This window comes from Triplophysa dalaica, chromosome 8 (assembly GCF_015846415.1).
Source record: "Triplophysa dalaica isolate WHDGS20190420 chromosome 8, ASM1584641v1, whole genome shotgun sequence".
In the NCBI taxonomy this organism is placed as follows: Eukaryota; Metazoa; Chordata; class Actinopteri; order Cypriniformes; family Nemacheilidae; genus Triplophysa; species Triplophysa dalaica.
The window spans coordinates 3349364-3406354 of record NC_079549.1 but is presented as its reverse complement, the minus strand read 5'-3'; the positions used below and the strand labels follow the sequence as shown (position 1 = coordinate 3406354).

Sequence of the window (56991 nt, the reverse complement as noted above, 5' to 3'; positions counted from 1 at the left end):
AATATTCGGATAAAATAAAAATGCCCTCATTTGAATCTCTTTACCGATGCTATGCGACAAAGCGAAACATACCCATAATTATAATTCATAATTTGATACACACTGATGAAGTGTTCTAAAATGTCCTGGTAGATGGTCCACTGTGTCAAGCAGGACCAGCCCACACTACTAAAGGTACCAAAAGCTGGTTCAATGACCATTTGTGTTACTGTGCTCAAAGGAAAACTTCTCAGCTGTTCTGGTCACTTAGTTGTATTGTTCAACAATCTTAACAATCATTGAATACAGATATGGTTGTCTTTTTTTTCAGAATTCTTACAAACAAATTGATGTCAACAATGAATATGGATGGCTCAGGGCTGAAGAAGGCCTTTGGAAAACACGGCTATGTCGTGTTATAATAGGTACTACATTACTTTTCTTGTATGATTAGAGGATGTAGTGTCTATCAACATATGCTACATTTTAAGTAAATTAAACATGTAATGCTTCAATTACAATCTTGTCTTAGTAAACTGACACATTTAAAACATTTAACAACTCTTAAATATTTGCAAGTAGTGCACATTTCTAAATTTAACAGATACTTATTTAAACCTGGGAACATCTTAGTGTTAATAAACATTTAAGAGCAGCAACTTGCATTAACTTCTATGTACAAGTGATGGTTGCTGAAAAATGTTAGGTATATTTTAATGTCTTAAAAGGTGTGCTAATTGTGGTTTCATCTTCATTTAGGTGCACTACAGCAGTCCAAACCTTCATTATCAGAGGCTGAAATAAAAAAATACAGCTAAAAAATCTCCGGTCTGCTCCCGATAGATGTGGGGGTATGGGACGACAAAAGGGGAAATCGGCGATTGATGTGTGTTCAGATTCTGAATAAGTAGGCCTTAAGCCAATTGTTTATCAAAATTATTTTTGTTCATTTGGGATATGATCTGGGAAAACCCATCACATGGTGAAATAAAAAATACTGGTTTTAGTATCATATGAAAGCTATTAAGCCCTTTCCAAAACTGTTTTTATTTAATTTACAAATTGTTTTTATGGAGTGGGTGGTCTAGTGGGTTAAACCACTGAACTGGTAAATCAAAAGGTTGCTGGTTCTATCCTAGTAGCCACCACCAGTGTGTTGCTCAAGGGGGATTGTCCCTGTAATAAGTGCACTGTAAGTCGCTTTGGATAAAAGCATCTGCTAAATAACTACACGTAAATGTAAATGTTTTTAACAAATGGAAAGGGCTTGAGAGCTTTCATATAATATCAAAACCTGTAATATGTACAATTTTGTCATGTGATGGCTTTTTCCAGATCACATAATATTTATATATTAATTTAAATGTTAATATTTAATTTAAATGTAATTCAAGGAGGATTTTATATTTATTAGTGGTTTAAGAACATTTTAAATTTCTGGAATTGTAGCTGATTGTATTTAATAAAACATGTCTTACATTAAGTACTGTTGTTTCATTATTTATTGGTCTAGAATAGGACATCAATTTGTTAAAAAATGTAAAAGAAATTGCTAATCAAATTAACGTCAAAATTTGATGTCAATTTGATGTCAAATTTTGACATCGATTTGATTTGCATTTTTGACCAATTCTTTGATGCCGATGTTTGACGTCAATTTGATGTCTATTTAACATCAAATGCCCACTGGGAAGCAAAGAGCTCATACATTTACACAGAAATACGTCACAGGGAGCGTCAAAGACACTTCCGTGTTTCTAACCCTCAACCCCAGCACTCGCTCTTTTTGGTGCGTCCCAAACGGAACATATTTAACCTCCGTAGTGCCTCTCGGGAAGAGGACCCCATGCAAAACGAAACTCCAAATAAAGAGAAGATGACGTTGTTTTTATTGCTCCGTTTTCCAAGTAAACTTTAAACGGACATATAAGAGATAAAAGTGCCTTTTTCAATCTAGAGTTTACACATCAAGAGCTTTACTCTTCGAAGGAAGTAGGGCATAGGGATGATCACTTCGATATGGAACGCAGCCTCCGACTCTGAGCTCTCTCTGTGGGGCACCGATACTTCAGACAACAACTACATTCCGCACAACCAGACGAACACAATGTGAATATTCAGAGGATTTCGGATAATATTAGAATGTTGACATGCATTCATCTTGCTGGTACAATTGTGCTTTCCTCCTCCTGCTTGAAGTATCAGTGGTAAGTTGCTAACAAAATAATAAAAAACGTGCTATTGAGAGAACGGTTGTTAACAGTACTCAGTGGTTTTGTGGTTTTAAATGCGATTTGACTCAGTCTTGATAAAGAGTTTGTCAATCTGTGATCATTTTGGTATTTTTGAGTTCTTTTTGAAAGTGATAACGTGAAGCTGATCACTGATAGAAACATGCAAGACGTTAACACGCGATCTTTTTAATACTCGTGTCGTGCGTACTTTCAGTTTTATTTCAACGGCTCTGTTTGTTGAAGATCAAAAACACTGAGCAGGTGTGAGACGTGACCACAAAAAGCAACAGAATCATGTTTTAATAGCATGTTGAATGACGTCACTGCTAGACATATATATTTTGAAACGCTTTGAAAGGAAGCGAAAGCGGGGTTACAGTTAGACGTGAATCATTCCCTTTCAAAAAGCTCCCAAAAAGGTTAACCGCAAGTTATGTTTGATTTGTTTTGTTGTGTTCTGTGAACAATAGACATTTTATAAATCTCATGAAGAAATGAACAAAGTCAAACGTTCAAAACATTCAGCATAATAATAAACAACGTATGAATGCTATAGGTAATAATTTGACCTTTGTTTTGTCTTAAGCATTCATTTCAATAAAATAGTATTTTATGTTTTCAGAGGTTTATAGTACAATATAGGATTAGAACAAGAACAAACAAACAAAGTTTATGAGCACTCTCATAATGATATAGTTGCCTAATCACAATTTGCTTTTCTGTAGCTCAGTGGTAAGAGCAAGGTTGTGGGTTCGATCCCAGGGGATTGCAAATACCTATGTAAAATGTATAGGATAAAGCAATGTAAGTCGCTTTGGATAAAAGCGTCTGCCAAATGTCTAAATGTAAAAGTAAATTTCTCTGTAGCACCAGTGCTATTTGCAAAAAAGTTAATATACAATCCTGCCTTTAGGTATACCATCCCAGTTTGCACAGGTACCTCTGTAAGATGTTCTTCTGGAGATCTGGAAAACATCTGCTGTGTAAAACCATCGGCTAAATATATCAGAAAGTGTAGTTTTACATCCATTCTAAATCATAAACATCTTACAGACATCTTCTAGATGTCTATATGACATCTGATGTCTCAGAGACCTATTGCAGATGACCAAATAGTGTCTTGCAGATGTAAATGCAGAGATTTAATAGATGTCTTCCAGATGTATGTGTGCTATCAGGGATAAGTCCTTAGGGGGTACAATTATTTACCCAAAAAGACATATTCTTAGCATTAACACATTCTTGCTTCTTGTGTTTTCCTCATTTGTTGGTCACTTTAAACAAAAGTGTCTGCTTAATAATAATATTACATTTATTTAATATAGCGGCATTAAAAGTTTCTTTTTCAAAGCACTGCACGAAATCAAAACAATGCATCACATCACACATTAATATAATGGCACAATAAAATAATGTGTAAAACGAATAAACAAATCCAGTCAAGTAAAAGCAGTCCTGAAATATAATGTTTTAAGAAGAGATTTGAAAGTGCCTAGAGCGTTTGCCTCCCTGATGTTTATCGGGAGAGAGTTCCAGATCTTAGGAGCATAAGCAGTAAGTGCTCTATCACCAATGGAGCAGAGCCGTGTCTTGGGAACATCTAAAAGACCAGACTGAGAAGAGTTTAGATTTTGATATGGTTTGTAAGGAATAAATAGCTCAGACAGGTTTTGAGGAGCCAGGTCATGCAATTCCTTGAAAGTTAACATAAGGATTTTAAAATCAATACGGTATTTGATGTGGAGCCAGTGTTAAGACTCTAAAACAGGTGAAATATGATCACCGGACTTGGCCCCAGACAGAATCTACCAGAAGAGTATATTTTAGTTTGCTAATTGAGGTTTTCGATACACCAGCAAGAAGTGCATTACTATAATCAAAAAATGAGAAAACAAAACAATTGATCAAACTTTCAGCAACTGAGAAGGAGAGCAAAGGGCGTAAACAAGCAATATTTCTCCGGTTGAAAAAGGATGTATTTAGCGAGTTCTGAATTAGAGGCTTAAATGTAAGCTAGGCATTAAAGTTGACTCACAAGATTTTGTTTGTTTGTTTTGAAACTCTATATAAAGTAATGTGATAGGGCCGGCATTGCGCAGCTGATGGGAGGAGCCGATTTGGATAATTTCGGTTTTGGAGCTGTTTAGAGACAGAAAATTGTTTTGAGAGTTTGAGAGATGCAAAGTGTCCACATTTTGTCCTGATCTTGAATGAATAGAAATCTGTGTGTCATCAGCATAAAAGTTATATTTAAGATTTAGAGATTTTAGTAACTCACCAAATGGATAATTATACATGCTAAAAGTAAGGGTCCCAAAACTAACCCTTGTGGGACACCAGTTTATAAGGGACCGACCCTGGATCTATAGCCACCCATACACACTAATTGCCTGCGGTCATTAAGATAAGTAATTCTCACAAGTAATTCCAAGTGCACAGTCTTCAAAGTCAGTTCATACACAATGAAACACCTTTTATACAGACACGCAGTTTACAGAGTTTCTGCTATGCAGAGAAATCTCGCAGCTCAAGCTATATGCAGCTTTTATTATTCTTTCACTGTATATGATGAAATTATTTTAAAATTAAATATACATCTACTCGCAATTTTATATAATAATAATTATCCTAATATGAAACATGCATTTTGTAATTTTTGTAATTAAACCTTAGCTTTCACTAAGTGGGAAATAGTCTCCAGTGCTGCCCCTCGAACGTGAGGTCTCTCTTTCCCGCCGCAGGGATCAGGGCGTCACTCTGTACAGTGAGCTGCAGGAAGCAGCAGCACCGTACAACAGATGACTCATGAATAAAATAAGTAAATATGCACATGGTTACCCTGAGGCTGTGTGAAAGAACATGTAGCCAAAACTCTTTTTATTATGTGTTGTTAGATGATGTCGTGTCATGAACTGACAACAGAAACTGAGAACATGTCAATGAGAACGGCTTTATTCTTGTAAATATAATGAGTTGATATACCCTCGCAGCTCTCTTAAATCATAAATGGTAAAAGTTTTTTCTTACATTTATTTTGTGGTGATTCCTTGCCAATTATCAATTATTTTATAGTGATATAATGTTGATCAGTAACTGCCTTACTTTACCAATATTTAGCCTTCATTATTAGATAATCCACAGTGCTTTTACATACATTGCAGAATTTTTACATACACACAAATTGACAATTGACAAAGACTGCATGTTTATTCTTATAAAAAATAAAGATGAATATACTTGAGAATTGCACTTAAAAATATTCTTAAGAACGGTCATTTTGTGTATTTTTTTGTGTAAGAAAGTGCTTATATTTTCTCTTAAGAGTAGTTTTGTGAATCCGGCGTTTTTGTGTGTGAATTACGGAAGAATCTGATGGTACTGAAATCGTAGAGGTGTGGTAATGTGTGCTGCTTTGCATGTGCCAGTGAGTTACAGTATGCAGGGAAATGTCTTATTATTGTTGTCGCAGGTCCAGGAAAGCATTGGTGCAAATCCTGTATGATGGAGGATGTTTACATGTGTTGATATCGTCATTCAAGTGGTGATCATAGTTTGTAATTTATCAATGTAATCTTATATAAGATAGAGGTGTTTCATACACACATTACCCTTTAGGCCAATAAATAAAGGAACAGATACCGGATACATGCAGTATTGCAATTTGTAGACCACTATAATTCCACCACCTCTGCCAATAGTCTGTGAAACATCAAAAAGTCCAAAGCCAGCTGGTGACAGTTGATTAAAAAGCAGACCATCATCATGTTTGTTCTAAGTTTCCGTGAGAAACAGCGAATCCAGTTTTTGGCCCATGACAAGATCAGACAGAATCAAGGCTTTATTGTTTACTGAACCCGCATTGAGTAGCGTGGCAGTTAAAGGGCTTGTAGACATGTCAGCACTGCAATTCGCCGCACGCTGTAGGAACGAAAAGTTTGTAAAGTCAACACCAGTATGAGACCGAACTAGGGATGCTCCGATCGATCGGCCACAGATTGGTATCGGCCGATAATCAAATTTTATGACTACATCGATACTTACTAACTTCAATGATCTCATGAACCGATCGCAATTTGATGACGTCACCATGAACGTCCGGAATGCGTGAAGATCTCTGAATGATTTGGCGCCGCAGTCATGTCATCGCCTCTGTGGGACTATTACGACACTTCGAGAAGCAATGAAAAATTACGAATTTGCCGTATATGTTCCAAAGAAATCTCACGTGGAAGAGCTTTGTCCAAAGCAAAGAGGGCGCATGTTTACTCATAAACGCCTCGCCCATTCAGGGAGGGATCATTGGAGACTCGCGGTGCAGAGCCAGGTGCGTGTTATAGCAATATGCTACTTTATCAGATTTTCCTACCTCCATACAAAACAGGACTAGCGTTTACAAGCACCTGTCATTATTACTGACTGGGCGTATGATTAAAAACATTTTTCTGTAATTATTATTTTATGTCAGACAACAGAAACATTGAATATTTAGACGACTTTAACTTAATTGGGTATTCAGTTCAGTAAGTTCATAGCCATTGATAGAGAGAGTTCTGCCAACGGAAGTCCATAACGCTGGAGCGTCGCGTGATTCATGGAGCCCTCAAATAGATCCAGGAAGTTATGTTTTCTCATTTTTGTATTCATTAAGTAGCTTATGCTTTTAAAAGGGTTTAAAAATGACCTCAGTTTGTCTGTTTAGTAGCAGCTCCATGCGTAACTTAAAACTTCCAGGAACTTGAGAACCTGTACTTGCCTGTACAATGAAAAAGTCTAGCGCAACCTCTGTGCCGAATACAAAAACCTGTTAACTGCAAAGGCAACGGTAATGTGACTTTCACTCGGCCATCCATTACATTTTTTTATAAATACATTTTGTCCTCCTCAAACTTGTATTGGCCAATGTTTAAGTTGCATCAGACTTTTCTATTTTAGGAGATTAAAATGTATTTGTCTTTCACGGTTTACTTTTGGACAATGTTTAAATAAACCTTGTAGTGCGCATCAGACTTGCCGATTTTGTTTGTTTATTTTTGTCTTTACTGAGTAACCTGACTTGCATATTGTTGTGCATAAGTCTAACTTTAAAATCAAATTTAAATGTTCAATGTATACATTTTTCTGTGATTATTTAATACTCTGTTAAAACAATAGTTTTATAACGTTAATATGTATTACATAATATAACAAAACTCAAAAAATATTATAAAAGCCAACATCTATAGTATAAATTGAACTGAAAAAAGGTTAAAGGTGATCAGCGAGCATACATATCAGGTATATAAAGCTTGAAGCATCGGAATCCAGATCGGTATCGGCCTATCACAATGACAAGAAATCTGTACCCCGTATCGGCGGCAGAAATCCTGATCGGAGCATCCCTAGACCAAACACTTTGATGAGACCGGAGATGATGCCCGGGAGTCGTAGGCAAAGGAAAGCCTGAATGAATAATCCGTAAACTGGGAGCCGAAAAATACAGCGGCCAATTGGACATAGTCCATACAACACGTTGATGAATCCAGCGTTAGCCACATAGCAAATCTGCCACAGCCTCATTTACACTCCTGGGCAGCAAAGAAGGGAAGATTTCCATAAAGCCAGGCTTCCTTAAGCCTAACGCCAATTCCTCCACGTTTCCCTCGTCTCCTCCGGCGTTTTCTCCGGGACACATCAAGAGGCCACCGGCACAGGGTTCGTTGAAAACGTCCGTGATTTTTGGACATAATGTATGAAGTCCGACAAGTGTCCGAGAGACCATTTCTGATATCCAAAAGCGTCTGGCGATCATTCATCAGAGATGAGCATTTTGAAGCAAGTAGCGACATAAAAATAGCAAAATGCGCTGACAGCGTCAGACGACACGCCAAACTCATGTTTTATCATCTTGTGGCGCCGGTGATGTTATCACCAATGATGTTATTGTAATACCGCACCAATATGACTTTTTGCCAATAAAAGAATGTAGGGAACCAAACAACATTGGTCCCCTTGACTTGAATGAACACACGATTACTAGGAAACTTCTCCAAAATGTTTTTGTGTTTGGTTGGCAAAAAAAATTCTATTAACATACAATTGATAAACTCTACTTTACTATATGGCTCTGTTGTATAAATTTACTATTTCACAAGTCAATGTTTTATTTATTCAATCTCACTGAAAACGTGTATTTCTATTTACTTGTATAAATTGTTTATGTTTTACAGTGTTTGGTTATTTGAGCAGTCCTCAGAATTTGACTCTTCATACGCTGAACACTCATTACATTCTGCAATGGGACTGGGGTCATGAGACGGCTTTGAATGAGACTGTTACTTTCACCGCACAGTATATAGCGTAAGCATGACTGCACCCTTTTTTACAGTGTTTACATGTTTTTTATTATGTTAAGACCTAATTGGAAAATAAATTATCAAACATTTATATCTTGTATCAGGATATATAAGATATATATATACTGTAAAAACATGTAGTCTTTTAAAGCGGATCAATTTCACAATGCCGTTTTTAAGCATAGTTGTTGTATAATATTCCTGTTTCAGTATAAAAAATGTCTACAATGTTACTACGCTCAAAGTTTCCTCCACGGGAGAGATTGTCTTTATTAGAAATAACTTTTCAAGGAAATAAACGGCTGAAAGGAGCTCCAGATGACACTACTTTTATTAATCGTTTATGTAAACAGTCCAGGGTGCGTTTCCCGTCGTGCAGTATGTTATGCATTGTACACTGCCCGTCCAAAAAAAACAATGCATAACATACTGCACGACGCATGCTAATGGCTTAAATAAAAACAGACCAACTGCAGTTTGAATAAATTATATAGAACGTACTATAAAAAAACGTGATTTTGGAACCAATACTCTTCAACTTTTCTTTGATACAACTGAATAATTAATAAAGTAGCTCCAGCCTGCAAACAAGAAAGATTCCATAAGTCATTTTTCTTTCGTTATGTTTTTTATACAACAGGCAGTATAAGATCCGGAGGTCCACTCAAAGCAAGAACTGGAAATCTGTGTGTGTAAATGTGGTGGAGCGACGATGTGACTTCACAGACACTAATCTGTTTTACTTTGGCATGTTCCTGCTGCGTGTGCAGGCTAAATCAGCTCGGCAGTCTTCGCTTTGGGTCCAAATCGAGTTCTGTCCTGATAAACATGGTGATGTGCTGTTAGCTCTTTTCTCTTTAGCTTGTTTTTTCTTGTTGTTTTTGCATCTCATGCTCTTTCGTTACTGTTTGTAGCTGCTATAGGTCCCCCATCCAGTGTGCAGCTGAACTCAATCATAGATGGTTTAGAGATTATTGTTGCCGACCCTCTAGACAACACTAACCAGTCTATGAAGAACCTTGTACAAAATATGAAGTACCTCATCCATTACTGGAAGAAACATGAAGATGTGCAGGTATATAATGTATAATATTTGTCACTGTATTCCAGCTTTACTGTATTCAGCATATTTTATCAATTAAAAGTAAGGCACATGAGGTCCTGCTATTATATTAAATATATTTCGTAAATTAATTTTATCTCATTTTATGTGGTCTTGTTTTTGTATATTTGCCTTTTAATCTGATAATTATTATCCCATAATTATCATAATAGTCTAAATCACATAACAGCTATTTGTTTATTAATGGTTAAAACAATGCCAGCGACATCAAACTAACACTCTTTTTATGCTGCGAATCCAATGAACGTGTTTTTAAAAGTAGCATTTTGCACATTAATTTTCCAGGTGTACTGCTGAGTGTTAAAATGTTTAAAATAGTGTTAACACTTGACATTTCCTGTTTTTCCTTTTACCATGTAGAAAGCTGATTTCTTGTCGACCAAAAATAATGTTGTGACATTGTCTAAGCTGGACAAATGGACATGGTATTGTGTAATAGTTCAGACCCACTGTGAATTCTACAACAAAAGCAGTGTCTATAGTGACACACACTGCATGCAGACAGGAGGTGAGAAACCACATACTTGATTCATAACTTGCCGATCTTTAGTCTCATTTTCTGCTTTCAATGATGTCAGATATATGAATAAGGGTATCTTTGATAATGGGGTTCACTTTATATATCACTTCACTGTATTTACATATTTGATATACACATTTTAGAAAAAGTATAATCATAAAAATCATAAAAATGATTATGAAATAAAACACAGGGAACTGTGGGATTGATGTTGTAATAAATTAAAGATTTTATATTTTAGCATCTTCAGTGCATTCATCATTTTCAACATATAGGTCAGAGGATGCTTTATTAAAGGCATGTTTTTTTTTAATTTCAGGAGAAATTACAAACCTGACGATATTTTTGTACTTCCTGATGTCTCTGGTGCTGTTTTTTTTTGTATTCCTGGTATTGTTTTTCGGCTCCTACAAGACTTACAAGATACTAAAGAGCATCTTTTACCCATCTATTACATTTCCATCGTACATCCTGGAGGTACTAAAGTTTTATACTTTGTGAAACGTTTCATGATTGTCTGTCATCACAATTTGTCCCTTTCTGAAATGACGCATGAATTTCACATGTGATCCCATGATTACAACATGTCTTTCACGTGTTCTAAAACACAGATGAAATGTATGTTTTTGTAAAAAAAAATTGAATCCTTTTTTAAATTCCAGTGTGAAACGCATGGGATCACATGTAGTTTACATGCACATGCAATGCCATTGGTTGCACAAAGGAATTCAAGTGAGATTCAGACAAAAATGTTACTAAAACACACACTTGACCTACTGCCTACTATCAATGATGCTTTGACCTTTCATGTGATTTCATTTTAGATTGTTTTATAAACGATGGTTTGATGAACAACCGTATAAACCAAATTAAACCGTTTTACAAGCTGTATTCTCTCACTTCCTGAGACTTCTGTGTACCTTAAACTCTCTTTTTTTGGATCTACAGCACAGGGCAGCAGACTCCGACATGCCAAGGCTGTTGATTCCTGAGGCAGAGATATTCTGTGAGCACTTGGACATTACCAGTGCTGAGGTGAACGATGCGATCACAGTGATGGAACAAGATCAGGCCATAGAAACACACGGCCAACATGACAGTGGAGATTCAGGCTTCATCTCTACGGAGGAGGATTCGTGTCATAAAGAGCACAGCCTGACACGACCCATCAAACACAATGAATTCCACGTGGAAGACATGTGTAAGATGAACCACAGAGAAGAGATACAGATGGGATGATGGGAGTTCTTTTTTTGTAACGATGAACACCGCTGCAAAATGAAGAATCAACTGTTTAAGGCACTCGCAAGCAAATTCACTTCTTTCACGAAATGTTCAAATCAGCTGTAGCATAATTCTCTTTGCATTTGTCCATTGGTCTTTAATCCAGAGCAGCATACAAAAAGAACATTATAAGCAATTGCAGAGCTTTTGTTATGTTTAAATTTAAATATGACAGTTCTTTGTATATGATTCCTATCCATCATTTTCTTCACATCTCCATGAAGGACGCCATTATAGCGACTGACTTTCTGTTGGATCCTTTGCGGTTCCGTTTAGTATTTTTTATTAGTCCGAGAACGTTACTGATTATGGTTAATTGTAAAGGATCGGCAATTCACAGGCTTTCACAACAGGACACATTCCTGGACTCCTCAACATTTCAGACTCAAACAGCAGCACACCTAGAGTATTTCTATTAAAATGTTGCTTTCTGGACTCGGTCACGACATGTGAACTTTCTTTTCTATAAAGCATTATATTCCTAGCGATGGGTCCGTTAGCTTAAACCTGCCATGATCCGAGCTTATTTCATGTTAGGAAGATTAGATTGTGACCTTGGTGCATTATTATCTACTTTATTATAAAAGTAGAAATCATTTCAAATATGTCAGATATATTGATTTTAGTATAAGTTTGTAATGCAAAAAAGGAATTGGATTAATGAGGAAATAAAGTTGACTGACTACTGTAATCTTTTAGATGGTGTCTGAGTTCATTTGCACCTATTACAAGCATTGAAGCAAAATGGTCTGGATCTGTGCTTGACGTGAAGAACCTTCAGAGAGTCATATTTATGTTCATTATTTCAATCTGGAAGGAGAAAATAGAAATGTAAGGCTCACTGTATTACGTACGCTGATGCAGGGCCTTATGCTGGGCGACTGTCTCTAGGTGCTGTTAGTCTCTTATCGAATATCGAAAGCCAACAGTATCACAATTCGCACGCCGTCTGGTGCTAAATTAACCTCATATGCCGCCACGCGTTTAAGTAACGCAGGGCACCGATCGACGTTAAGTTAACGTCACACGTCACTCAAAATGCAAACGTATTAGGTAATATACTTAGCCCCTCCTCTTCTGGGTTTACGTGCTCTACGGCAAGTCGGAGGCCCGTGTCATCTCAAATCCATATCCAGCTTAACCTAGTGGAAAAACAAAAAATGGAAAGAAATAAAAGAAAAACCCGCTGAAAAGAAAATCACATTACTAATGCAGTATGTTCCAGTGAGCTATGTGTAAAATGTGTAATATGTCAAATTAAGTCAAGTCATGATTAAAGGTCCCGTAGTTCCCCCCCAAAACGAAATTTCTGTCATCATTTACCAATGGTCCCGATTGACTTCTATTGTATGAACGCCAGAGATTGTATTATTTTGTTAGAATTGTTCTAATTTTTTTCTTTGGTACTGACTGATCTCATTTAAATCTAATAAAGCAGATTTGTACGATCATTTAATTGTATAGGATTCCATAGAAAGTATTACAGTTTTTCTATATTGTTAACACACAATTCATGAAACAATTCACCATTTTCTCGCAACTATAAACACATTCTAAGAACAAAACACCAACAAAAATAAATACGACATCACGTTGTGTCAATCACATTTACATTTACAATATTTTTGTCCGTCATAAAAAAATTCGGACCTGGTTTCGATCTTCTAAGTTTTTTCGGATCCGTCAAGCATTTTAAGTGGCCTTTTATACCAATTCAGAGACACCATACAAACGAGAGCCAGATACGAAAAAAACGCATACGAAAATGTGCAAACATCTTTAGACATAATATAATCAACTCAAGTGTCGACATGGAAACTCAAACAGCAAACATTTATCCATCAATAAACATTCAGAAGCAAAACTGATGATACACAAATCTGAATCTCATGATAGTATCAATAGGAACACAGGTCATTTTGCATCCTAGAGTCATTTAGGTTATGCTTAAATGTCTACGTAATAAGCCATATTATCTAAAAGAGAGAAAAATTTATCTGGCTCTGTATTTGCTTAAAAAAATCTGAAATGCATCTGCTGTGTCCCGCTGCTGTCACCAGGCGACAGGAACAGCAGGTGATACAACTTGGAAATCCTCTTCACGCATTCAAGATTCTCTATTTCAACGGTCTTCATTTTTATTAAAGTGAAAGCAAAAAGGGCAAACAAACTTAAATCTGAAATCATGAAGGGAAGTACAGCGACCGACATACAGTAATGCAACCCATCAGTCAGGGATGGATTACCGACCATCCAATGGGGTCAATGCTTGGGGGGGCCCTGGAGTTTAAGGTCGGTTGTGGTACAGAAAACCCAACATAAATCAAATCAAATGTTTATTAATGTTTAATAAATGGGTCCCATAGTATATTTGCCAACAAATAATTTGTTAATATTAAAGGAGATTTAATTCAATCTGCGCTTGGGCGTGTAATGGAGGAATTTCTGGTGCTGTTTGGACTGCTTTAAACACTTCATGAAGTCTCCGCAAGTTACTGGCTCGGTAAAAATACCATCAAGTAAACCAGGACGGAATTCATTTTTTATTTCTTGGTCCGGTCCCAGAAAACCGAACTACACGCACCCTCAATCGAACCGTGCCAAAATTCATTTGTAAGGGGATCGAAGCCGCTTTCAAGAAAACCCTGTTTGGTGTGCACCAGTGTTTGGATGGCAGTATTTACACTATTTAAACAGAGCCGGTGCACTAGTGTTCGTTTTAATCGAACCAAACATGCAATATGTAAACACACCCTTAGTTTACTGCTTCAAATGTGGACTCAGAATGTCACGTGTTTAACAATAATTGGAAAGCAAAATATTAATAATATAATAACAAAATACTTAAAATAAAATCTGGTTTCACATTTATATGTATAATTAGTAATATAAATAAGGGTAGTAATACAGAAAAAATGCAGTTGGTGTACAAGGTCTATGGTTTTACTAATATTAATACAAAACAGATTACTGTAGGTAGACCATTATGAATGTTCATAAGGTTAACATATATTCATATATATGTATCGTATAATCTTGCTTAAAAAACGTATAAAACAATCAAGTTTGAGCAGAATTAAGTTAAGCCTATTTGGTTTGGCCCTCCACAATCATCCCAGTTTGGTTCTTCGGGGGATTGCTAACCCCCACCGTTACCAAATGCGAGGACAACACTGAAGTCCATTTTTTGCAGCTGTCCAGTAGAATACTTGAATGAACTTTAGCAACACGAAACCTCATGTAAATGGATCCCTGTGACTTTTTGTTTACTCTTTTAGGAGGTAATAGGCAAGGGCAAGGCAAGGCGTTTTATTTATATAGCACAGTTTGTACACAAATGAATTCAAAGTGCATTACGTAAGCATGATGCATAAGACCTTTTTAAGTAAGTAAATGATTAATATCACAAATACACAAAAGAACAGAATTTAGAACAACAAATAAATGGAAACAAAAATATAAAAGAATAAAATTGAAAGAAAAATAAAAGTGCAGTTAGTGTGAAGCAGCACAGGGCTCAAGTTTATAAACGCACGGCTAAACAAATGTGTTTTTAGTCTGGATGTAAAGTGGCTACTGTTGGACCACGTCTGATGTTTTCTGGAAGCAGATTCCAGCAAAGGGTGGCATAATGGCTGAACTCTGACTCAGCTTGTTTTGAGTGAACCCTTGTTATCTATAACTGACTTGACCCTAATGATCTAATATTCAATAATCCTATCTGAAATGCATTTAGGTCAAACAATTCCTTAAAACCTTTAATGTAAATGTGATCTGCATGGTTTGACTGTCAATAAGTAATGATAAACCAATTTATTCCTACTATGGAAGTTAAAAAAAAAGTTATTTTACTACTCCTTTAAGGGTATGTGCTTGATAAAAAAATATACATATATTTTGAAATGTAAACCCGTCACCGTGCCAAACGACATGTGCTGTTCCTTTAGAAAAATATTTGACAGTAAGAGTAAGGTTACATTACCTTAACGTCTGAGTATATTTTTACATTTATGGATTTGGCAGATGCTTTTATCCAAAGCGACTTGCATTGCATTATTCTATACATTTGTTTCTAAGTATGTGCAATCCTCTGGGATCGAACGCACGACCTTGGCGTTGTTAACGCTATGCTCTTACCACTGAGCTACAGGAAAGCTTTTCTTAAAATAAACATTTTAAGTGTTTATCGCATTATATAGCCTGTATCACTATCATCAGTCTCATCATATGAGCAACTATCTTGTTCATGCATATCTCCTGTGACGGTCGCTGTAGAGCTCGACTTTGTGTCCTGAATAGTCTGTATGTCCGGATCAAATGAGAACACAAACAGATGCTTTTGACTTCCCTTTGTTATCGGATCATCTGTTTTCATTTCTGAATGTACAGGTGGTGGGATTCCGTAAAGTTCTTTTTGAACTGAAGTTCTTTTATCCTCATGCAAAACATTTTCGTGTTCTTCTGATCCAAAAGGTCTTAAAGTGACAGAGAATAAGTTGACATTCCCTGTAGCATTTGAAACATCTGCATTTCCCTCTGGCTCAAATCTCAATTTAGGATGTTTGTCTTTTTCACCGGACACCTCTGACATCACTTCCACCTTATTCTCATCTTCATCGCTATGAATGTCAGGGGATAGTGTAGTTACAGGGCTGAGATGCAGAACTGGTTTATCCCCTGTGCTACAGATACTGGAGCTATAAAGGAGGGGCAAAGCTGAAACTATGCCGTCTTCTTTATTACTAGTACCTTGCGAATCACAGTCTTTAATCATGCAACCCATGTAGGTGAAGTTTCCTTCCTCATCTTCTTCATCATATTCTTCATCATCCTCTGTGTCTGCCTAAGAAAAATAGAAAGAAATTAAGAATATTTACATTTTAATTCAATATTCAGGAACCTAGCAATCCCATTTTACTATTCAACAAGAAAAAATTGAGGATAAATCTTGATATCATGTACTATACAGTATATAGTGCAGTACTGTAGACCGTTTCATCGGACGCGTGCGCACCTTACCCCCAGTTAACTTCCGGTCTGTGTTTGGCTGGTGTCTAATAATATAACTATTTCTATTTTATTTAGTCTATGTTAATATTGATTTGTATTATTATTTTATTGTATAATAATTGTATTAAATAAACGATTTGTTGAATTTTGTTGTGTGTTCATTTTATGAAAATTTTTGAATGGGTCCCGCAGTTTGGTTGCATTTAAAGGAACAAAACAGGGTTTTTAGGAGGATCTATTGAAAGAAATGCAATATAATATACAAACTATTTCTTCAGAGGTGTATAGAGACCTTACATAATGACCGTTATGTATCTAATGCCTTATAATATCTACACAGAGCAGGCCTACATACATTGAATTCATCGCCATGTTTTGTACAGCAAGCCCTAAACGGTCAAACAACTCTGCAACGCACGTTTCCTCTCCCCAGCGGTATAGTTATGAAACGTACGGATCGTACTCTACTCATGTGACCTGCTGATTATTCATCATTGAGTAACGCTCTCTCAACCAGAATCTTAATAGTATGGTTCAAACACACCAAAAAGTGTGTACTTCCGGCAATAGTTGCAGGATTGTGAAAGTGCTATGGTGAACACTCCAGTGTACAGAATAATGCAATGGTGGTCCCTTTAGTAGTTAATATGCAGCTATGCCATCACAACCCACGCAAGCACAAGAAATGTCTTTTTGAAGAACGGTTCACTAACTATTGACCTATAGGCATGAAAACATTAAATCAAAAACTCTCAATATAATCTAGATTTAAGGATAATCCTCACGGGTGGAACCCACCCTCAGTGTTACAAAATGTACATAATGAAAAACTGTGAGGTGATGAATTAGACAAACCTGGTCAAGGCCATCTTCTTTATGTTGCTTTTTATGTGACGCTTCATCAATATATAATAAAGGACTGATTCTGGTGGGATCATTTTTAGATCTGGTCATTTGAACATCACTCAGTAATACATTCTCATTCACTGTCCATTCAGGGTTCAAGTAGTACACTTTTACTATATTTCGCTGAATAAGAAAAAAACAGAGAGAGTCCTCAACTGAACAAACATTATATGTAAAAAAATCTGTTTATTTAAAGCACTGTATTTAAGAACACTAAATCAATTAGACTCAATAAACATGGGCAATCTTACAGAGTTAACACATGTTTCTGAAAAAGCAAATTTTCTTTATAAGGTTAAAAGTAATGATGCATGTGAAACATTCTGGGAAAAAAGCCTGATGAAAAAAACAAATTGCATATAGACGGGGGTCTTACCAGTCCTTTAGGCAGAAGAGTCTTCACCCTACATATGAACCCAGTGTAGAATAGGCTGCTTGCCAGCATCAGCAAAACCAATCCAATGAAAACAGCTCCCACTGAACCACCCACTATATATAACACTGCAGAGAGAGAGAGAATATACACATTCAATTTCATTTAGTTTTAAAGACGGTTTTACCTGCAACAACATAAACAAATGTTACTGCGCAGTGCGCATTCATGCTTTAGTGGGCCAAAGCTAACTTCTGGTAAACAACCACAAATAATAGAGTACCTGCAGATTACAGTATTTTTGACAACAAGCATAAGAAATATGTCCTAGCAAGCAAATTAAAATTAAATCTAGCCAGGATTATTTTGGGTTACCATTGGAAGCTTACCAGTTACAAGAAGAAGGTTACCAGTTCCTACTATGGTTACCAGTAGAAGTAACCATAGCAGGAACAATTTTAATGGTGCTCCAGAACCATTTCCTAAATTCTTCAAAATAACAAAAATATATATACTGTTTATAAATACAATATTTATGTCTACTATAATAGTAAATGGAGCCCCAGAACTGAAAATTGCTATCATCATTCTTTCATATTTTTTCCTTTGTGTTAAGCCAAACTCCCGGTGCTCCAGACGTCCAGTTTGCCCCTGGTTCTTCTACTGGTAACCCAAGTTCCAAAACAGAAAAATTAATGTATACAGGTTTAGAACAACTTGAGGGTGAGTAAATGGTGACATAATTTTCATTTTTGGGTGAACTATCGGTTTAGCACCAAGCGTTAGGTGATCTCCAACTCCCAGTTGTGATGACGTCCAACTCATTTGAAAGTCAAACATATCTAGAATTGGCCAGGGCTCATGTTGACAAAGCAAACACTATTTTGCAAACAAGATTTTTTATTTATTTTTTAAACAAGACATAGAGAGTTAATGGTTAGTCAAATAAATGCGAGACAGGTATGTTTTGAGCTGTTTTTTTTAAGTTGTGAAGGATGCTGGAGTTCAGGCGCAGGCTGGCTGTTCATTCCACCGCAGGGGAACCGAATGAGTAAAGGTTTTTGCCAGCGATTTGGTGATGGAACAACCAGGCCTCGTTCATTTTCAGACCGAAGATGACGGGAGGGGATGTAGACCTGGAGCAGTGAGTTGAGGTAAAGGGGCAAATTTGCCGTTATCGTTGTGAAGGCCAGTGTCAGCAATTTGAACTTGATGTGGGCGGTAACTGGCAGCCGGTGAAGGGAAATCAGGAGCGGTGTTACATGGATAAATTTAGCCTGATTGACAACGAGACGCGCAGCTGCGTTCTGTATCATTTGCAAGAACTAGACTGCATTGGTTGGAAGGCAGGCCAGTAGAGAATTGGAGAAGTCAAGTCTTAATTAATAAGTCTTAAACATAGGTAAATAATTGCAATAAAGAAGATAAAAAAAAACTTCACAGCTAAAACTTGAATTTCCTTCAAGTTTATTGTGACAGTCAAAATCTAAACTCAGCACAAGCAATGACTGTAACTATGCATACTACACTGTAGATATTAGAAAAACAAGTCTGTTAAAGTTTCCAATATTGCCCTTATGGATCCCTATACATGACACAGATGCAGGAAAATTCAAACGGCAATGCAATTATTAAAACAATTATTATTATACCAACATATTAAAAAAATTAAACACCATTAATAATGATGCCATTCTATCCATATCAAGTCAATAGGATATTTCTTACCTTGTTCAAACTCTTCTTTACTAGTGTATTCACACTGCCAGTCAGAGCTGCGAGTGTTGCGATTTGAATTGATCTTGGGAAGTACTCTAATACAGTACTTATCATGAGGCTTTAGATTCTGTAGAACATGCTCTCTACCTGTTATGATATTCTGGTAGACCTGTATGCATACATGACAACAAAGGAAACAACAGCTGATGTGAGTATGAATGAATGAGGCACTTATATAGCGCTTTATTGAGTATAGCTGTACACCCAAAGCGCTTAGCAAACATATGAGGGTGGTTTCTTCTCAACCACCACCTGTGCAGCATCCACCTGGATGATGAGACGGCAGCCACAGTACAACGACAATGCATGGTACGGTTGGGTTTGGTACGACTCTGCTCCGTACAGCTCAATTCACTTTGGCTCAGTTTGCTTTTCCACTGCAGTTTAGTACTGCTTGTGGGTGGGGATTATGAATTTATCGTCATAGTTGCGCCTTTACTGCTTTATATCATTGTAAACGCGACAAAAACAAATGCACAACACAGGAGTATTGTATCATATCAATGACGGATGGCAACTAAACAAAATACTGCTAAAAATAGAAGAGAGTTTGGGAAATCTTAAAACAAAGAGCAGACATCGACATCTCTATATTACTTTCCCAAAGCAGAAAACAAAGAAGTAAACAAAAAACTAACTGCCAGTATTACGTATTAAAATGCATATCATCTAACTAGATGAAACATTTCAACTCGAGCGAGAAATTCATGAGAAGATCTAATTAACACGTACTGTTAAACACGTCTGGACGCGTAAAAATGCTCCTTTTTTTGCGCAATGTTCTTCACACTCGCCTGAAAAGTGAAACTATTCTCGCGAGAATATAAATATAAAAAAACATCCAGCAGTACAAGAAATAATACTCCTTCTGTACTGATTCTTACCTTCTCCTCTCCTGCTTTCTTCCAGTTTAAATTGAAATACACAGAATTATAAAACTGGTCAAGGTCGTTCTTTTTTCCAGAACCTCTGGGCAGTGACACATTGATTTTCAAACAGTCTCCACAACCAGAAAGAAATACAGTGGGTGGACCTATAACAGCTGAAAGAAGCAAAAGAAAGTAAAGAATTAGTCTAGTAGAAGTTTACTAAAACGTTAACTATTAAAACGTTCTATTAACTGTAATTAAATAAAGTATTGGCCTAAATGTTTTTTTACTTTTAATAACTAAACAACATTTGAAATGCTGCTTCAGGAATGAACTGAAGCACTGAGCACTAAAATGATCAACTATTCATCATACTAGTAAACAGTACTCGTGTCATTGTACTCGTCATAAACTAACAAATCTAATCTAGATGTGAGTCCCATGCATTACGACACATCTTTTACATTATATAAGTATGGTCAATTTTATTGACCACAAGGAGGCTTCAGAATACATTTTTGCATATACTGTCAGAGCATGAAGCTGATTAGTCAAAACAAAAAATGAGTGTCGCCCACAATGGCAAACCGAGTAACACTGGGAAACCTTTGACAAAACAGGGACAGTATGGTGTGTGCTAAAGATGCTACATAACAACTTTCGTGGAAATCTGTAGGTGTTCAAAGACGTAGATTTAGAAAAAAGAGAAAAAATATGGAAGGGAGTTTTTTATGATAGGAAAACTTGCATTCTTGCATTGCATAAAACTTGCATTGCATAAAAGGGTGCATTCGAATCGTCATGAGCCAAGAGTTCAGGATTCGTTTCTATAACTTACAGTTCAAAGGGTATGGCCATAAACATGACTCAACCTTTTTTATGGTAACACTTTAGACTGTCCTCTTCCTGTGCACCATATTTCAAAGCTTTTCTACGGGCTGCCATTGATTTCCATTTCAGCAGAATAATAAGATGACCACCAGTTACATGAGAGAATGTAAACATAAATCTAACAATTTGCAGATTTTCAAGTATGACTTACTATCTTCATATGGTGTTATACTTTTCTCAACTTTGGATGATGTTTCGTTGTCAAGTGATGCCCAAATAGAGAATGTACATTGTGTGTAGATGTCCACTAATGATTGAGAGACATCTAGTGTCGTATTTCTGATGTTAAGGTGAAATATAGGCTTTCCAGTACCGCACCTGTAGAAATAATAAGATGGAGGCTGGTTAAAGATGATCCAAATAAAAGACAAATTGTGATGTTTACATTTTGCAGTACATTATAAACAGCTTCAAAACAGTTTGACTATAATGCTAAATCGTAGTAATATTTTACAATGGACAACAAATATTCCCTCCTTTGAGTAAAGACTATTGAGAATATGTGTATGAGCTTTGTTCTGGACTTTTTGCTATAACCCGGCCAAAATGGATCACAATTGGGCTACTTCAGCATAATAAAATGGCTTATGTAATAAAATAGTCAGACCAAACATTAACATTGTCTCAGCATTTATTCAATTTTATATCATTTCAGCCATATAGCAAAGTTAACATATTTAAAGTTGATCTCCTTAGCTTTTATAATGTAGTGGATATGGAGCAGGTGTAGGAATCTTGTTGCAAAAAGTTGACAGATGGACAGGTTTTACGGTATTGAAATACCTTACCTTTGCTTTAGATTGAAAACAGTGCTTGTTGAAGAATTTATTCCAGGGCTCCATTGTAAAATGTGTTTAAAGTTGTGAGACAATATTTTAAATGTAACTGGAGCAGGGATTGCATCGAGCACTAAATGAAGACAACAGAAAATGATAAAATCATGCAAACAAAACACAAATATGTTAACACAGGGAAAAACAACAATGAAAGAAAGAGCAACTATTTTTGTCAAGTCCCATGAACTAGCAGACACAACAAACTTCAATATTGTGACATAAATCCACGGAAAAAAAAATCAAAGCACCATTTCAGTTTTTTCTCAATTTACTATTTATGTGTTTAGGTAAAATTAACATTTTTGTTTCCATCTGTGAACTTTCTTTCAATTTTCAAATGAAAACATTGTTTCTATTTGCATTTATTTGCAGAAAATGTAAACTAGGGAAAGAGGCCAAAATAATATAAAATATGCTCTGTGTTTTTCAAACCACAAACACTGCAAAGAAAACAAGTTCATATTCAGTTCTAAGCAATACTTAATATTATATAAGTAATATTTGTATGTAGGGAAAGTTCAAAAATTCTTATTTTTTTTTATCACAGTTTTCATGTGTCTTTCACATTGCTGTTGGATGACTTTATCACTCCTGAGGTGTGATTTATTGAAATACAACAGACACTGAACTGGAATGATCACAATATATCTAGAAATGCGGATTAATTTAAGATTTTGGAATGGTTTCTCTTTCCGGCTGTATGTCTGAGTACAATATTATGTAAAATATATATCCAATATTGAATAGAAAAAATTATGGAATTACTTTTTTTTTGCAGATTATTTGGATCTAGAAAACTTAGAAATGGAGGTCTGACTGTTAAAGGGCAGAGCTCAAAGAATGTTCAAAGAGACTTCATCAGAGAAGGGTTGCCACTCCAGAGTTAAAGTACATTTTCGGGTTTTAATTTAGAATTATAAGAGCATATAAAATAAAAACATTGATCCACATGGACACCGCAATATTCTATTAAAATAATTAGGAACTATTTACAACAAGGTTGTATTTGTTAACAAAATTAGTTAATGCATTAGCTAACATGAACTAACAATGAACGACGTCCACAGCATTTATCTACATTCATGTTTATTTCAGCATTTATTAATGCATAAAAAACATGGCAACTGTTAACATTAGTTAATGCACCATGAACCAACATGAACAATTGTATGGACAACTTACATTAACTAACATTAACAGGGATTCATAAGTGCTGAAAACCATATTTAACATTTTTATTTATCTAAGTTAATGCATTTCCTAATGTTAACAAACACCTTAATAAAAAACCTTACTGTAAAGTGTAACCAAATTAATACATGTAGAAAACAAATATAAAAAAATGAACTGAAACACGGATTCTGTTTTTGACAAATGTACTGTTTGTAAACATACCTGGAAAGTAAAGAAACATGAGCAAACGAAGCTCCAACATTGTCTTCATATGGACAGAGAGTCAAAATTCATGATGAGCAACAAACGTCCACTGAAATCAAAATGAAAAAACATAAAAAGTGAAGAATGGGAACCACACAATGGAAATAAAAGAACAGCAACAGTTACTGTCTTGAGAATATTGTAGTAAAAAAAGGAGCATGGACAAAAACCCTTTTCTCATTTTATGTATGTATTATGTTGTTTACTAGCCCTATTCCTTACCTTTTATTTTGTGATTAGGGATATAATTTGTATATAGCCTAAGCAGGCATCAAAGCAAACGCACACGATACGAGGTGTATGTCTAAGATAATAATAATAATAAAGGCAGATTGACTGCACATAAAGTTACTTAAAACTTCTATAGACTTAAATAGGATCAACATTGGCTAAATTGTAGACATTTCTTTTTTTCATGAAATGCTACTTTTCCACTAGACCCGAACATTGTAGTTAATGCAGTTAAGCAACCTGAATATGTCTAACGTTAAGTTAAATGTTAAACTAGTCTTTTCAGTACCTGTAAATCCTAAACAGTCCTCATCCCTCCATTTGTGAGACAACTCGCTGTATTTAAGCAAAATACATGTAGGCCTATAGTTTAAAACACGATAAAGTAACGTCCTGACTGTACTTTCCCAACGTCATTACTGGAAATCACGTGTTTCGATTTCCCTTTGAGACGTCATTGGGCTTGTCTCACTTCTCTGCACTATGGAAGACCAAAAGAGCCAAAACGTCAGAAAGACTAAAGGGTCTAAATGTGTGAATCAAACGCGTCAGCCTATCTACTTGTAAACATGCATTTTACGTGTTAATATCAATTTTCATATGTCAACCCAATGCATGTGGCCCCTTTGATAACACCCCTTGAGGAGCAATTCACTCCAGGAACGAATTAGCCTATATTTTACACACGCATTCATACCTCACGCGTTCAAACGCAAGTTATAGTCGCGCGATTGACCACCTCTACAAAAATGCTGCGTCAACTCAAAGGGGACCCTACGCGGACCGCAAGCGCTGTGATTGGTCTGTTTGAACACCTCCCTCATGTCAAAAAACTCCGCGAAAGCATCATGTTTACTCAAAGAAAATGATTTGTTCATCTGTATTTAACATCTCAAGCTGCAACAAACGTGAGCGTTTACGTGCCGCTATCACTGCTATAATGCTTCTCAAACGTGCTCATTCTTCTTCGACTCAATTCGACAATAACATGCGCGTGGGCACGGACGCCTAGCGGTCATTGCCTTTCGACGCGGACAACGACGCAGATGTGTAAATGAAAACAGACACGTAACCTACGGCGTAGGTCCTAAGCAGAACTAAAAATCGGCCTTAAGCATCGCGTGCAGCGATCATTTTGGCGGTGAGTTGATTTTTGCTGCGCTGCTCACGACCCACCCAGCACTAGACGTCATTTGGACGTCTTTTTTTGGGCTAAATCAAGTCGGCCCGTCCTGGCCGTCTTTTAGCCCAAAAATCGACGTCGAAATTTGGTCTTTTTTTGGCCCGTCGAAATTTGGTCGAAATTAGCCCAAAAATCGACGTCGAAATGTGGTCTTTTTTTGGTCCGTCGAAATTCGTTCGAAATTAGCCCAAAAATCGACGTATATTACTAATATTGACATGAAAAGAAAATCACATTGCAGTAGTTTCTTGATAAAAACGTGTGTTGCGACTATTTCTTAAAGTATAATTTAACTAGTTCAACAATGTGGCTAAATCACTCAAATGTTTATATAATGAGCCGATATGCTTATAACGGAAGCCGTATATTCAATATAAATTATCCATAAGAAAATTGTGACTGCTAATTCAATTTTATAAAGTGTTTTCCCCGCTTCTTCATGATGCACATACCTTTCAGACGATTCTTAAGGTTGGTCGATTTGTTGTTAATAGTTGCTCATAATGTTGCATTCGTGAGAGTTTCCCTTATTTATCACGCAACCGTTCTCCGCAATTTACAGAGTGCATTAGTTTTTTCCGGCTTTTGTTATACAAAATTACAGCTTTTACAGCGCCAAAAACAAGCATTAATGTTATGCCTGATCATCTTTGTCAATCAATATTGACAAATTCGTTGACCAAAGCACAAAAATGATCTTTTCTCATCCAAAAGCCATCTCCTGAATCTTAAGTTGCTGCACATTAATGGAACTTTACAATAAACTGGGTTCTATGTTTAGATGAAACTACAAAATTTGCTTCTTTGAGGCAAATTCAGAATAGTTAATCCAAAAATTATGATTCTGTCATAATTTACTAATTGTCCAAAACCTGTGTTAATGACTTTGTTCTGCTGAACACAAGGGGAGAAATTTTGAATAAGGTTCGTGACATGGCCACGATTGCAGTGGATTTGAGAAAATGAAAACTTGATTTTAAAAAAAGTTAATTTCAAATTTCATAACCAATGCCTTCATTCTGCAACAAGTAAATTTTGATGCCATTGAAGAAAAAGATCATTGGATGAGAAGGTTCTTCACTGCACATCTCATTGAAAAAAAGGTACGATTTTTAATCTCATATTTAATAATTATAAATGTTTTCGTTTTCTTAAGGAAATAAATTTTTATTTAAGGTCATATCTATAAAATGAACATAAGACAATTATACAGCCGGGCGAAGGACTCATTGAGTATTTACGATACCACAATATCAAGAAATGTATGTGATAAAAACTAAACATTATTTACTGAATGCTAAAAAAATACATAATTTAAAATGTATTAATTAAATTTATATCTAGCCTAGTCAGATGATAAAAAGTACACTTACATTATGTACTTATAGTGCTCTCCTTTTGTACAGTAATTTTATACTTTGTTGTAATTATACAATTTGTATTAAATGTATTACTACTGAAGATAATCTTAAAAACATAAGTGTACTCAGCCAATCTAAAATGTCTAGGGCACAAACACAGGATGTGTCGGCCCTGTTTTAAGACACCACGAATATGAAATGTGATCAGATTGTATTTAGTAAGCACTTAGTTACAGGTGGTAATTAAATACATTTTAAATATGCCTACATGAATAGTATGTTAAAGGCACATAAATCAATAAACAGGAAGTGTGAACTATAACTTCTCCCGGAGCAGGAAAGCTCCGCTACATCAACTATGACTTCTAGATAGAGCGGAACTGTTACTATAGCAACGATTTCAACTTAAGAGTTTGTCTCTGAGGAGGCTTAAATACTAAAGGCTAATTTTTAGAATACAACTATACATTTAGTGTGCGGAAAAGAGCAATTTAAGTATATTTTGAAAGTGTACTTTTTAGCAAAGAGCCACACACACCACTACCCAATAAACATTTGGACGTTTAGTGACCGTTGAAAAGACGTAATTCCGACACGTCCCGTCACGGTTGAAAAATAGTTCCAAAATGAAAGTTGAACCGACGTCTTTGACGTCATCTGAACGTGATTTCCACGTCTTTTCTGCCCGTCCCTGGACGTCCAAATGTGTCCGCTTCCGGACGTTTATTACTAGATGTGTAGCTGCTTAATGTAAGCGTATATATAAGAATGCGTTTAATATAATCATACTCGCGTTGTGTAACATCGTGCAAGGCAAGCAATTATGTCTAAAGGTTTACGTGTCCTAAATTGACATACGTTTTAAAAAGGTCCAAAATCGGTCCGGTCTGACCTGAACGTCTATAAAACGTTTCAATCACGTGTACATCACAAACAATAACACTTTATATGTGGACTTAAGCAAAAATAAGTGTCTTAATTTAGCACATCATATTTTATAGTGAACATCACATTTTTTAATTGTCTTCCATTTGTATTACAGCTACTATTCAAACAAGAAAATAAAAATAGTAGAATCTCGATAGCAATGGAGTTTAACATTGATGTTCAGCAGCCATTAATCAAACATGAAAATGACAAAAGTACAGTATTACAGAAACACATTTGAAACTACTTAAGTCCATTTTTTTCAAAATGTTAACTCATTTTCTTGGTCCCCAACCACCGGCTCTGCCAGGAGTGTGATTCATGTGTTCCACCATTGATGCATGGAAGTCAGAGCTATGGCACTACCAAATTATTTCCTAACAGTCTTGTATTACTGTTAAACCAGCCATAAAACAAGTATCCATCAACCCCAGTGTGCTTCATGTGTTCCGCCATTGCTGCATCAAAGTCTGAATCTGTTGCATTTGGGCTACACCTGTTCACAGCATCTGAGTGAGAGAAAAGAAGATGAATATTAAAAAAGTAGAAAAAAAATCAAAGGCAGAATTTGAGGTAAATTACATGAATGTATTTAGAAAAAGTCAGATTATCACACAACTAAATTTAAAATACATACAAGATTGTAATTAACATGTATTAGACTTTATTCTTCTCTAGAATAACCGAATGTCAAAAAGTTACAAATAACACTAGAATAAACGTATTTACGGGTAGCAAAAGCACCTGATGAGTACTGTACTCCATGCTGTTCGTTTTGAAAGATGAACTTCAGCAAATAGCTGGTATTCTTGATCATGGCAAGTCTTCATCTTCTATGAAGAGTCTAGATTGTGACAAAGAATATATGTTAGATTAGTGGTGCCCTTGAGAAAGACCCTCTAAACTTTGTAAAAGTGGTATTTCTGGTAAAACCTGATGTTCTTACAGAGAAGTCCACTAAATAGAGAAAATAAAAATGACATAAATGAAAAAATAGACAAGGAACAAGAGATTTTTGCAATGTCATAAGGCCAAAATTACCTTGAACTATATAGTATAGCTTTGAATGGCTTCTTTTTAAGTTGACCACCCCTCATGATAAATTTCACCATAAAGGCATTTAACGTGATTCTGTGAAATAAATGACTCAGGATTACTTCACCTCAGAAAAATTACAGTTTGTTTTCAGATTTGTTGCCATCACTATGGTTCTTTTGTTTACTACCCAAATATTTGTATCTACACAGAGAAAGAGATAGAGAAAAACAAACAAACACAAACTACATCCGCACAAACACACACATTCTTTGTCACAATGCAATCTCTTAATAGAAGATGTAGACTTGCCATGTTCCAGAATGCCAGATATTCACTGAAGTTCATCTTTAAAACCGAAAAGCATGGAAAATATTTCTTTGGAATCCTGAAAGAAAAATCTGTTCATTAATATGTACACACACCTGGACACATGACTACTTCTAAACTGAATGTGACACTTGTCACATTTTGTGTTTAATACAAACAATTAGGGCGGATGTCCCAAAGGAAGAAGGTTTGGAACCCCTGATTTATTTACACATTGTTCCTGTAGTTGCATGAAATTACTCAACTTAATGTTAATTGTAACTGACACAAAACACAGCCAACGTTAGCTCTTTACCCGCCAGCCTTTACAAAAAAAGTTCTGAGCCAGCTTCAGCGTTTTTTTACATGTTCTCTAAACTTTGATGGCTCACAATACATTTTCTGTAATGAATAATAACTTAACGGTTGATTTTTAAATGACAAGATAACTGTGGCAGGGAACGAGTTAGCAGTTTGGGGGATTAATGATTTTGCTATCAATATCCTAGCAAGAAGCATTAACGTTGCACAGCACAGTTCAAGTGTAGAAACTAGCGTAACTTTAAACTACCTTTTAGCCTGCTAGCTAATTTCAGCCAAACACAAACTACATGGCAGTTGACAATGTGCGCAACATTTCTTTCAGTTCCTTCGTGTCCAACAAGTAAGACTCAACCACATTAATAAAACTAAACAAAATGCACTTACCCAACAGTAGTATTTGTATAACTCCGTCACTTTTCGAAATAAACCACACCGCCATTCCCGAGTCTTCTTCTTCTTTAGAGTTTATTGCTGATGGTAAATCAACTGAAGGCGCATTACCGCCACCAACTGGAGTGGAGTATGAATCACCGATTTTGACAGCACAGTTTTGGCAATCATCCACTTTAAATTGTGAAAGCAGATATTATAACATTATATATGTAAATGTGTCATTTAACTAAGATGAATACAAATGATCGTGTATTTAAAAAAAAGATTTCCTGCTTTTTGCAATGGGTGTTGTTTGACGTGTAACGTCAACGGACGTCTATCACAACATTTTTATAACTAATTGGGCACTCAAATGAATCATTGCAGTATTATTCAAGGTAAGCACAATGTATTTTGCTTATTTCATAAGAACTTTACAAAGGGTCACGATGGACTAAAAATGCACGTGTAGAGGACGTCACAAGAGGACGCCCTTTCAACCGCTTCAATATTTATATAATTACACGTAGCTAAAGTCAAAGTAACAATCATACATGCAACCCATAGAGATCTGTTGACATGTACAAATGTATCTCAATGCATTTTTAGGAAATGTTATATGTCACATATTTTTACCGGTTTATGCCGTCCTACCGCGACTATTTTAGGCCAGGGACACGACGTTGCCGTCGGACCAATGTTTGTTGGGTATAGTTAGCCTAAGCTTACGGAGCCGCACTGCAATTTTTTTCTAACCTATCTACTTTTTTGTCATAATAGTATAACGCAAGGTATGTTTCCATAGATACACATTAAAAATGACATGTATAAAAAATATATTAAAATAGTACTTCTTGGCTGCTTGCTCGTGCCAACCCCGCGAAACCTGGAATATAAACTTGTGGTCTGTGACCGTCACGCGCAGTACACCGGACTCACTTCTGACTGGACCAGATTACAGCCGTTTTTCTGAGGTAAAATCTTTTTACTTAACCGTTTTATTTAAACTCAACCTAAAGCATAACAACAAAAATTGACGAAACGAAATTACATATTATGAAGAAAGTAATAATAATCATAGTAATAATCATCGAATAAGGACACAGACAGTCTGAGGGAACAGTTTCTTTCACGCTTTCACACAACAGTTGACGGATCGTCTTTTCCATTAAATGTATGCTACTGCATTAACTGCTCACACATGGTTTCCTGTCTTTTATGTGCTGTTTACATCTGAACCGTATAATGTTAAAGGCCGCTGTCGTATAATGTAAAATACCTTTTCCGGGTCCAATGTTATTGTACGGAAGGCGCCGTAAATCTATATTCCTAAACTGTGAATCGAGGCATTTCATTTAGGCTATATGCGAACTGAACCATCTTTACAACAAATCAATTATTCCTTTTGAGTAACAAACTGAGAACGAATGTGTTTTTCTTTGTTATTGCAGATGCAGTCAAAATGTGAAACAGCATGGCCACCGACCACATCATAGTCAAAGCCATGGGAGACGACACGGCTCCTGGGCGATCTGGCGGTAGCGGGCATCGTGCAAACTAAAGTGTTCTTATTACTTTTTGTTATTCAAATGTTTCGATCATTTGTATGTTATGTAACTGACAATAAATGTTTCGTAGTACTTTTAGCCAGTTGTCTTATTTTGAGATATATAATATAATATTGAATGCATATAAATGATTTTATGCTTAAAATTTAGTGAAATTCAAGTCTGGAAAAAGACAAAACTTTTTATAGACGTCTTTCAACAACCCGAAAAAGACGTCTTCTCAAAGACCGGAAAAAGACGTCGTTTCACCTTTCACTTTTCAACCACATTTCGACGTTGTTTGGACGTCTGGCACTGACGTCTTTTCGACGACTTTTTGCTGGTTGGGGATCACTTAAAGCAACAGTATGCTTTATGGACAAAATCCACATGGATTGACAGGAAAAAGTAACACTATAAACTTTAAACCATGTAAGTGGTGCCTTTGTGTTTTTAACTCTGTTGTGTGTTTTTTTAATCTCCATGACTTTTAAAAACTCTTTTGCCAGGTGTTTTTTGGCCAAAACCACAACAGCACATTTAAAGGATTTATAATATACGTGTATCTTAAATGTTATGCTTATATTGCGTATGAAGGATTGGGAAACGATTGCATTACGCTGTCAGTGTACTGTCTGCAACCCAATGTCATCATTACCTTCTGAAAAACTGATAAAACTAAATAGACAGTATGTGTGAGAGAAAAGGGATTGCATAAGAAGTCAGTCACTCTATGGTGAGTTAACCCTTCACAAAGGGAAAGACTGAGGTCATGTCTGATACCGGGTTTTTGAAAATCAGATTTAAAAACATATGTAAAATAATTTAGAACACAATATAGTTCTAATTAGATTAGAAGATGCTGATTGGCACAATTTTATATAATAAAATATGTACAACTCTTAAATCAGGAATGGCTCATTTGGTACATAGACCTGTGGAAAGTTCTCGATTGCTCCAGAGCCGAGTTCACGACATGAAGACAAGCAGGCAGGACATTTAGTAGAAGCATATATTTCCCACACATGATTTTCCATGAATTATCATATCATATACAAATTTAAAAAGTATTTTATTGTTTTTTGTGTGTGTAGTGCAGTGAGGTCGGCACCCTAGCGCCCTCTATAGGCCAGCCGCCACTGCTCCTACGCTCTGTCATCTCAGACCTCACATGGACTGAGGACCAACAAACTCAACAGCTTCACTTTTCACAATAGAAAGAATACATAATACACAATGTATATATTTGTATACACATCCATAGACACAATAAGGCCATCTAAGGCAAAACAAAATGCAATTACATTGCAAATCAATAGTAATAGGTAATATCAAAAATGCACATCAGATGGAAGAGAACCAGTTCACATAATATATTTACACATTTGACAAAATACGGATCGATCAATTAATATTTTTTTCTTGGTTTTGTAACACTTTAAACAGAACGACCTAAACACATACATCTCTCATCTCAGACCTCATGCAGACTGTGGAGAGATCTCACAGCCCAAAAAATCATAAGAAAAGAAATGACAAATACAAACACAGACACCTGTCACTTTTGTTCCACAATATATCATATTCTGACAGAATTGCCTAAAGACACTTAACTTTGCAATAAAAAAAAAAAGAAATATGTCCCACAGGTCTGCAACTAAAACAGATGAGGTACCTCACACTGCCAGTGCAACGGTAAATGGATTCAGCAAAAAAATAGGCTAACCTTCTCTATACTGTACATTTTGCCCTGCAATGTCCACATACCTATCCATCTGTCAAAGAGAGCCCGAATGTTTGGTACAGTAATCCCTCTTGCAGTAACAGGCAGCATCAATCGACTTTACATAGTGGCTCGTCTCTTTGTCAACTACTAAAACAGGCCCTTCGTAAAAGTTTGGCCAATCAATTGTGAACGCTGCGAAGCAGAACTAGAAATGAATGGAATGTCTATAAATGCTTTAAATTACTGTATAATCACCTGAATCTATTCCTGTGATAAGAAAACCCTGAACTTTCCAATAATAAGGATGGCTTTCCTTTAATTTGTATGTGCCATGGTCAGCTCTTAGGTACCTGCACCCCATCTGGCTTACTGGATTTGGGCATTTCATTTCATGAAAAAAAAAAAATGTTTTCCAACTATGGTATGATGTCAGTTGCTAACATTTTTCTTAGTTCATTTTATTGCATTCAACAAAACACATACATTTATACAGGTTTTGAACATGTTGAGGGTGAGTAAATGATAACAGAATTTTCATTTTTGTGTGGAGAATCCCTTTAATCAATATTTTTATTCATGCATGAACTAGTGCTTCACTGAAATAAGCTTTGATGATTTTTTTTTCTTTCAAACATGCTTTATATTATTTGTTTGCAGTTTTTTTTATTTGTTATTGTATTCGTACAGAGATAAAAGGCTTGATTTTGAAGTTCAAAAGTCCCTCATGGCTGCTTTGATTTTCACCTTGAGGAAATAATAGATGTATTTAAAGGGTTAAATTGAAGAGTAAAAGTGGAACCTCTACTGACCGATATGTTTTTTTAATCTGACACTGCTACAAAGTAATTTATCAAAATGAATGCTGTGGTTATTCTTTGATATATCCGAGACCGTAATAATAAAATAAATATCTGCTAAGCATTCAGTATATAAAAATAGCTGTTCTTTTTTTCCATAAAAACGATTTCCTTTAATATCAACAGCTGTCGATCGGAGAAAAGACATCATAGTGCGTTAAATAGCAGTACTGTCAGCACAAAACCGTGTGAATGTGGATTAGTTTGCACTGATGGGAATCAGAAATCGAATGCAAAACCTATATGTGCGTTTCTTTGTTTGGGGTGAGGAGTTAATGTCAACAGCAAATAATAGTTATCAGGCCTTAAAAATATCTCTAATCAGCCGCTAATAGCGGAAGCCACATTGACAGCCTTTTGCAACTGTTCTCTGAGAGTACTGTGCAGTCATTTCGGGATCCCAGAAGAAAGTGGTGGTCTTGAAGAATGCACCCACCAGCCAACCATACATTGTTCGCTTTCCTTTAGACCGACTAACACTTGCCTCAATGCGGCTGGGAGGCAATGTCAGCCTTTTGAAATGCTCCACTGTTAGAGAGTCATAACTCCGTCAGACTGGAGGTGGACATAAACCAATCTGGGATGACAGCATTTTAAAAGTCAGCATAAAACATTTCAATTGAGATTCTTGGCTCTTTCATTAGAGTCCATGATGTCATCGCATAGCCGTCAGAATTTTTTACATGGTGGGAGGAAAAACCATGGACGGGGTTGTCAGTGCTCGATTCCTAGGAGAGATTTTTTTTAAGCAGTCTGAGTTACAGTGACCAAATCCTCAAAGTAATTATAATCAAACAGGTTCTCATCTCTTGTAAAATGTGCATATCCACATCAATGCATTCTCTCCTGTAGCCTAATACAAGTTGGTTAAAGTGGTTTTGGGCAGGTTTGGTTACAGCAGTAGGAAACGGAATGGGATTAATCCATCTCTAGGTCTATAAGCTTGTTGCGGGGTCGGGGTCTGTGCATGGGGTTTTTGGAGAAACAGCAGTGGGAAACACCAAGACCCAGCAGCACTGAGAGGACACACGCGATCACAGCAGCAAGTACACCATAACTCACAGGCATCTTCAAAGACTCTAACACTGTAGAAAGAACAAACAACCAATTATAATGACATTATACACATGTACAAATTGATTGTATTTAGTGCTCGGGGCCATATTCACAAACCACTTTATCTTCCTGTTACGTTTTTAGTTATGAGGTTCTTCTTAAAACATATTCACAATTCTGCTGAGAGCAACTTTAACTAAGGAACAGAGAAATCTTAAGATAAGAGATACATTTGAGAAATATCCTTTGTGGAAATAGCACAGTATTGATAATGATGGTTTTAATATCACGATTATTGTGCCATTGATAGCCTGCACGTAATAGATGAAATGGTAAATAACCATGTTTACATGACGAATATGAAGTGATATGTTCGGACAATTAGCATTCAAAGTCTATCTTCAATTCCACTACTGCATTAAAATTTCATTCTCAGCTTTGGAAATTCTTCAGTAGATTTGAAATATAGCACAAATAATATCATATAAACAGTCATATAAACTTAAAGGAATAGTTCACCCAAACTATTCAACCAAATTACTCACTCTAGTTGTTCCAAATCTGTTTAAAATCTTTTGTTTGGTTTTATATTTGGACGAATGCTTGTAACCAAAAAGTTCTTGGACCCCATAGTAGGACATATTACAACGGTAGTCAAAAGTGGCACATAAATGTTTGCTGTCCTACATTCTTTGAAATATCTTCTTTTTTGTTCAAGCTATTTTGGTGGTCAATGTTGGCCAAGAACCCTTTGGTTACAAGCATTCTTCCAAATATATTTCTCTACGTTCATCAATACAAACAAATGATACAGATTCAAACATTTTTTTGAGTAAACCGTCCCTTTAAGTTATGGCTCAGAATGGTAAATAATGATTTTAGTTTCACAGACAAGGCTTAAGGTTAGTCCCAGACTAAAATGATTGTTTCAGCTGTCTTGACTGAAAATAACTTGTCCTTACATGTCCTAATATATGTCAATGCCAGTGTTAGAAGCAACTAAAATATCCGAATTTAACCAGGTCATAGTCCTGGCTTGAGCTCCTGCTGTCCGCATGATGTCATTTCCGTCATCAGGAGGGTCCGTGGTCGTCCACACACCCCTTCCTCGTGCAGCCCAATTTTTAAAAGGCAGAGTCCACTAGGTGACGTACTACACATGTGTCGAACTCATCTATCCTCGCTGTGCGGACACGTTTGTGCGGAAGACGGATATATATAGTCAAGTATACCCGCCCCCTAAACTAAGCCTTGTCGGTGATAGCAGGCCTAGAATTTAACACAACTTCTATTTACAACATGCTTACGTTCAAGTTTAATAGAGAGAACAACAGGGGTAGACTTGAGGTCCTGGCCCTTGGTCCAGACTCCAGTAGACAGTAACCAGGGTGTGGCAGTGCAATAGTATTCTCCCACATCGTTGTCCTCAGTTTTATGAACACCAAGGACAAATGTCTGCCAGTCAGTACGTTCCAAACTGACAGTTCTGTCACCACCAGTCTTCCTTACCACCCCCCAGCGATCCATGCTTATAAGAGGTGGCACTCCTCCATTATCTACAGCTCTTCCTGAACTCTGGAACCAGCGAATGTCGAACGCCACATCACCTACAGGACAGACAGAGTAAAAAAGCTATTTATATTTTTTCTATTTGTATGTGAGGCCCAAGCAATAGCAATGTCTCCCACAGTTTCAGCATGCAAAAGAGACACACAAATACAGAGAAAACGCAAGACTCATGTGGGTAAGTGCAACAGCTATGGCTCTAATCTGGAGTGTTTTTAGTGGTGACGGACAGGCTGCCGGCTGACCTACATCCCCGTTAACATCCTCTAGACCAGTCATCCTCTATTGGCGAACCGCGGCCCGGCTATATCCTCTAATATCTTTATTTAGCGCAAAACGCGCTTCATTTTAACCCTTTCCACTCTGCTTCTCTCCCGCCAAAGACGCGTCGCATAAAGAGCAACAAACACGTGCTTAATTCAACAACACTATTGCAGACACGCAGTGCAGGTAAATGAACACACAACAGTAAACAAAATGCAGCAAATATTAGAGCATTTGTATCGGTAAAAGATCGGAAAGAGAAAGCTCTGGCTTCTTGTGGATGTGGCCTATATTTTTTAAGTGAAATGCAATCTTGGCATATTTTTGGGGTATTCGATTATAAAGTTGTGTAGTGTAGAAAGGATTTATAGCAGACATTACACAAACATACCCGTGTTTGGAGCAGAACTCAATGTGGACATAATGCATTTCATTTTGACTGGTTCTCCTGGTAACACCTTGCTGGTAAGTGACTGAATGGATATGTTAAATACTGGACCTGGAAGAGGAAGAACGTACTTGTCTGTTTAAAAGTCAAAGTTTCTAAACACCATACATAAAAGAAAACATTTCAACAGTTTACATGTTTAGGAATATACTAGTATACAGATACAAGCAATACTCCTTTAGAATCTGGTCAATCGTGCTGCTTACAAAGAAAAATGCTTGGTTGCTTCAACCCTTGGTTGGGTAACACCAGTTCATCAAAGTGTTTTCATTCTTAACCCAACAGTATGTTATGTCCCTATTTTATCCAGCCATGGGTTAAAAACAACCCAGCATGTTTAAGAGCGTAGCCAGTAGGTTTAATACAGAAAGAGCGCCAAACTCATTGCAACACAAAGGTCTAGGCTAGTATGCTAGCATGATTACCTGTGTCTGCAAAAGCAATGTCAATTTTGTTGGACTCATTGACAGTTTCTCTTCCCTGATCACTCATGGTGACTCTGCAATAGTAGAACCCACAATCTGAGACTTGGGCTCCATACAAACGGAATCGGTACTCAAGCTGCCCGGTCTTCTCCAGAACCACGCTGTCCATCCTGTTTGGTTCACTCCACTCCTCCAACTGTAAGACTGAGTCTGAACTAAGTGATAAGACTTTGCGTGATTTTCCACTGACAGTCTCCTCAAAAAGGATAAGAACAGAGTAAGCTGGATTCTGCATGTTCTGACCGGTCACACGGCAGGTCATCTCAAAAGTGGATCCACCAGTGGAGGCTTCTCTTACACGATGTGCTAGCACTTGCAAAATCGGCACTGCAAACACAGTATCAATATATTGCATTACACTCTGGAAATCAGAGAAAATCACAATTTTCACCAAAGACTGTGTTCATTGGTGTGGATGTGGATGGCCTGATCAATAATAAAGAATAAAAATATTTATTATAAGCATGGATATGTTCGTGAACTGGTGTCTATTAAGGTAGAATTAATACGTTGTAACTGCATGCTTTAATCATTAGCAAAGCGTTACCGACTTCTGTATCATTTTGGATCAATAACAGGATAGTTTAATCTCTATAACTACTGTACTTGCAAATGTAGCTTTTATAGTGCTTATTGTTAGCAGTAAAGGCCAAATTTTTTATTTTCCCTTGAATTTTTTTTTAATAAGAAATGCATGCTTAATGAAGACATTTTAAGGAACAGTTCACCCAAAACGAATACTTTGTCAACTGGACGAAAGACTACTGAGGGAGTAAATGGTGACTGCCACAGTGAGGATCTCTTATTTTGGAGAAGACTCTTATGTCACTGATTGTGAATTGTTTTGCGTTGTACTTGTCTTCACCATGCCCATTTTGCATTTACTTGGTTATTAATTTCTTTTTGTTGATTTATGTTTTGTTAAGAACTCAAACAAGACAGGTAACCATGTTATATGTTTATTGATTTCAATTAACCACTTACATAATAATAAATTGTCATACTTACGTACAGGAACATTTTATCTCACCAAACAGACAAAACCCGGTCACAGTAATTGCCACCATTTTGAATGCCTTTTTCCCGCCAATAGTAGACACAATTAATTGTTGTCATGTGTGAGGGGGAGATTGGAGTTCTGTTTGATTCTTTGTTAAAAGTTGTTCAACATTAATAATTAATAGTTGTTTTGTAGGCAATTTTTATATTATTCTAATTGGTTATCTCTTTGTTACTGTAAATCTATAGTGGTTTGGTCTTCCTTAGATTTCTTTATTATCTTTAACAAATGGTTTAATCCAAGTAGGAGGGGCTTAGCCTTTTTAAGAAGGCGCCTCAGTGTGGTCAAGGAGATCCTAGGCTCGTAGAGTGGGTGGTTGGAAGTTATTGCTCTGTTTTTGGGCCAATTTATTGGTATAGCCAAATGATGTTTGCAGATAACTTTGAACAGTTTATTTTATTTGTTTGTTTAGTTTTTCTTTCTTTTTTGGATATTCACTGTAAATACCAGTTGCAGGTATTAGATTATAGACTGAATTTTTGACCTCATCAGCACGTTACTTCATTTTTTTTCGCCTCCATCTGCCGGTACATTCAGAGCAGTGGTGCTGCTACTGTTGTGGCCTCATTGGGGCACCCCTGTCTCTGTTACAGTGACCAAAATTGTTTTTACATAGTTACAAACTTAATATATCCTCATTTGTGTTTAGCACAACAAATAAATGTTCACAGGTTTGTAGACGGTGAGCAGATGAAGACACATTTTTCATTTTGGGGTAAACTATTCTTTTAAGTTTAGTTTCACACACATTTGAAGTTAACTCTGTCACTTCTAGGAGCACAGCGGTGTCACTGGTGGAATAACGCTCCTTTAGCTGAATTTTATAAAAACAAGACGAGCATGAAAAACAAGTAAGGCAAAGACACAAATATCTGCTTACCCTTTGGTGACCACTGCACGACGACTGAAGTCGACTGAACATCTTTTGCTTTCTCCCATCCACCTTGCCGGCTGGAAGTCCATGCAGTTACGGAGCACAAATAAGAGCCCCCGTCAATATCTCTAGTCTGCAGCATTCGCAGTATGAAGATGTTGGGATCTCTCCTGGTCACTGCTATGTCCCCTCTCTCCAGCCTCTCCTTGTGCTGCTTGCCTGCAGTTAAAGCTCCGTGCTGATTTACGGAGGCTATCACGACTTCGTTCTGAGATGAATCTTTAGTTGTGCTAGAGTAAGACCAGGTCACACCTAGGTTACCATCTTGGAGATGGAGGAGGTCGGTCACCTGACAGCGCAATTCAGTGGGATCACTGGTGAACTGAGGGGTCAGAGGGGCTTCTAGGGTCACTTTAAACTGTGGCTCTGTGTCAAAAAGAAATAGAAAACCAACGTAGTCATTACACTTATTGTTCCTCCTATTTAAATTCTCAAATTGAGCCATTTAGAGCATTTATAAAATTATAAATCCAATGTTACCAAAAACAGGAAAAAAAATTATGATGTCAGCAATATAGTGTCATTTCACATTAAATCAACCAAATACCTTTCGTTACAGGCATGCATTGTTAGTAAAGTGAAATGTTGACAACAGGCCAGCTCACCATGACCGCTTCAAATTACACTTCCCTAGTCCTCTATATAACTTCTGTACTTGTAGTGTACTCATAAAATATGTAAATACTGTTGTTGCATGCTTTGAAAGTTTACTTTCTCATCCTACCCCTAATCTAAAATAGTATGACACAACATAAGATCAACACACTTACCCTCATTAGTCTTCATAAGTAAATGCTGACGCTTTTAAATGACACCTCTTTCAAAGACAACTATTATTATATAATTCAAAGCTTATTCAAATCTTTCTGGGTCCAGTTATACGATACACTGTATTTACCGTGGAAACATTAACAGACAGAGCTTTGAATATATTCAGATATTGCTACTCAGAAATTCTCAGCTGAATCCACAATGCAGTTAAAATATGTAAAACTTTATGCTATTATAACACCACATTACCCTTTAAGTCACGGGGAAGGCCTTGAAAAATAAATCAAGTTGTGTGTTCATGAAATCTATCACATAATAGTTGAAAAAATGTAAACAATAACAACATTTTTGGTTACTAAGCCCAGTTATCTGTAACAAATGCAACCCCGGTATCTCATGACCTTTGGAGAAAGAACCAATTGGCTAGTTTCATAAGATGGCGGCGGTGAGCCTTCGGGACACCAGAGTCCGCATAGTAATTTCTGGTCGTATAACACTTTATGGGAAAAGGAGGAATTTTGGCCAGGAAATATACTAAAACAAAAACAACTCGATAGTGTTATACGAACGGAAATTAGTATAGGGACTCTGCAGTCGCACAAGCTTACTGGTGCCATCTTGTGCAACTAGCCATGTCTGCCAGTTACGGCAGACGAATCACTACAGTCATAAAGGGTCTTGTCTGCCTGTATATAAACCTCAGCCACCGGCCGTAACGTCATTCTCTGCATATCTCTACGTTAAAGCTGTTTTGTTAAAAAAATTAATGTTTTTAATGGATGCGACAATGGCTTCAGATTGTATTCAGGACCACGGACAGATCATGGTCTTCTCATGCTTGACATGGTCAACAAGTTGGACGTATGACGTAGTATTTCTGTGCTCGAAATACACACCCAGCATTCGTATAGGTTTCGGAAAGATTTTTTAGAACATGAAAATCCGTTTCGTAACAACTCTTCTTAGACCCTTATTAGACAATTCTCCCGGAAAAGCATGCTCACGCATCGACCCGCCAGAGCAAGAAGAGCACGTCCACATGTCAATCAGGGAGAGCGGGAGAAGGAGCAGGTACAAACGTCAACCAGCTGGAGCAAGAGAGAGAGAGAGCACTGCATTGGCAAAGTTCAGCAGCGTTCGTTTGTTATATAAACGGTGCATATAGGGCTGGATTTGGAGATTGTTTGAAACCGATAGATGGAGTAGTGCGCAGCGCTAGAAGATGCCAGACATGAACCGCAAGTGGTAAATGATACAGTCATATGTCTGCTTTTTGTTGGCAATGCAACAACCTGGCACCTGGTTTAGTTCCGCCTCACTACTCAAGCCCTAGCTGGCTCGGTTTGGCCCAAGGTATAGCCCTGGAAGTGAATGTGGAAATGCGACTGTCCCTGGCATGCACTAGCACGCCCGCAGCTGGCCCGATAATAGATGCATCCCAGGCACGGTTGCGCCAAACATGGCCTTTGGTTCCGTTTTTTCAGATAAACTCAGCAACAGCAATCTCTTTCCCACAACCACTAAGCCTATGTCCTCTGTCTGTAATCGTGCGTCACTGCAGTATACACCATTGTTAAAACCTTCCAGAATTTTCTATGGCAGTTGGATGTATTTTAAGCACAGACTGCATAGAAAAGCAATCAGATGAGAGAGCTTCACCCACTACTGTTGCCAGATAAACGTTAGGATAAACTGAAAAGCTAGACCAGGATAGTAAATGGAAACAAGCGTACAATAATAACAATAATAATGACAGTTAAGGGTAAAGAAATAAAAGTTTAAACAAGATTCAATCTTACCTAAATGAGTCACCAGAACTTGCACTGTGTCAGATGTTTTCTCTGCTGCCTGGTACCATTGATCCCTGCCCTGTTGAAGCCAGGCCTTGACACGGCAGGAATATAATCCAGAATCAGAGCGGTCAACCTTATGGACAAGCAGTCGAAAGGTTTTTTCATTTACTCTGCTGAAACCCACGGCCTCAGACCCATCCTGCAAGAGCCCATCACGCCCTATATGGATGAGAACTCGAGTGCTTCCTGAGCCATCAATTGATCCGACTAGCCACATTAACTCCAGGCTTAGAGAGGGGAGGTCATTAGCAGCCACTGTGCAAGTCAGATTCAATGTGTCTCCCACGTTAAGGGTGGTGTCCTTCTCCACAGCAACCATCAAAGACTGGGCTGAAATGGAGCAAAGGTGTCGCCATTACAATAAGCTAAACCCCAAATTTGTTTTTTCCATAAAAAGAGTTTCCTAAGTAAAAAGATTTAAAGGAACAATTTTTCTAAAATGGAAACCATCTCCCTGGTTGTTTCAACCATACATTAAAGGGGAACTAAGCTAGAAAATTCTGCAATTCTTTAATTTGTTCGACAAGTCTAGGGCATTCGTTGATCTTTGCAAATGCAAATTAAGATACAGTTATTTTGATGAGGTTCTGGTGCTTTCTGACTCCTGCCCCTGGACAGCAGAGCAACTGACTTTCAAAGCGCAGAATATCAGCTATGTGAGGTCTATGGGCAGGAGTCAGAAAGCTTAATTTGCGTTAATAAGGCTTGTCGAATGGCTTAAGAGTAATTTATGGTAGAATATACATTTTTTGGAGGAGTTCCCCTTAAAACTTGAACTCTTTTTATCTTTAAAGTATAGCCACTTTCACAAGTTACCACATGTGACACTAGGGCTGGGCAATATATATCGCGATTCACGTTAATTATACGTCTAAATCGATTCAATGTTTTATGTTCAGTAGGAAGTACTGCTCAGTCTAAAATCACTACGAGATTGAGTCGTTTATAACGTGTATTTGAAAAAGCAACGCTCGTCTATCATCATTACTGTAAATCAACTTTATTATAATCAAAATACCAGAAAAGATTTGAAGAACAGCAATAGAACATGACCACAGGCATTTCCTGTAACTAATTGTTCTTCTTCTGTTTCCCATATTCAGAGTTTCTGCGCAAGAGCGCCCTATGGCTTTCGGATGTAGTGGCATTTAACCGTAAGTCGTTATTTTTTGCAAACAAAATGGATTCAAAACAACATTTTTTGGCACATGTGAACTTCACATGTGATCACTCGGTCTAAGGGGTACTATACTAGGTGTCTACTGCTAAAATGTATCTACAGTAAAGCTGCTCTGCAACAATGCAAAATTAAGAAAAGCGTTAATCAAATAAATATGCACACTGGGTAATCTTTGCATTCAAAATAAAATGAACACATTCTTATAAGCATTTAACTCTTTCTCCGCCAGCCTTTAAAAAAAAAAGTTACCAGCCTACGCCAGCGTTTTTTAACATTTTCACAAAACTTTAATGGCTCACAGTACACTATCTGTAAAGAATATATGGAAAACCAAGAGTCTGGTTTTTAAACAAAATAAACCGTATTCTTCTATCTTCATTTGTTTTTTTATCACTCCTTAGATGTGGGTAGGTTCCTTCAAAAATGCATCACTTTGATTAAACTTTGATTAAAGTTTTTTGTCAAAGATTCCGCCCAGATTACACTCAGAACAATCATTAAAAACCGATAAGAAATATACATTCTAGGTTCTGTGATTCTGTACTTTTTCCCAGGTGTGTAGCAGCGCCACCTGCTGTACAACAGTACAAACACTGATTGCCGTAATAACTCGTCTTTGGCAGGGAACCGTTTTTTATTTTAAATGACGAGATAACTCTTCACCGGCGTTGACAGAGTTACAAGGAAATACATTCGGGTAGCCCTTTAGACTGGTATCATTGCTTACATGGTATTTTCTGAAAGCAAAAATTCTGATCAATTTGTTTTCATAATTTTTCTGATCTGTTTGTGGCTGCTGTTTATCAAGACCGCCACACCATATTATTTTGAAGGATTAACTGAGTCAGCCGATTATTGCAATGGGGTCTGTTTTGTCATACGTCATTTGCAATGCTTCACTGTCAAAATCATACCAGTGCACACAAACCTTTGTTGGCAAAAAATGACCTAAATGCAAATAAAAACAATTGTGTGTCAGCTGTCTTCACAGCAAATGCTGTCATAATGTTGTCAAGTCGGTCATATCATTATATTCATAAGAGCTCCTGACTTTTAAAGAATAACTATTACAATGCCCTTAAAATTACATTTCATATGGTGTGTATTGTTGCTGTGTGTGAATGTAAACAGTGTACCAAGTTGTAAAGGCGAAAGTAAACAAATAACAAAGAGTCGGAAATCCATGACAAAGATCCATGATAAACAAAAACTCTAATAGAAGAATTATTTTGGTCATTGCATGATACAAATCAATGTTAATGCGCCATCCGTGCCCCTATGTAGCAGGCAACAAAGCAGTAGAATAAAATGTAACTCACCTATAGGTGTAACTACGACCGTTCCTACTTCTTCAGTCTTCTCCAGTATCTTTCGCCACTTTATTCCTTCTTCACCCTGTCTCACCCACTCTCGAGCTGTACACACATATACCCCCACTTCCATGGGCTTTGGATCTGTCAAGACCAGTCCGTAAAAGCCACCACCACGAAGATCCAACTGAAATCCACCATCTGCATAAAGCTGAGTGTAGTTGCTCTCTACTTTGATTTCATCATCTGGTCCAAATGTTAAGATGTCCTCAAATAGATTATTCCCTCTGCTGATAGACCAAGTAACTGAGAGGAAAGTATGCTCTGTGAACCCTCGGGTGATGCTGCATTGAAGCTGCACCGATTCTCCTTCATTCACCACTGATTTGGAAAGGGCTGTAGCCACATTCAGACTGTCCCCAATCACTGAACAAAATAAATGTACAACACGTTAGATCAGGCAGGAAAGCAGGCTGAAGGTTTAAGGTGACGTGTGCAAGTCCCAAAAAGCCATATGACTGACAGGTAAAGCAACAAACCACGTTTCTGTATGTCGTTTTGTGCCGCAACATATTTATGGGCGTGGGAATTTTCCACAATAGGAGACCAGTGTGTTAACAACAACAATGTTAATAAGTTCATGTCGTGAACCTTGCATACTTTTAAGAATTTAGCGTTTAGTCGACCATAATGAATTCACATTGTAAAAAACACAGCTTCTAGGGTTGATGGCTACAGGGAAACATCGCGAAGGACGATGACATCGCCCTACTGAGTTTTAAAGTGAGACACATCTTCATAATCCGCGAGCTGCGCAGTTATCAATTCAGACGTGTGACATCTGTACAGCGCAAGCTTCACAGTTTTAAAGTGAGGTTTGATTGTATTGTTATTCTAATTCAATAAAAGAGTTATAAAGTGAGGTGCGTCTTCTTTATACAACGCGAGCTGCGGCATTGTGTTGTTTCCAGGCGACACGTACATCTCCCAGAAATCCTGCTGCCGCACTAAGCAGCTCTAATGCGATTCCTTTATTCACTACTCTTTGCATTTATTTAAGACTTCATTTAACTCATTGAAGACTATGTTTGCATCTTGTGCATTACATACACCTCAGACAAGAAAAAAGTAAAATACACATTAAAGTCACGATTGCAGTAAACTAGAAAATAGTTACGATTGCACTCTTAAGGCTATTATACTATGTAAGATATTACCAAGTTGCATTCAGATATTGCTGATCTAACATTCATATTTACTTCAGAAAGATGCGAAAGAAGATTGGGGTAATGTTTAAAATAAAATAAGATTACAGATAAGACTAAAATAAAATAAAATTAGATTAAGTCTCACATGAAAAAAGAGAAAAAAGTCGCAGCAATACAATATTAAAGTAGGCATATGTTGAGAATAAATCTGTAGCAATAAGTAGATTTTATTAAAAATATATGATAGAATGTTTGTGTTGTAATCCTGCAGTAAATCACCATTGGGTGAACTGGAACTAGTGCTATTTCACTACACCCCATTAATGCAATGTCATACACAACAAACTACAAATTTGAGGCACTTTTACCAGGTTGAGTAAAAATAATACTTTTATATAATTATATTTTTATCTAATGTAATATTTTAAGTTAAAAATGTAACATTGCTATTAAAGCCTTTCTTATAATAGCTAATGACATTATAATTTACCTGGCTAAATGTCACAAATTATGTGGGATCTTTCTTCCAACAGTAAAAACATGGATTGCGAGAGAACATAAAAGATGATGAACGGTTAACTTTATAGTTTAGGACTTTACATTAACATTATTTGTTTTACATGCCTTATCACATCGGAGCACTGAACAATAAAAATGTCATTTAAACAGGCACAAAGAGATTTCTTTTTCTAAATGTTGATATAAATTTGTGCCTATTTGTTCTTGTAGTTAATCCAATGGTTTGTTAACTTAAACTACATATTAGACCATAGAGCATTAGGCATTACTAGCCATCGGGAATACCAAGAGATTCTCTGTGGTCTACGGGCTCTGTGGACCGGCTCTCTTAACACGACCTAACACAACCGCGAACGGACTGGGTGCTATTGGAAAAAGAAGTCCAGGGCCAATTTTCCACCAAAATAATTTCCATAAAGGAAATAAACCTAAACATTCAGTAAATCACTGACATTTTTAGTGAACATCGACACATTTTGTACACACAGCTATACATTCAGACACAGGAAACATTTTTTGAAGCTTGACATATGTAGAAACTGCTGCTGAATATAAAAAGAAAAAATCAAAAAATGATTTGTCGGTTATAAAAGTTGTTCTTAATAGTCAATATGACTTATCTAGAAAAGGGACAGCCAATGTAAAACATACATATATACAAATGAATTCAGTTGAACAAAAATCTAGACTTCACTTTCAATTTAGAGGAATGTTATCATCAATGAAACTGTCATTGTACTACGGTTTCTGAATTGACTCAATATAATGGGATGAAAGGGTCTGTATGGGATAAAACCCAATTTTGGCACATGGTCGGGATTCTAGTTAATAAAATAAAATCTTAGCAGGCATCACCCACCTTTGAGCTCAACATCAGCAAAGTAGTTCCCACTGGTCACTGAATCAGTGCTTGGGGTGGTGCAGCGATACAAGCCACTATCGGTTGCTCTAACCTTCTTGAATTTCAGCTCCACAGAAGAATCCCCAAGCTTATTAAAACTGATGTCACCACTGTTGACTCGATCCTTCATCAAAGAGTGTGTAAATCGACTGTCAAAGGTGGTGGAGATGATGTTGATCACCTTGCCATCAGAATGCACCATAGCCCAGTCAAAATCCTGATCACTTGGCCCCTCGTAGTCAGACACATCACAGTGAATGGAGACAGCTTGTCCCTCTACACGTATCAGTGGTCCAGCTGGAACCTTAACCACACGACTCTCACAGAGTGCCACTGTAAGGAGAAAAAGCTTTGTTAGATATAAAGTATGTTCCAAGTAATAACAAGACTGTTCAATGATGTTTGTAGCAAATTGAACCATTGACAGCAACGGTGGATCTGTTGAAGGAACAATATGTGATCATTTTGCACCTAAATTTCCAAAAACCACGAGTACAGTGTGATATATTTTCTTTTGTGTATACTTACAATTATGCACAAATGATCGTATTATTTCCTATGAAATACCGTCGTTGAATATGCCATTTTAAGCTAAACAAGTCATTAAGCGATCAGGCTGGACTGAAGAAATCATCCGGATCTGTGTTTATTTTATTTCAGATAAGGTTTTCTATAATCTTTCCAAGTCTAACTATTTTGTACACTGTATCCGTGTAATTCTCTAGTCGTTATTAAGGCTATCTCTCCAGGGTTTTTCTGCAACCAAGATGTGTGCGCATCCAGAATGTTGACAAACTTATAATTAGCCTATAACGTGGCCTAACGGTGTCTACATTATGCTCTAAACATGATTGTAAACGGACTGCGCCCTCAAAAGTTATAAGCAATTTTATTGTCTTTCCCTGTTTTGAAACTTGGTTTTCAAAATCTGAGATGTAAATCAGGCTCAAATACATTTATTTTATAGTTGTGTTCAAAATTATTCAACCCCCACTGAAATTGATGGTTTTGGTCGGTTTGACATTGATTATGATCATTCAGTCATCCTGCTTACAATTAAATCAAAGAGGCACGTGTAGGTCAGACAAATATAACATAACATTTATAATGAAATAACCACAAATGTCTTTTCTGAGCTCACATCATTATCAGTTTTATTCAACCCCCAAGTGACATTCAATCTTAGTACTTAGTACAACATCCTTTTACAGTTATAACAGCTTTTAAACGTGAAGCATAGCTTGGCACAAGTGTCTTGCAGCGATCTACGGGTATCTTCGCCCATTCATCATGGGCAAAAGCCTCCAGTTCAGTCACATTCTTAGGTTTGCGCAGTGCAACTGCTTTCTTTAAGTCCCACCAGAGGTTCTCAATCGGATTTAATACTGGTGACTGCGATGGCCACTTCAAAATGTTCCAGCCTTTAATCTGCAACCATGCTCTAGTGGACTTGGAGGTATGCTTGGGATCATTGTCCTGTTGAAAGGTCCAACGTCTTCCAAGCCTCAGGTTTGTGACGGACTGCATCACATTTTCATCCAATATCTCCTGGTACTGAAGAGAATTCATGGTACCTTGCACACGCTGAAGCTTCCCAGTACCTGCAGAAGCAAAACAGCCCCAAAGCATGCTTGACCCCCCGCCATGCTTCACAGTAGGCAAGGTGTTCTTTTCTTCATAGGCCTTCTCCAAACATAGAGTTGATCCATGGGCCCAAACAGTTCTAATTTTGTTTCATCAGTCCACAGAACACTATCCCAAAACTTCTGTGGTTTGTCCAGATGACTTTTGGCATACTGCAGTCGAATCTTCTTATTCTTTGGGGAAAGCAAGGGGGTGCGCCTGGGAGTTCTGGCATGGAGGCCTTCATTACGCAGGGTGCGCCGTATTGTCTGAGCAGAAACTTCAGTGCCCACATCTGACAAATCTTTTCTCAGTTTCTCAGCAGTCACACAGGGACTTTTCTCCACTCTACGCTTCAGGTAGCGCACAGCAGTCGAAGTCAGCATCTTCTTTCTGCCACGACCAGGTAGCGTTTCAACAGTGCCCTCTGCCTTGAATTTGCGAATGATGCTTCCTATGGTGTCTCTTGGTATGTTTAACATCTTTGCAATCTTCTTATTGCCATTGCCCTTCCTGTGAAGAGTAATCACCTGTTCTCTTGTCTTCCTGGACCATTCTCTTGACCTCACCATGTTTGTAACCACACCAGTAAATGTCTAGAAGGAGCTGAGTATCACAGTCATTTTAAAGCTGCCTAATTGGTGCTTATTAGGCTTTATTGCTGCTCCCTGATATCCACAGGTGTTTTCAATACCTGATTGAAAACACTTCATTGAACCTCTGTTCTTCAGAGTGGTAGTCTTTAAGGGGTTGAATAATTATGTCAATGAAGAATTCACAAAAGAAACATTTACTACTGTATTACAAAACTAATTGATGTCATTTTAGTTGCATATGGTTCTTTAAGAAGTCCTTGTAGGATTTCATTCTGAATACAATTACAAATGTACACTAAATTCCCTAAAACCATTTACAGCATTGGGGGTTGAATAATTTTGAACACAACTGTATATAGCGGCATTAAAAGTTCCCTTCTGCAAGCGCTGAACAAAGAATCAAAATAATACATCACACATTAATAAAGCAGCACAACAAAATCCTTAAAAAAGGATCCAAAAAGATCCAGTAAAATAAAAGCAGTTCTGAAATAAAATGTTTTAAGACAAGTTTTGAAAGTGGCTAGAGAGTTTGCCTCCCTGATGTTTATCAGGGAGAGTTCCAGATCTTAGGAGCATAAGCAGAAAATGCTCTATCACCCATTGAGCAGAGCCGTGTATGGGCACATTTAAAAGACCATACTGAGAAGACCGTAGATTTCAACAAGGTTTGTAAGGAATTAAAAGATCAGACAGGTATTGAGGGGCCAGGTCATGCGATGCCTTAAAAGTTAACAAAAGGATTTTAAAATCAACATGGCGTTTGACAGGGAGCCAGTGTAAAGACTCTAAAACTGGTGAAATATGATCAATGGATTTAGCCCCAGACAGAATTCTAGCCGCAGAGTTTTGTACATATTGGAATTTGCTAATTGAGGTTTGAGATACTCCAGCAAGAAGTGCATTACAATAATCAATACGTGAGAAAACAAAACAATTTATCAACCTTTCAGCAACTGAGAAGGACAGCAAAGGACGTAAACGAGCAATATTTCTCAAGTGGAAAAAGGATGTCTTAACAGAGTTCTGAATAAAAAGCTCAAATTTTAGCGAGGCATCAAAGATGACTCCAAGATTTTTTAGTTTGCTTTGAAAGTCCAGAGCAACACCATCAGAAGACATGGTAATAGGGCCGGCATCGCGCAGTAGATGGGGAGAGCCGATTAGCATAATTTCGGTTTTGGAGCCGTTTAAAGACAAAAAATGCCAGACATCCAGTTCTTGATCATAGTAACACAGTTTGAGAGATGCACAGTGTCCACATATTGGCCTGATCTTGAATGAATATAAATCTGCGTGTCATCAGCGTAAAAATTAAAATTAAGATTGAGCGATCCTAGTAATTCACCAAGTGGATAAATATACATGCTGAAAAGTAGGGGACCCAAAACTAACCCCTGTGGAACACCAGTATATAAGGGACCGACCTTGGATCTATAGTCACCCATACACACAAACTGTTTTCTGTCATTAAGGTAAGACCTGAACCAGTCTAAAACTGTCTCTGATAGACCCAATTCATATTCAAGGTGATTAAGTAGCACTGCATGGTCAATGGTATCAAAAGCTGAGCTAAGATCCAAGAGAATGAGAAGGGATAGAGAGCCAGAATCAGAGGCTATTTGTAAATCGTTGGAAACTTTGACCGACGCAGTCTCGGTTCTGTGCAATTTCCGGAACCCAGATTGATGGTGCTCAAATAGATTATTTTCTATTAGGTGGGTGTTCAATTGGGCCGCAACTATACCCTCTAAGAGTTTAGCCAGAAAAGGAAGACTCGAGATCGGGCGATAGTTGGAAAGAAATTCACATCAGTGCTTTGCATTTTTTAAAATGGGAGTGACAGCAGCAGTTTTAAGTGCTACAGGCACCACACCAGTTGACAAAGAATTGTTTATTAAAGCAAGCACTGAAGGATAAAAATAATCAAAGCATGATTTGAAGAGACTACGGGGCAGAAGGTCGAGTGTGCAGGTGGACGTTTTCATTCGAGAGATTTGCCTGCAGAGTGTCTCAGATTGTACTGGATTAAGTTTAGAAAATGGACTTCCGGAGAAGGTTAATGAATTAACAGTTGAAACAGCAGACTCCGAAGAACTGCATACGAGTTTGTGTACATTAACAATTTTTTTCCTGAAAATCATAACACAACTGATCAGATGCAATCAAGGAGCTGGAGGCATCTGCATTGAGTGTAATAGCCTTCTAGGATTATTTTCAATAATACATGAATTGATAAAAACACGCTTAAGCCAGTACAACGCCACCTTCGCTCCAATTTCCGGCATGCGACCTTCTCTGAGTGCAGATCATCATTATACCAACGGGCCGACCGTACAAATGAGACATGACGTGTTTTTAGGGGAGCAAAGACTTCTAAATTGGATTTGAGATTTTATCCTCAAGGGAGAAAGAGGATGTAGCGTTTAAAGTAGAGATAACCGAGTTTGCCAAAACACCATGATCAATCGACTGCCAATTACGAAATGTAATAATAGGAGTGGGCTTTATACTAGTACGAACAATCTCAACATTAAAGAAGATAGCTGAATGGTCTGAAAGACCTATATCCATATTTGAGAGATTAGAGAGAAACGAGTCATTTGCAATAAATAAATCCAGCGTATGGCCTTTACAGTGAGTTGGCGTATTTACAAACAGAGAAAGATTAAAACAGTCTAAAAGAGATAGAAAATCCTTAGACATAGCACAGGTGTTCTGATCTACATGTATGTTAAAGTCACCTAAAATCATGAATCTCATAAACTTGGCTGATAATATAGAAAGAAGATCAGCAAATTCAAACAAAAAGTTCCCATTTGGTTTTGGAGGTCTATAAATAGTAACCATAGCAGTATGAGGTGCTACACGATGCTCAGATATACTTAAGACCAGACATTCAAATGATTTAAATAGAGGAACAGATACCGGATAGATGATGTATTGCAATTTGTAGACCACTATAATTCCACCACCTCCGCCAATAGTCTGTGAACATCAAAAAGTCCAAAGCCAGCTGGTGACAGTTGATTAAAAATCAGACCATCATTATGTTTGTTCCAAGTTTCCGTAAGAAACAGCAAATCCAGTTTATTGTCCATGATAAAATCCGTTAACGTCACATAAATTAAATGAAACAGCCATGAATTCAACCATGTTGGGAAAAAAAGAGCTGAATTTAATTAGCTTTGTTGTCTATGCTCATCATTCATATTGCTGTTTACTCACCGGGTTGATGCTCAGGATGTTTTAGCATACTCCGCATGTAGGTAACTTTTTAACAAGATTAACTTGTTTTAAACCCCCCAAGTTATACTATAATCGACTATACAACCATTATTTCACTAATCAACATTTAGATAAATACAGCCCTGTGGAATTAGTTATTTATTATCTCCACAAGCGATCGCAGTTTGAATGTAATGTTAGTAATTGCATATATAAATAGTGCTTTGTCTCCAGGTATTTAATGAGACTGACAAGAATATTATTAACGTAACATACCAGTTGAGCTATGCAATGATTCATGCTATGCAATGATATTCCGTTATGTTTGTTACTTTCATGATCATGTATTATTCCATCAGTGTTTCCCATACAATGCATTTACTTATTCGGCGTCACATTTTGTAATGTTTTTAACCATCGTGATAGTGACTGTATCTGTGATTGATTAACTAGAAGATAAACAGCGCTTCCCGTCATCACTCTATCCTGACCTGTCTGATGAGAGTTGAACCTCTTTTCAATGAGCTCCGTGTGTGTTTGCAAGCCTTCTGTCCCTAACAAAGAGTTTTGTCCAGTGTTTGCGTTTGGGTTTCAGACCTCTCTATTTATTGGTGTTTAGATGCAAATGTTTTGCTTTGTATGCAAGGAGGGAGTGACTGTTCTAAATAAAATAGTTTGTTCAGTCGTGTTGTAATCAGTTTGTCAAAAACAGAGGTATAACAGTCATAAAGATGCAAGCAATCGGTATCTGTTTTAAAAACGGTCGATCACTATCAATTAATTTTTGTTGTAAACAGGTTTACTGCAACTGGCTCAACCTTGTCATTGTGAAACTTTTAAACCCCCATCTGATGTCTTCCACTCCGTGCAGACTGTGGTCTCGGGTCTCAAAACCATAAACCGTACAGCTCCAAACCAAACAGGATGTCAGTTTTATTTCTAAATAAATAAAACTGAAAAAAAAAGCTCTTCTGCATCTGGATCAAACGCAACCAGGAAAAACTATCGGTGGGGATTATTGCCGATAGTTCAAATTATTGTTGTCGGTGCCGATTAATCTGCAAAAACGATGAATCGGTCGACCTCTAGTTTATTGTAGAATGTGGATAAAATTCACACAGATGAATGAAAAGACAATGACCAAAAACATTGTCAGTTGCCCTAGGTGTTTATTAGAATTCAGCTGAGATCAAACCTGTTATACCGACAAAAAGCCCTCAAACCCAAATATATGTGACTATTTATGTAAATGAAGTGCGTGTTTGGTGCAAAGGTCTTGTGAACCGAAAGTTCTCCGTAATTGACAGACTTTTTACACCTGTGACGGATGAATTTGAAAACAGTCCGTCATTTTGATGCATTACAATGAGGGCAGTTTGTAATTTGTAGCATTCAATCATTTCCTTTCATCAGAACGTGATCGTAAGGACGCGTAGGTTTCCCATTCATTACTCAAAAAAGTCTAGAACTACCTCAGGTTTGGTCAATAAGTAAGTGTTTTGACAAAAACTGTATCAACTGTATCAAAAACTGTATCAACAGTTTGGAAACTGTAATGGGGGAAAATAATAGAATGAAATAAAGAAAGCTGAAAGGAAAAGGCGGGATAAAATTTTGGGACTTGTAAGAACTTGTCTTCGCATGCACCAATGGTTGTTCAGATGAGGCGGAAAGCTTAACTCTGTTGCAAAAATACGACTGTTGTAGGCTTATGCGAGTTCAAACATCAAGATTAAAACGAAACAAAAAAAAGGAAGCATGACCGCAGATCAGAGCTGATATGAAAATTGTAGTGAAATGTGATTCAGTCCAGTTGTACAAATGTGTCAAGACCGACAAAGATAGGAACTGGGAAAACAGATCATCACATTCCAGCCATTAACAGTCCACAAAGAGGCTTAAATAAAAGCCAACTCACACAACATTCACTTTGGTCATATCGCACTATGATTGGCCTTCGTGTGTCTATTCAAGGTCCTGTTAAATCAGCAATGTGAGTTAGTTAGAGTAACTTTGGCCCTAATCCACAAATGAGCCACATGTCTGTTCAGACCTGCAAAAAGCAATTCAATTCATCATATATAGAATAAATCCAACAATATAAATGAGGACAATAAAAAAAGTTTTACTCAAATGTTTTTCGGCACAAATTTATCTGTGAAGTTTGCCAACACCAATGTGGTCAGGTTGCCGTCACTGTTTAAAAGTTATGACCAATAAATACAAATCTAGTTTGCTTTCAACTTTTACTTCCAAACTAGGTGTTATAGGACAGGTGTTTCAGGATTTAACCTGGTGGCAGAACACGTTTAAACCAGGGTTACAGTTTTGGATCATTTCACACGGACCTGTTAGCCACAAACCGGCGGTTGACAACTATTCTTCCCGAAGTAAAATCAAAGAGAGACAAAACAAATGTTATTGGCAAGAATTGGGAAAATATTAATATTTACTTATGACATCCAAAGACTGTGTAAACGCAGTATTTGACACATGTAGGACTAGCTATTTGACAGAATTCTGGAGTGAGTACATTTATATCATAAGATATAACAATTCAGAATTCAAACGCGATAAAAAAAGAAACAACTCACAAAGAGAAATGACAAGCATCAAAAAGTGAAAAAGACCCGTTTCTTTATCCATCTTGGTGGCGCGTGTTCCTACCACGAGACGTCTTTCACTCAAACGGGCAAAGTGTGAAACAATCCTCCAGTCAGAGCTGCGAACGTCGACTTCCTGCTACGCACCCAAAAGTAAAATTAAGACTCGCACATATAATGTACTGTTAAAAATCCTGTTTGAGGTGAGAGGAATCATAACAGATTCGGACGTGAGTCATGATGAGTTTCGCTACGTTCATATCCGGAAGTGTGTCTATAGGGACACACGTCCACGCAGGTAAAATACCGCCACACCCATGCAGCCGCGGAGAGGCGTGACCGTGCAGGCAAAATAAAGGCACTTGTTGTATATCCTTCGTTTCCGGAATAACTCAACATATGTGAAGAAGAGTTGCTCCCCGAAACATCCATATTTCTCCCATAATGAATCATATATGGCAAGGGAAAAGTTCTCATCATCACCACATCTGTCTGCTTTTAATGGCACGATAAAATAACTTATTTTCTCATGCTTACAACATGAAAAAATACGATAATCTTTTTCCAATATTACCTACGATAAATGTACACAAATAGGCGACATATAGCATGCTACACGAAGTTAAGAGCAAAGGCTAGACCAGATGTGAACCTGGACGACAAAACCAGTCTTATGGGTCAATTTTTCGAAATTAAGTTTTTACATCATCAGTTTTTCAAAGTTTAATAAATAAGCTTTCTATTGGTATATGATTGTTATAATATGACAATATCTGGCGGAGATACAACCGTTTAAAAATCTGAGAGTGGCAAAAAATCTAAATATTGAGAAAATTGCCTTTGAAGTTGTTAATAAGAGGCAAATGTGGCAGGTCATCCATTCACAAAAATAAAGTTTTGATATATTTAAGATAGTAAATTTACTAAATATCTTCATGGACCATGATCCTTACTTCATATCCTAATGATTTTTGGCATAAAAGAAAAATAGATAATTTTTACCCATACAATGTATTTTTGGCTTTTACTAAAAATGTTGCCGTGCTACTTAAGACTGGTTTTGTGATCCAGGGTCACATATTACATAAATACAGTATTATGATTCGTTCTGTTGGAAATGGTGACATTTGCTATTTTTGTTTGTTCCTTTTTTTCTTTAATGAAAGCACTGACATAAGCAAGCCCACTGATACGTATTATCCCACCATGATTTATTCAAAGGAGCATTTTACTTACTTAAAAGGCAGCAACAAACTCTCACACAACTCTTAAAACATGGGAAATGTCACAAATGCTTTGGTTGAAATAACCAAAATAGATGCAGCAGACTACAGTAGCCTACAATATATAATTAAAGACAAAGGACCACTTACAAAATCTGAGAATTATTTATTTTAAAAATAAATAAACAGACATTCCACGCATTAAGAAACGGTTAACTTTTTATTGACCATTCATAATAATTTAATAATACGCAACAAAATAACAGAATAAAAATAGAATGCTAAATGATTCATCTGTGTTCGTGGACACAATCATTTACTATACTACCTATCAGCAATCACAATGACAATGGGCTGAGGCAAGCTATTTAATCTTTCCATATTCTCTTTTACATAATTTTATTGGCCGATCCATGTGTGACTTTCTTAAATTGTTGCTTAGTCGATTTTGTCATCAGGCAACAGAATCAAATAGCGGAGTACATAATGTATAGCCAAGAATGTGTGCTTGCATTAGCTTGTTCACAAGCAAATATATTGTCGTAACTTGCTGTGATTTCACAATACAAAACTATATGACTAACCCATACCCTAACCTTAGCCTAACTGTAAGCGTAACCCTTAAACAGCCCTTTAAAGTGATTCCAGAAAGTGAGGATGGGCCATTATAAGATGTGTATACATCATACTGTTATAAGATGCCGTACAAAGACTGAAC

At 37.0% G+C, this 56991-nt stretch overlaps 3 protein-coding genes and 2 long non-coding RNA genes across 5 annotated transcripts in view; 2 read left to right on the top strand and 3 right to left on the bottom strand.

Moving 5' to 3' along the window:
- Nucleotides 1-1462, top strand: part of LOC130427755 (uncharacterized) — a 1964-nt gene extending 502 nt beyond the window's left edge. The window contains exons 2-3 of the long non-coding RNA XR_008907346.1: nt 311-404; nt 739-1462. This is a non-coding gene — a long non-coding RNA (uncharacterized LOC130427755). The remainder of the gene's footprint in view (nt 1-310; nt 405-738) is intronic.
- A 4956-nt stretch (nt 1463-6418) lies between these two features.
- LOC130427537 (interferon alpha/beta receptor 1b-like) lies at nt 6419-12168 on the top strand. The gene is made up of 8 exons (XM_056755064.1): nt 6419-6537; nt 6983-7035; nt 8420-8549; nt 9186-9376; nt 9460-9620; nt 10029-10176; nt 10508-10665; nt 11137-12168. Exons 1-8 carry the CDS (start codon nt 6419-6421, stop codon nt 11425-11427), a joined length of 1251 nt encoding a protein of 416 aa, XP_056611042.1. The 3' UTR covers nt 11428-12168.
- A 2599-nt stretch (nt 12169-14767) lies between these two features.
- On the bottom strand, nt 14768-24234 carry crfb1 (cytokine receptor family member b1). The gene is made up of 9 exons (XM_056755734.1): nt 24094-24234; nt 23532-23622; nt 22089-22209; nt 21452-21618; nt 20425-20582; nt 19490-19649; nt 17765-17889; nt 17338-17511; nt 14768-16315 (listed from the first exon to the last, which is right to left on the bottom strand). Exons 2-9 carry the CDS (start codon nt 23578-23580, stop codon nt 15656-15658), a joined length of 1614 nt encoding a protein of 537 aa, XP_056611712.1. The 5' UTR covers nt 23581-23622; nt 24094-24234; the 3' UTR covers nt 14768-15655.
- A 3107-nt stretch (nt 24235-27341) lies between these two features.
- On the bottom strand, nt 27342-28403 carry LOC130427807 (uncharacterized). The gene is made up of 2 exons (XR_008907358.1): nt 28020-28403; nt 27342-27784 (listed from the first exon to the last, which is right to left on the bottom strand). It is a non-coding gene; the product is annotated as an uncharacterized LOC130427807 (long non-coding RNA).
- Nucleotides 28404-31917: 3514 nt separating this feature from the next.
- LOC130427923 (prostaglandin F2 receptor negative regulator-like) lies at nt 31918-55334 on the bottom strand. Its single transcript, XM_056755677.1, has 9 exons — nt 55042-55334; nt 46959-47333; nt 44382-44798; nt 41829-42212; nt 39205-39624; nt 37205-37591; nt 36723-36830; nt 35809-36108; nt 31918-34530 (listed from the first exon to the last, which is right to left on the bottom strand). Exons 1-9 carry the CDS (start codon nt 55091-55093, stop codon nt 34364-34366), a joined length of 2610 nt encoding a protein of 869 aa, XP_056611655.1. The 5' UTR covers nt 55094-55334; the 3' UTR covers nt 31918-34363.
- Between the last annotated feature and the right edge of the window lie 1657 nt (nt 55335-56991).

Bases quoted from the DNA above. Each gene is read 5' to 3' on its own strand.
- LOC130427537 (XM_056755064.1), top strand. From the start codon at position 6,419: ATGTTCCAAAGAAATCTCACGTGGAAGAGCTTTGTCCAAAGCAAAGAG. The intron at 7,036-8,419 runs GTAATGTGACTT...TATGTTTTACAG, and splicing joins TGTTAACTGCAAAGGCAACG to TGTTTGGTTATTTGAGCAGT. The intron at 10,666-11,136 runs GTACTAAAGTTT...TTGGATCTACAG, and splicing joins TTCCATCGTACATCCTGGAG to CACAGGGCAGCAGACTCCGA.
- crfb1 (XM_056755734.1), bottom strand. From the start codon at position 23,580: ATGAAGACAATGTTGGAGCTTCGTTTGCTCATGTTTCTTTACTTTCCA. The intron at 22,210-23,531 runs GTATGTTTACAA...GTCTTCATTTAG, and splicing joins CATGTTTCTTTACTTTCCAG to TGCTCGATGCAATCCCTGCT. The intron at 20,583-21,451 runs GTAAGTCATACT...TGCTTCTTTCAG, and splicing joins TATAACACCATATGAAGATA to CTGTTATAGGTCCACCCACT.
- LOC130427923 (XM_056755677.1), bottom strand. From the start codon at position 55,093: ATGGATAAAGAAACGGGTCTTTTTCACTTTTTGATGCTTGTCATTTCT. The intron at 44,799-46,958 runs GTGGGTGATGCC...TATTTTGTTCAG, and splicing joins TGCTGATGTTGAGCTCAAAG to TGATTGGGGACAGTCTGAAT. The intron at 39,625-41,828 runs GTAAGATTGAAT...TTTTTGACACAG, and splicing joins AGTTCTGGTGACTCATTTAG to AGCCACAGTTTAAAGTGACC.